This window comes from Coregonus lavaretus (genome assembly GCF_964263955.1).
Source record: "Coregonus lavaretus genome assembly, chromosome: 24".
Lineage (NCBI taxonomy): Eukaryota > Metazoa > Chordata > Actinopteri > Salmoniformes > Salmonidae > Coregonus > Coregonus lavaretus.
The window spans coordinates 45,638,738-45,710,826 of record NC_140011.1 but is presented as its reverse complement, the minus strand read 5'-3'; positions in this window follow the sequence as shown (position 1 = coordinate 45,710,826).

The window sequence follows — 72,089 nt, the reverse complement described above, 5'->3', positions numbered from 1 at the left end:
GATGCTTTAACCGACTGTTAAACACCGCTGAGTCCTCTTGAGCCTGCAGCACAAAACTACCTCCATACTTCCATACATTATTTTTAACCGGCACCAGTTACCTTCAGACGGAAAGGCAACATATGCAGCCCGTGCACCAGATATCTCTAGCTTAACGTGACGGATTTCGATGGGGATTTTTATAATATGTTACTTAGATATACAGTGGGGAGAACAAGTATTTGATACACTGCCGATTTTGCAGGTTTTCCTACTTACAAAGCATGTAGAGGTCTGTAATTTTTATCATAGGTACACTTCAACTGTGAGAGACGGAATCTAAAACAAAAATCCAGAAAATCACATTGTATGATTTTTAAGTAATTATTTTGCATTTTATTGCATGACATAAGTATTTGATACATCAGAAAAGCAGAACTTAATATTTGGTACAGAAAACTTTGTTTGCAATTACAGAGATCATACGTTTCCTGTAGGTCTTGACCAGGTTTGCACACACTGCAGCAGGGATTTTGGCCGACTCCTCCATACAGACCTTCTCCAGATCCTTCAGGTTTTGGGGCTATCGCTGGGCAATACAGACTTTCAGCTCCTTCCAAAGATTTTCTATTGGGTTTAGGTCTGGAGACTGGCTAGGCCACTCCAGGACCTTGAGATGCTTCTTACGGAGCCACTCCTTAGTTGCCCTGGCTGTCTGTTTCGGGTCGTTGTCATGCTGGAAGACCCAGCCATGACCCATCTTCAATGCTCTTACTGAGGGAAGGCGGTTGTTGGCCAAGATCTCGCGATACATGGCCCCATCCATCCTCCCCTCAATACGGTGCAGTCGTCCTGTCCCCTTTGCAGAAAAGCATCCCCAAAGAATGATGTTTCCACCTCCATGTTTCACGGTTGGGATGGTGTTCTTGGGGTTGTACTCATCCTTCTTCCTCCAAACACGGCGAGTGGAGTTTAGACCAAAAAGCTCTATTTTTGTCTCATCAGACCACATGACCTTCTCCCATTCCTCCTCTGGATGATCCAGATGGTCATTGGCAAACTTCAGAAGGGTCTGGACATGCGCTGTCTTGAGCAGGGGGACATTGCGTGTGCTGCAAGATTTTAACACACTACGGCGCAGTGTGTTACTAATGGTTTTCTTTGAGACTGTGGTCCCAGCTCTCTTCAGGTCATTGACCAGGTCCTGCCGTGTAGTTCTGGGCTGATCCCTCACCTTCCTCATGATCATTGATGCCCCACGAGGTGAGATCTTGCATGGAGCCCCAGACCGAGGGTGATTGACCGTCATCTTGAACTTCTTCCATTTTCTAATAATTGCGCCAACAGTTGTTGCCTTCTCACCAAGCTGCTTGCCTATTGTCCTGTAGCCCATACCAGCCTTGTGCAGGTCTTCAATTTTATCCCTGATGTCCTTACACAGCTCTCTGGTCTTGGCCATTGTGGAGAGGTTGGAGTCTGTCTGATTGAGTGTGTAGACAGGTGTCTTTTATACAGGTAACGAGTTCAAACAGGTGCAGTTAATACAGGTAATGAGTGGAGAACAGGAGGGCTTCTTAAAGAAAAACTAACAGGTCTGTGAGAGCCGGAATTCTTACTTGTTGGTAGGTGATCAAATACTTACAGTGGGGAAAAAAAGTATTTAGTCAGCCACCAATTGTGCAAGTTCTCCCACTTAAAAAGATGAGAGAGGCCTGTAATTTTCATCATAGGTACACGTCAACTATGACAGACAAAATGAGAAAAAAATTCCAGAAAATCACATTGTAGGATTTTTAATGAGTTTATTTGCAAATTATGGTGGAAAATAAGTATTTGGTCAATAACAAAAGTTTCTCAATACTTTGTTATATACCCTTTGTTGGCAATGACACAGGTCAAACGTTTTCTGTAAGTCTTCACAAGGTTTTCACACACTGTTGCTGGTATTTTGGCCCATTCCTCCATGCAGATCTCCTCTAGAGCAGTGATGTTTTGGGGCTGTCGCTGGGCAACACAGACTTTCAACTCCCTCCAAAGATTTTCTATGGGGTTGAGATCTGGAGACTGGCTAGGCCACTCCAGGACCTTGAAATGCTTCTTACGAAGCCACTCCTTCGTTGCCCGGGAGGTGTGTTTGGGATCATTGTCATGCTAAAAGACCCAGCCACGTTTCATCTTCAATGCCCTTGCTGATGGAAGGAGGTTTTCACTCAAAATCTCACGATAAATGGCCCCATTCATTCTTTCCTTTACACGGATCAGTCGTCCTGGTCCCTTTACAGAAAAACAGCCCCAAAGCATGAAGTTTCCACCCCCATGCTTCACAGTAGGTATGGTGTTCTTTGGATGCAACTCAGCATTCTTTGTCCTCCAAACACGACGAGTTGAGTTTTTACCAAAAAGTTATATTTTGGTTTCATCTGACCATATGACATTCTCCCAATCCTCTTCTGGATCATCCAAATGCACTCTAGCAAACTTCAGACGGGCCTGGACATGTACTGGCTTAAGCAGGGGGACACGTCTGTCACTGCAGGATTTGAGTCCCTGGCGGCGTAGTGTGTTACTGATGGTAGGCTTTGTTACTTTGGTCCCAGCTCTCTGCAGGTCATTCACTAGGTCCCCCCGTGTGGTTCTGGGATTTTTGCTCACCGTTCTTGTGATCATTTTGACCCCACGGGGTGAGATTTTGCGTGGAGCCCCAGATCGAGGGAGATTATCAGTGGTCTTGTATGTCTTCCATTTCCTAATAATTGCTCCCACAGTTGATTTCTTCCAACCAAGCTGCTTACCTATTGCAGATTCAGTCTTCCCAGCCTGGTGCAGGTCTACAATTTTGTTTCTGGTGTCCTTTGACAGCTCTTTGGTCTTGGCCATAGTGGAGTTTGGAGTGTGACTGTTTGAGGTTGTGGACAGGTGTCTTTTATACTGATAACAAGTTCAAACAGGTGCCATTAATACAGGTAACGAGTGGAGGACAGAGGAGCCTCTTAAAGAAGAAGTTACAGGTCTGTGAGAGCCTGAAATCTTGCTTGTTTGTAGGTGACCAAATACTTATTTTCCACCATAATTTGCAAATAAATTAGTTTAAAAAATCCTACAATGTGATTTTCTGGATTTTCTTTCTCAATTTGTCTGTCATAGTTGACGTGTACCTATGATGAAAATTACAGTTCTCTCTCATCTTTTTAAGTGGGAGAACTTGCACAATTGGTGGCTGACTAAATACTTTTTTTCCCCACTGTATGTCATGCAATAAAATGCAAATGAATTACTTAATAATCATACAATGTGATTTTCTGGCCTCTACATGCTTTGTAAGTAGGAAAACCTGCAAAATCGGCAGTGTATCAAATACTTGTTCCCCCCACTGTATATGTTACATAGACTCTTATAGAGTTAATAAAGCTATCAGGTCCATACCCAATATATAGGGTTAATAAAACTATCAGGTCCATACCCAATATATAGAGTTAATAAAGCTATCAGGTCCATCCCCAGTATATAGAGTTAATAAAGCTATCAGGTCCATACCCAATATATAGAGTTAATAAAGCTATCAGGTCCATACCCAGTATATAGAGTTAATAAAGCTATCAGGTCCATACCCAGTATATAGAGTTAATAAAGCTATCAGGTCCATACCCAGTATATAGAGTTAATAAAGCTATCAGGTCCATACCCAGTATATAGAGTTAATAAAGCTATCAGGTCCATCCCCAGTATATAGAGTTAATAAAGCTATCAGGTCCATACCCAGTATATAGAGTTAATAAAGCTATCAGGTCCATCCCCAGTATATAGAGTTAATAAAGCTATCAGGTCCATACCCAGTATATAGAGTTAATAAAGCTATCAGGTCCATTCCCAGTATATATAGTTAATAAAGCTATCAGGTCCATACCCAGTATATAGAGTAAATAAAGCTATCAGGTCCATACCCAGTATATAGAGTTAATAAAGCTATCAGGTCCATACCCAGTATATAGAGTTAATAAAGCTATCAGGTCCATACCCAGTATATAGAGTTAATAAAGCTATCAGGTCCATACCCAGTATATAGAGATAATAAAGCTATCAGGTCCATCCCCAGTATATAGAGTTAATAAAGCTATCAGGTCCATACCCAGTATATAGAGATAATAAATCTATCAGGTCCATCCCCAGTATATAGAGGTAATAAAGCTATCAGGTCCATACCCAGTATATAGAGTTAATAAAGCTATCAGGTCCATACCCAGTATATAGAGTTAATAAAGCTATCAGGTCCATCCCCAATATATAGAGTTAATAAAGCTATCAGGTCCATACCCAGTATATAGAGTTAATAAAGCTATCAAAAGCTAATAAAGCGACTCCTGAGTGGCGCAGTGGTCTAAGGCACTGCATCGCAGTGCTAACTGTGTCACTAGAGATCCTGGTTCGAATCCAGGCTCTGTCGCAGCCGGCCGCGACCGGGAGACTCATGGGCGGCGCACAATTGGCCCAGCGTCGTCCAGGGTAGGGGAGGGAATGGCCGGCCGGGATGTAGCTCAGTTGATAGAGCATGGCGTTTGCAACGCCAGGGTTGTGGGTTCGTTTCCCACGGGGGGCCAGTATAAAAAAAAAAAAAAAAAACTGTAAGTCGCTCTGGATAAGAGCGTCTGCTAAATGACTAAAATGTAAATGTAAATGTCTATCAGGTCCATCCCCAGTATATAGAGATAATAAAGCTATCAGGTCCATACCCAGTATATAGAGTTAATAAAGCTATCAGGTCCATCCCCAGTATATAGAGATAATAAAGCTATCAGGTCCATACCCAGTATATAGAGTTAATAAAGCTATCAGGTCCATACCCAGTATATAGAGATAATAAATCTATCAGGTCCATCCCCAGTATATAGAGGTAATAAAGCTATCAGGTCCATACACAGTATATAGAGTTAATAAAGCTATCAGGTCCATACCCAGTATATAGAGTTAATAAAGCTATCAGGTCCATACCCAATATATAGAGTTAATAAAGCTATCAGGTCCATACCCAGTATATAGAGTTAATAAAGCTATCAGGTCCATCCCCAGTATATAGAGTTAATAAAGCTATCAGGTCCATACCCAGTATATAGAGTTAATAAAGCTATCAGGTCCATACCCAGTATATAGAGATAATAAAGCTATCAGGTCCATCCCCAGTATATAGAGTTAATAAAGCTATCAGGTCCATACCCAATATATAGAGTTAATAAAGCTATCAGGTCCATCCCCAATATATAGAGTTAATAAAGCTATCAGGTCCATCCCAGTATATAGAGGTAATAAAGCTATCAGGTCCATACCCAGTATATAGAGTTAATAAAGCTATCAGGTCCATCCCCAGTATATAGAGTTAATAAAGCTATCAGGTCCATACCCAGTATATAGAGTTAATAAAGCTATCAGGTCCATACCCAGTATATAGAGTTAATAAAGCTATCAGGTCCATACCCAGTATATAGAGTTAATAAAGCTATCAGGTCCATACCCAGGATATAGAGTTAATAAAGCTATCAGGTCCATACCCAGGATATAGAGTTAATAAAACTATCAGGTCCATACCCAGTATATAGAGTTAATATAGCTATCAGGTCCATCCCCAATATATAGAGTTAATAAAGCTATCAGGTCCATCCCCAGTATATAGAGTTAATAAAGCTATCAGGTCCATACCCAGGATATAGAGTTAATAAAGCTATCAGGTCCATACCCAGTATATAGAGTTAATAAAGCTATCAGGTCCATACCCAGTATATAGAGTTAATAAAGCTATCAGGTCCATACCCAGTATATAGAGTTAATAAAGCTATCAGGTCCATACCCAGTATATAGAGTTAATAAAGCTATCAGGTCCATACCCAGTATATAGAGATAATAAAGCTATCAGGTCCATCCCCAGTATATAGAGTTAATAAAGCTATCAGGTCCATACCCATTATATAGAGTTAATAAAGCTATCAGGTCCATACCCAATATATAGAGTTAATAAAGCTATCAGGTCCATACCCAGTATATAGAGTTAATAAAGCTATCAGGTCCATCCCCAGTATATAGAGTTAATAAAGCTATCAGGTCCATACCCAGTATATAGAGTTAATAAAGCTATCAGGTCCATACCCAGTATATAGAGATAATAAAGCTATCAGGTCCATCCCCAATATATAGAGTTAATAAAGCTATCAGGTCCATACCCAGGATATAGAGTTAATAAAGCTATCAGGTCCATCCCCAATATATAGAGTTAATAAAGCTATCAGGTCCATCCCAGTATATAGAGGTAATAAAGCTATCAGGTCCATACCCAGCATATAGAGTTAATAAAGCTATAGGGTCCATCCCCAGTATATAGAGTTAATAAAGCTATCAGGTCCATACCCAGTATATAGAGTTAATAAAGCTATCAGGTCCATCCCCAATATATAGAGTTAATAAAGCTATCAGGTCCATACCCAGGATATAGAGTTAATAAAGCTATCAGGTCCATACCCAGGATATAGAGTTAATAAAGCTATCAGGTCCATACCCAGGATATAGAGTTAATAAAGCTATCAGGTCCATACCCAGTATATAGAGTTAATATAGCTATCAGGTCCATCCCCAATATATAGAGTTAATTTAGCTATCAGGTCCATCCCCAGTATATAGAGTTAATAAAGCTATCAGGTCCATACCCAATATATAGAGTTAATAAAGCTATCAGGTCCATACCCAGTATATAGAGTTAATAAAGCTATCAGGTCCATCCCCAGTATATAGAGTTAATAAAGCTATCAGGTCCATACCCAGTATATAGAGTTAATAAAGCTATCAGGTCCATACCCAGTATATAGAGATAATAAAGCTATCAGGTCCATCCCCAATATATAGAGTTAATAAAGCTATCAGGTCCATACCCAGTATATAGAGTTAATAAAGCTATCAGGTCCATACCCAGTATATAGAGTTAATAAAGCTATCAGGTCCATACCCAGTATATAGAGATAATAAAGCTATCAGGTCCATCCCCAGTATATAGAGGTAATAAAGCTATCAGGTCCATACCCAGTATATAGAGTTAATAAAGCTATCAGGTCCATACCCAGTATATAGAGTTAATAAAGCTATCAGGTCCATCCCCAATATATAGAGTTAATAAAGCTATCAGGTCCATACCCAGTATATAGAGTTAATAAAGCTATCAGGTCCATCCCCAGTATAAAGAGATAATAAAGCTATCAGGTCCATACCCAGTATGTAGAGTTAATAAAGCTATCAGGTCCATACCCAGTATATAGAGTTAATAAAGCTATCAGGTCCATCCCCAGTATATAGAGTTAATAAAGCTATCAGGTCCATACCCAATATATAGAGTTAATAAAGCTATCAGGTCCATCCCCAATATATAGAGTTAATAAAGCTATCAGGTCCATCCCAGTATATAGAGGTAATAAAGCTATCAGGTCCATACCCAGTATATAGAGTTAATAAAGCTATCAGGTCCATCCCCAGTATATAAAGTTAATAAAGCTATCAGGTCCATACCCAGTATATAGAGTTAATAAAGCTATCAGGTCCATCCCCAATATATAGAGTTAATAAAGCTATCAGGTCCATACCCAGGATTTAGAGTTAATAAAGCTATCAGGTCCATACCCAGGATATAGAGTTAATAAAGCTATCAGGTCCATACCCAGGATATAGAGTTAATAAAGCTATCAGGTCCATACCCAGTATATAGAGTTAATATAGCTATCAGGTCCATCCCCAATATATAGAGTTAATAAAGCTATCAGGTCCATCCCCAGTATATAGAGTTAATAAAGCTATCAGGTCCATACCCAGGATATAGAGTTAATAAAGCTATCAGGTCCATACCCAGTATATAGAGTTAATAAAGCTATCAGGTCCATACCCAGTATATAGAGATAATAAATCTATCAGGTCCATCCCCAGTATATAGAGTTAATAAAGCTATCAGGTCCATACCCAGTATATAGAGTTAATAAAGCTATCAGGTCCATACCCAGTATATAGAGTTAATGAAGCTATCAGGTCCATACCCAATATATAGAGTTAATAAAGCTATCAGGTCCATCCCAGTATATAGAGTTAATAAAGCTATCAGGTCCATACCCAGTATATAGAGTTAATAAAGCTATCAGGTCCATACCCAGTATATAGAGTTAATAAAGCTATCAGGTCCATATCCAGTATATAGAGTTAATAAAGCTATCAGGTCCATACCCAGTATATAGAGATAATAAAGCTATCAGGTCCATACCCAGTATATAGAGATAATAAAGCTATCAGGTCCATACCCAGTATATAGAGATAATAAAGCTATCAGGTCCATACCCAGTATATAGAGATAATAAAGCTATCAGGTCCATCCCCAGTATATAGAGTTAATAAAGCTATCAGGTCCATCCCCAGTATATAGAGTTAATAAAGCTATCAGGTCCATACCCAGTATATAGAGTTAATAAAGCTATCAGGTCCATACCCAGTATATAGAGTTAATAAAGCTATCAGGTCCATCCCCAATATATAGAGTTAATAAAGCTATCAGGTCCAGCCCCAGTATATAGAGTTAATAAAGCTATCAGGTCCATACCCAGTATATAGAGATAATAAATCTATCAGGTCCATCCCCAGTATATAGAGTTAATAAAGCTTTCAGGTCCATACCCAGTATATAGAGTTAATAAAGCTATCAGGTCCATACCCAATATATAGAGTTAATAAAGCTATCAGGTCCATACCCAATATATAGAGTTAATAAAGCTATCAGGTCCATCCCAGTATATAGAGTTAATAAAGCTATCAGGTCCATACCCAGTATATAGAGTTAATAAAGCTATCAGGTCCATACCCAGTATATAGAGTTAATAAAGCTATCAGGTCCATACCCAGTATATAGTGTTAATAAAGCTATCAGGTCCATACCCAGTATATAGAGATAATAAAGCTATCAGGTCCATACCCAGTATATAGAGATAATAAAGCTATCAGGTCCATACCCAGTATATAGAGATAATAAAGCTATCAGGTCCATACCCAGTATATAGAGATAATAAAGCTATCAGGTCCATCCCCAGTATATAGAGTTAATAAAGCTATCAGGTCCATCCCCAGTATATAGAGTTAATAAAGCTATCAGGTCCATACCCAGTATATAGAGTTAATAAAGCTATCAGGTCCATACCCAGTATATAGAGTTAATAAAGCTATCAGGTCCATCCCCAATATATAGAGTTAATAAAGCTATCAGGTTCAACCCCAGTATATAGAGTTAATAAAGCTATCAGGTCCATCCCCAGTATATAGAGTTAATAAAGCTATCAGGTCCAGCCCAGTATATAGAGTTAATAAAGCTATCAGGTCCATCTCCAGTATATAGAGATAATAAAGCTATCAGGTCCATACCCAGTATATAGAGTTAATAAAGCTATCAGGTCCAGCCCCAGTATATAGAGTTAATAAAGCTATCAGGTCCATCTCCAGTATATAGAGATAATAAAGCTATCAGGTCCATACCCAGTATATAGAGTTAATAAAGCTATCAGGTCCATACCCAGTATATAGAGATAATAAAGCTATCAGGTCCATCCCCAGTATATAGAGTTAATAAAGCTATCAGGTCCATACCCAGTATATAGAGATAATAAAGCTATCAGGTCCATCCCCAGTATATAGAGATAATAAAGCTATCAGGTCCATACCCAGTATATAGAGTTAATAAAGCTATCAGGTCCATACCCAGTATATAGAGTTAATAAAGCTATCAGGTCCATACCCAGTATATAGAGATAATAAAGCTATCAGGTCCATACCCAGTATATAGAGTTAATAAAGCTATCAGGTCCATCCCCAGTATATAGAGTTAATAAAGCTATCAGGTCCATCCCAGTATATAGAGTTAATAAAGCTATCAGGTCCATCCCCAGTATATAGAGTTAATAAAGCTATCAGGTTCATCCCCAGTATATAGAGTTAATAAAGTTATCAGGTCCATCCCCAGTATATAGAGTTAATAAAGCTATCAGGTCCATACCCAGTATATAGAGTTAATAAAGCTATCAGGTCCATACCCAGTATATAGAGTTAATAAAGCTATCAGGTCCATCCCCAGTATATAGAGTTAATAAAGCTATCAGGTCCATACCCAGTATATAGAGTTAATAAAGCTATCAGGTCCATCCCCAGTATATAGAGTTAATAAAGCTATCAGGTCCATCCCCAGTATATAGAGTTAATAAAGCTATCAGGTCCATACCCAGTATATAGAGTTAATAAAGCTATCAGGTCCATACCCAGTATATAGAGTTAATAAAGCTATCAGGTCCATCCCCAATATATAGAGTTAATAAAGCTATCAGGTCCATCCCCAGTATATAGAGTTAATAAAGCTATCAGGTCCATCCCAGTATATAGAGTTAATAAAGCTATCAGGTCCATCCCCAGTATATAGAGTTAATAAAGCTATCAGGTCCATCCCCAGTATATAGAGTTAATAAAGCTATCAGGTCCATCCCCAATATATAGAGTTAATAAAGCTATCAGGTCCATACCCAGTATATAGAGTTAATAAAGCTATCAGGTCCATACCCAGTATATAGAGTTAATAAAGCTATCAGGTCCATCCCCAGTATATAGAGTTAATAAAGCTATCAGGTCCATACCCAGTATATAGAGTTAATAAAGCTATCAGGTCCATCCCCAATATATAGAGTTAATAAAGCTATCAGGTCCATCCCCAATATATAGAGTTAATAAAGCTATCAGGTCCATACCCAGTATATAGAGTTAATAAAGCTATCAGGTCCATACCCAGTATATAGAGTTATTAAAGCTATCAGGTCCATACCCAATATATAGAGTTAATAAAGCTATCAGGTCCATCCCCAGTATATAGAGTTAATAAAGCTATCAGGTCCATACCCAGTATATAGAGTTAATAAAGCTATCAGGTCCATCCCCAATATATAGAGTTAATAAAGCTATCAGGTCCATCCCCAGTATATAGAGTTAATAAAGCTATCAGGTCCATACCCAGTATATAGAGTTAATAAAGCTATCAGGTCCATCCCCAATATATAGAGTTAATAAAGCTATCAGGTCCATACCCAGTATATAGAGATAATAAAGCTATCAGGTCCATACCCAGTATATAGAGTTAATAAAGCTATCAGGTCCATCCCCAATATATAGAGTTAATAAAGCTATCAGGTCCATACCCAGTATATAGAGTTAATAAAGCTATCAGGTCCATACCCAGTATATAGAGGTAATAAAGCTATCAGGTCCATCCCCAGTATATAGAGTTAATAAAGCTATCAGGTCCATCCCCAGTATATAGAGTTAATAAAGCTATCAGGTCCATACCCAGTATATAGAGATAATAAAGCTATCATGTCCATACCCAGTATATAGAGTTAATAAAGCTATCAGGTCCATACCCAGTATATAGAGTTAATAAAGCTATCAGGTCCATCCCCAGTATATAGAGTTAATAAAGCTATCAGGTCCATCCCAGTATATAGAGTTAATAAAGCTATCAGGTCCATACCCAGTATATAGAGTTAATAAAGCTATCAGGTCCATCCCAGTATATAGAGTTAATAAAGCTATCAGGTCCATCCCCAGTATATAGAGTTAATAAAGCTATCAGGTCCATACCCAATATATAGAGTTAATAAAGCTATCAGGTCCATACCCAATATATAGAGTTAATAAAGCTATCAGGTCCATACCCATTATATAGAGTTAATAAAGCTATCAGGTCCATACCCAGTATATAGAGTTAATAAAGCTATCAGGTCCATCCCCAGTATATAGAGTTAATAAAGCTATCAGGTCCATCCCCAATATATAGAGGTAATAAAGCTATCAGGTCCATCCCCAATATATAGAGTTAATAAAGCTATCAGGTCCATACCCAGGATATAGAGTTAATAAAGCTATCAGGTCCATACCCAGTATATAGAGTTAATAAAGCTATCAGGTCCATCCCCAGTATATAGAGGTAATAAAGCTATCAGGTCCATACCCAGTATATAGAGTTAATAAAGCTATCAGGTCCATCCCCAGTATATAGAGTTAATAAAGCTATCAGGTCCATCCCCAATATATAGAGGTAATAAAGCTATCAGCTCCATCCCCAGTATATAGAGTTAATAAAGATATTAGGTCCATCCCCAGTATATAGAGTTAATAAAGCTATCAGGTCCATCCCCAATATATAGAGTTAATAAAGCTATCAGGTCCATACCCAGTATATAGAGTTAATAAAGCTATCAGGTCCATCCCCAGTATATAGAGTTAATAAAGCTATCAGGTCCATACCCAGTATATAGAGTTAATAAAGCTATCAGGTCCATACCCAGTATATAGAGTTAATAAAGCTATCAGGTCCATCCCCAGTATATAGAGGTAATAAAGCTATCAGGTCCATACCCAGTATATAGAGTTAATAAAGCTATCAGGTCCATCCCCAGTATATAGAGTTAATAAAGCTATCAGGTCCATCCCCAATATATAGAGGTAATAAAGCTATCAGGTCCATCCCCAGTATATAGAGTTAATAAAGATATTAGGTCCATCCCCAGTATATAGAGTTAATAAAGCTATCAGGTCCATCCCCAATATATAGAGTTAATAAAGCTATCAGGTCCATACCCAGTATATAGAGTTAATAAAGCTATCAGGTCCATCCCCAGTATATAGAGTTAATAAAGCTATCAGGTCCATACCCAGTATATAGAGTTAATAAAGCTATCAGGTCCATACCCAGTATATAGAGTTAATAAAGCTATCAGGTCCATCCCCAGTATATAGAGTTAATAAAGCTATCAGGTCCATACCCAGTATATAGAGATAATAAAGCTATCAGGTCCATCCCAGTATATAGAGTTAATAAAGCTATCAGGTCCATCCCCAGTATATAGAGTTAATAAAGCTATCAGGTCCATCCCCAGTATATAGAGTTAATAAAGCTATCAGGTCCATCCCCAATATATAGAGTTAATAAAGCTATCAGGTCCATACCCAATATATAGAGTTAATAAAGCTATCAGGTCCATACCCATTATATAGAGTTAATAAAGCTATCAGGTCCATCCCCAATATATAGAGTTAATAAAGCTATCAGGTCCATACCCATTATATAGAGTTAATAAAGCTATCAGGTCCATACCCAGTATATAGAGTTAATAAAGCTATCAGGTCCATACCCAGTATATAGAGTATATATGATCATCTCCTTTGTCTTGCTCACGTTGAGGGAGAGGTTGTTACACTACACTGCCAGGTCTCTGACCCCCTCCCTATAGGCTGTCTCATTGTTGTCGGTGATCAGGCCTACCACCGTTGTGTCGTCAGCAAACTTTATAATGGTGTTGGAATCGTGCTTGGCCACGCAGTCGTGGGTGAACAGGGAGTACAGGGGGGACTAAGCAAAAAAGGGCTTTATAAATACACTTGATTGATTGATTGATCATGAGGTACTCTACCTCAGGCGAGCAATACCTCGAGACTACCTTAATATTAGACATCGCGCACCAGCTGTTATTGACACACCCCTACCCCTCGTCTTACCGGACGTAGCTGTTCTGTTACTGCCATGGTAACTCAGTCGTCTACTGGCTAAACAGCTTAACAGTAATGATCAATTAGCGGATATTTCAACTATTGAATCTGAATCAAGGGAATTACTATCAGAACCCACATTAATCAATCAAGGATTTTCCCGTTTCTATAAAAATTGTATACCTCTGATTCTAAATCCACACCAAGCCAGATTGAGTCCTTTTTAAAAGAACTCCTCTTCTTTCAACTGAGGAAGCCGGCTTGCCGGGAGCCCAAATCCCTATCCATGAACTCAAAAAGGCATTGGATAACATGAATATAGGCAAAGAACCTATGAAGGTTTATTTAAAATTTTGGAACGAATTTGGTCCACTGTTACTGATTAACACACCTGTTCACAAAGGTTCATATGGAAGGGATGTTGACACAGCAATAACTTCGCTTTTATATATTTAAAAAATACAGGTAAGGATGCCACCCGTCTTTTACCTAATAGGGCTATCTTCTGTATACCTTGTCACAACACAGCTGATTGGCTCAAACGCATTAAGAAGGAATGAAATTTCACAAATTAACTTTTAAGAAGGCACACCTGTTAATTGAAATGCATTCCTCATAAAGTTGGTTGAGAGAATGTGTCACGACTTCCTCCGAAGCTGCCACCTCTCCTTGTTCGTGCAGGCTTCGGCGTTCGTCGTCACCGGCCTTCTAGCCACTGCCGCTCCTCATCTCATCATTCCATTTGTTTTGTCTTGTTTATTACACACACCTGGTTCATATCCCCCTCATCAGTACCTGTATAAGTGTTCCCTCTGCCCCCTTGTCTTTGTGTGTGATTGTTTATTGTGAGGAGAGTGAAGCTCGGTTGAGCGCCGTGTATTTTGTATCGCCGGGGTATTTTCCCTGTGTGCCGTGTTGGTTCCAGTGCGCCTGTTTTGACGCATTACTGCATGACTCTGTATTCCGGAATAAACTCTGTTATTCTGTGATTTACCCACCTGCGCCTGACTCCTTCTAAATCACCCATCACAGAATGCCAAGAGTGTGCAAAGCTGTCATCAAGGCAAAGGGTGGCTATTTGAAGAATCTCAAATATAAAATATATTTTGATTTGTTTAACACTTTTTTTGTTACTACATGATTCCATTTGTGATATTTCATAGTTTTGATGTCTTCACTATTATTCTACAATGTAGAAAATAGACAAAATAAAGAAAAACCCTTGAATGACTAGGTGTTCTAAAACTTTTGACCGGTAGTGTATATGGCAAGGTAAGCGAGCCCGGATAAATTAACAAAGTTGCAAAAAGGGAAAGACGCAGGTGGCTGAGCTACAGCGATGTTTGTCAGACCAGGAGACATCCAGAAAATCAGTCTTCTCACGAAAAGGTCTGAAGCGCCCAAATGGTTTGGCCTAAAAACTAATGGTGTTCTCCGTTTTGCTCTACAACCCCCACAATCATCACGGGACTCGTCTGAAGTCGATACCGCCGATCTGCCAACTTCTGTTTGTGCTACACACTAAAATGACCCCTCTGCAGAAAGGTGAGACTCTCACAAACAAGGTACATTTCAGACGCCCACAAGCCTCACAAGCCTTGTCTGAAAGTAACCCGGTACCAGTTGAAAACGTTTATGTAGCCCGGTACCAGTTGAAAACGTTTATGGAAGTACAAAAAAAGGAGTTAAATATGGGTAATAAAAAATATATATATTTCATGATCTTACTTTACTCAGATATAGAACAGACACTTGAAACCCGAGCTTCATTTAGATTGATATTTTTGACTATCTGTTCTTCCATGTGTTTCTATGGGCTAATAGTAGTAATGCCAAATTCAATGTTTCATCAAATACATTTGTTCAATTTTTTTTATACCTAAAGGGGTCCTAAAATTCAAAATCAAATAGCTAAATTATGCTTGGTATGACCATCTTAAAACAATTCCCATTCCACAATTCCATTGAGGTGCAGACATGAGTTACTGAGCCACTTTGAAACATGGACCATTGCTGCAGTGAGTTCATCTGAAGCTTGCTGTTTGCTCTTTGCAATGCATATAAATCACTGCATCATCAGGCCCAGTACAGACAGAAGTCTGTTCATTAATGTACAGGCTGAAGAGGAAAGGACTGACCCCTGGTGCATGACCACATCATAGCTGAGAGTGGGCGACATCTCACTGTTCACTGTAACACACTGGTTTCTGCCTTCAAGGTAAGATGTCATCCATCTTAAGGTTTCAGGGGAAAAGTTGAACTTGGACAGTTTTGTGATGAGGACCTCATGGTCCGAGGAGCTTTTTTGTAAACCGTGATGTTTTTTAAAACGTAACATGGCATCTTGTCCTGTTTCACGAGACACCAAAGTAAAGTATGGGCTGCATATTGTGGTTGGTGATAATAACAATATGATTGGTAATATAGTGGAATAAGACCTGTACATGGAATAAGACCTGTACATGAAATAAGACCTGCACATGTAATAAGACCTGTACATGTAATAAGACCTGCACACGTAATAAGACCTGCACATGTAATAAGACCTGCACATGTAATAAGACCTGTTCATGTAATAAGACCTGTACATGGAATAAGACCTGTACATGTAATAAGACCTGTCCATGTAATAAGACCTGTACATGTAATAAGACCTGCTCACATAATAAAACCTGTACATGTGATAAGACCTGTTCATGTAATAAGACCTGTTCATGTAATAAGACCTGTTCATGGAATAAGACCTGTACATGTAATAAGACCTGTTCATGGAATAAGACCTGTACATGTAATAAGATCTGTACACGTAATAAGACCTGCACATGTAATAAGACCTGCACATGTAATAAGACCTGTTCATGTAATAAGACCTGTACATGGAATAAGACCTGGACATGTAATAAGACCTGCACACGTAATAAGACCTGTACATGTAATAAGACCTGCACATGTAATAAGACCTGTTCATGTAATAAGACCTGTACATGGAATAAGACCTGTAAATGTAATAAGACATGTTCATGTAATAATACCTGTACATGTAATAAGACCTGCTCACATAATAAAACCTGTACATGTAATAAGACATGCTCATGTAATAAGACCTGTTCATGTAATAAGACCTGTACATGTAATAAGACCTGCACATGTAATAAGACCTGTTCATGTAATAAGACCTGTACATGGAATAAGACCTGTTCATGTAATAAGACCTGTTCATGTAATAAGACCTGCTCACATAATAAAACCTGTACATGTAATAAGACCTGTTCAGGTAATAAGACCTGTTCATGTAATAAGACCTGTACATGTAATAAGACCTGTACATATAATAAGACCTGCACATGTAATAAGACCTGCACATGTAATAAGACCTGCACATGTAATAAGACCTGTACATGTAATAAGACCTGTACATGTAATAAGATATGTACATATAATAAGACATGTTCATGTAATAAGAACTGTTCATGTAATAAGACCTGTACATGTAATAAGACCTGCACATGTAATAAGACATGTACATGTAATAAGACCTGTTCATGTAATAAGAACTGTTCATGTAATAAGACCTGTACATGTAATAAGACCTGTTCATGTAATAAGACCTGAACATGGAATAAGACCTGTACATGTAATATGACCTGTTCATGTAATAAGACCTTTACATGTTATAAGACCTGTACATGGAATAAGACCTGTTCATGGAATAAGACCTGTACATGTAATAAGACCTGCACATGTAATAAGACCTGATCACATAATAAAACCTGTACATGGAATAAGACCTGTACATATAATAAGACCTGCACATGTAATAAGACCTGCACATGTAATAAGACCTGCACATGTAATAAGACCTGTACATGTAATAAGACCTGTACATGTAATAAGACATGTACATGGAATAAGACCTGTACATGGAATAAGACCTGTTCATGGAATAAGACCTGTACGTGTAATAAGACCTGCACATGTAATAATACCTGCTCACATAATAAAACCTGTACATGTAATAAGACCTGTTCATGTAATAAGACCTGTACATGTAATAAGACCTGTTCATGTAATAAGACCTGAACATGGAATAAGACCTGTACATGTAATATGACCTGTTCATGTAATAAGACCTGCACATGTAATAAGACCTGTACATGTAATAAGACCTGTACATGGAATAAGACATGTACATGGAATAAGACCTGTTCATGGAATAAGACCTGTACATGTAATAAGACCTGTACATGTAATAAGACCTGTACATGGAATAATACCTGTTCATGGAATAAGACCTGTTCATGGAATAAGACCTGTACATGTAATAAGACCTGTACATGTAATAAGACCTGTACATGGAATAAGACCTGTACATGGAATAAGACCTGTTCATGGAATAAGACCTGTTCATGGAATAAGACCTGTACATGGAATAAGACCTGTTAATGGAATAAGACCTGTACATGGAATAAGACTGTGCATGGAATAAGACCTGTACATGGAATAAGACCTGTACATGTGTTTGATTTCTGGGTGTGTTTGATTTCTGTGTATGTATGATTTATATGTGTGTATGTGTGTTGTATACAGATCAGCCTCTCTGATCTCTGAGAGGGCCAGTAACCTGGGAAATCACTCCCCCAGCAAGTCCTCTCTCTCCCCCTCCCCACCCCCTCTCTGTCTTTGACATTTCCTGCGATGCACACCGTTGTTTGGGAAAATGACCCTCTCCTGGCTGCCGGGTGGCGGAAGAAAGGGATTGGAGGAGCAAGAGAGAGAGGGGGAGGCCTGTGATTGCTGCTATTGTCTAGAGATGGAGGCTCTAAGACACTGAGAGGATAATTGGCACACAAGGAGGGCTGTGAGAGAGAGAGAGAGAGAGAGAGAGAGAGAGAGAGAGAGAGAGAGAGAGAGAGAGAGAGAGAGAGAGAGACAGAGAGAGAGAGAGAGAGAGAGAGAGAGAGAGAGAGAGAGAGAGAGAGAGAGAGAGAGAGAGAGACAGAGAGAGAGAGAGAGAGAGAGAGAGAGAGAGAGAGAGAGAGACAGAGAGAGAGAGTGAGACAGAGAGAGAGAGAGAGAGACAGAGAGAGAGAGAGAGAGAGAGATAGACTATAAAGCTTTTTGTGAATGGGTTAAATTTAGAGCTCAGAGAAGAGAAATACACGCACTCACACACTGGTGGTGTGACGGATGTGAATGCAGTATGCTAGTGGTGTGATTGCTGTGAATGTAGTAGGTTGGTGGTGTGACGGCTGTGAATGCAGTATGCTAGTGGTGTGATGGCTGTGAATGTAGTACATTGGTGGTGTGATGGCTTTGAATGTAGTATGCTAGTGGTGTGATGGCTGTGAATGTAGTATGCTAGTGGTGTGATGGCTGTGAATGTAGTATGCTAGTGGTGTGATGGCTGTGAATGTAGTAGGTTGGTGGTGTGATGGCTGTGAATGTAGTATGCTAGTGGTGTGATGGCTGTGAATGTAGTAGGTTGGTGGTGTGATGGCTGTGAATGTAGTATGCTAGTGGTGTGATGGCTGTGAATGTAGTATGCTAGTGGTGTGATGGCTGTGAATGTAGTAGGTTGGTGGTGTGATGGCTGTGAATGTAGTATGCTAGTGGTGTGATGGCTGTGAATGTAGTATGCTAGTGGTGTGATGGCTGTGAATGTAGTAGGTTGGTGGTTTGATGGCTGTGAATGTAGTATGCTAGTGGTGTGATGGCTGTGAATGTAGTAGGTTGTTGGTGTGATGGCTGTGAATGTAGTAGGTTGGTGGTGTGATGGCTGTGAATGTAGTAGGTTAGTGGTGTGATGGCTGTGAATGTAGTACGTTCGTGGTGTGATGGCTGTGAATGTAGTATGCTAGTGGTGTGATGGCTGTGAATGTATTAGGTTGGTGGTGTGATGGCTGTGAATGTAGTAGGTTGGTGGTGTGACGGCTGTGAATGTAGCAGGTTGGTGGTGTGATGGCTGTGAATGTAGTACGTTGGTGGTGTGATGGCTGTGAATGTAGTATGCTAGTGGTGTGATGGCTGTGAATGTAGTAGGTTGGTGGTGTGACGGCTGTGAATGCAGTATGCTAGTGGTGTGATGGCTGTGAATGTAGTAGGTTGGTGGTGTGATGGCTGTGAATGTAGTATGCTAGTGGTGTGACAGCTGTGAATGTAGTAGGTTGGTGGTGTGATGGCTGTGAATGTAGTATGCTAGTGGTGTGATGGCTGTGAATGTAGTAGGTTGGTGGTGTGATGGCTGTGAATGTAGTATGCTAGTGGTGTGATGGCTGTGAATGTAGTAGGTTGGTGGTGTGACGGCTGTGAATGCAGTATGCTAGTGGTGTGATGGCTGTGAATGTAGTACATTGGTGGTGTGATGGCTTTGAATGTAGTATGCTAGTGGTGTGATGGCTGTGAATGTAGTATGCTAGTGGTGTGATGGCTGTGAATGTAGTATGCTAGTGGTGTGATGGCTGTGAATGTAGTAGGTTGGTGGTGTGATGGCTGTGAATGTAGTATGCTAGTGGTGTGATGGCTGTGAATGTAGTACATTGGTGGTGTGATGGCTTTGAATGTAGTATGCTAGTGGTGTGATGGCTGTGAATGTAGTATGCTAGTGGTGTGATGGCTGTGAATGTAGTATGCTAGTGGTGTGATGGCTGTGAATGTAGTAGGTTGGTGGTGTGATGGCTGTGAATGTAGTATGCTAGTGGTGTGATGGCTGTGAATGTAGTAGGTTGGTGGTGTGATGGCTGTGAATGTAGTATGCTAGTGGTGTGACAGCTTTGAATGTAGTAGGTTGGTGGTGTGATGACTGTGAATGTAGTATGCTAGTGGTGTGATGGCTGTGAATGTAGTAGGTTGGTGGTGTGATGGCTGTGAATGTAGTATGCTAGTGGTGTGATGGCTGTGAATGTAGTAGGTTGGTGGTGTGATGGCTGTGAATGTAGTATGCTAGTGGTGTGATGGCTGTGAATGTAGTATGCTAGTGGTGTGATGGCTGTGAATGTAGTAGGTTGGTGGTTTGATGGCTGTGAATGTAGTATGCTAGTGGTGTAAAGGCTGTGAATGTAGTAGGTTGTTGGTGTGATGGCTGTGAATGTAGTAGGTTGGTGGTGTGATGGCTGTGAATGTAGTAGGTTGGTGGTGTGATGGCTGTGAATGTAGTACGTTGGTGGTGTGATGGCTATGAATGTAGTATGCTAGTGGTGTGATGGCTGTGAATGTATTAGGTTGTTGGTGTGATGGCTGTGAATGTAGTAGGTTGGTGGTGTGATGGCTGTGAATGTAGTATGCTAGTGGTGTGATGGCTGTGAATGTAGTAGGTTAGTGGTGTGATGGCTGTGAATGTAGTATGCTAGTGGTGTGATGGCTGTGATTGTAGTATGCTAGTGGTGTGATGGCTGTGAATGTAGTAGGTTGGTGGTATGATGGCTGTGAATGTATTAGGTTGGTGGTGTGATGGCTGTGAATGTAGTAGGTTCGTGGTGTGATGGCTGTGAATTTAGTAGGTTGGTGGTGTGATGGCTGTGAATGTAGTAGGTTGGTGGTGTGATGGCTGTGAATGTGGTATGTTGGTGGTGTGATGGCTGTGAATGTAGTATGCTAGTGGTGTGATGGCTGTGAATGTAGTAGGTTGGTGGTGTGATGGCTGTGAATGTAGTACATTGGTGGTGTGATGGCTATGAATGTAGTATGCTAGTAATGTGATGGCTGTGAATGTTGTAGGTTGGTGGTGTGATGGCTGTGAATGTAGTAGGTTGGTTGTCTGATGGCTGTGAAAATAGTATGCTAGTGGTGTGATGGCTGTAAATGTAGTATGCTAGTGGTGTAAAGGCTGTGAATGTAGTAGGTTGTTGGTGTGATGGCTGTGAATGTAGTAGGTTGGTGGTGTGATGGCTGTGAATGTAGTAGGTTGGTGGTGTGATGGCTGTGAATGTAGTATGCTAGTGGTGTGATGGCTGTGAATTTATTAGGTTGGTGGTGTGATGGCTGTGAATGTAGTAGGTTGGTGGTGTGATGGCTGTGAATGTAGCAGGTTGGTGGTGTGATGGCTGTGAAAATAGTATGCTAGTGGTGTGATGGCTATGAATGTAGTATGCTAGTGGTGTAAAGGCTGTGAATGTAGTAGGTTGGTGGTGTGATGGCTGTGCATGTAGTAGGTTGGTGGTGTGATGGCTGTGAATGTAGTAGGTTGGTGGTGTGATGGCTGTGAATGTAGTACGTTGGTGGTGTGATGGCTGTGAATGTAGTATGCTAGTGGTGTGATGGCTATGAATGTAGTATGCTAGTAATGTGATGGCTGTGAATGTTGTAGGTTGGTGGTGTGATGGCTGTGAATGTAGTAGGTTGGTTGTCTGATGGCTGTGAAAATAGTATGCTAGTGGTGTGATGGCTGTGAATGTAGTATACTAGTGGTGTAAAGGCTGTGAATGTAGTAGGTTGTTGGTGTGATGGCTGTGAATGTAGTAGGTTGGTGGTGTGATGGCTGTGAATGTAGTAGGTTGGTGGTGTGATGGCTGTGAATGTAGTATGCTAGTGGTGTGATGGCTGTGAATTTATTAGGTTGGTGGTGTGATGGCTGTGAATGTAGTAGGTTGGTGGTGTGATGGCTGTGAATGTAGCAGGTTGGTGGTGTGATGGCTGTGAAAATAATATGCTAGTGGTGTGATGGCTATGAATGTAGTATGCTAGTGGTGTAAAGGCTGTGAATGTAGTAGGTTGGTGGTGTGATGGCTGTGCATGTAGTAGGTTGGTGGTGTGATGGCTGTGAATGTAGTAGGTTGGTGGTGTGATGGCTGTGAATGTAGTACGTTGGTGGTGTGATGGCTGTGAATGTAGTATGCTAGTGGTGTGATGGCTGTGAATGTATTAGGTTGGTGGTGTGATGGCTGTGAATGTAGTAGGTTGGTGGTGTGATGGCTGTGAAAATAGTATGCTAGTGGTGTGATGGCTGTTTATGTAGTAGGTTGGTGGTGTGATGGCTTTGAAAGTGGTATGTTGTTAGTGTGATGGCTGTGAATGTAGTATGCTAGTGGTGTGATGGCTGTGAATGTATTAGGTTGGTGCTGTGATGGCTGTGAATGTAGTAGGTTGGTGGTGTGATGGCTGTGAATGTAGTACGTTGGTGGTGTGATGGCTGTGAATGTAGTATGCTAGTGGTGTGATGGCTGTGAATGTAGTAGGTTGGTGGTGTTATGGCTGTGAATGTAGTAGGTTGGTGATGTGATGGCTGTGAAAATAGTATGCTAGTGGTGTAAAGGCTGTGAATGTAGTATGCTAGTGGTGTGATTGCTGTGAATGTAGTAGGTTGGTGGTGTGACGGCTGTGAATGCAGTATGCTAGTGGTGTGATGGCTGTGAATGTAGTACATTGGTGGTGTGATGGCTTTGAATGTAGTATGCTAGTGGTGTGATGGCTGTGAATGTAGTATGCTAGTGGTGTGATGGCTGTGAATGTAGTATGCTAGTGGTGTGATGGCTGTGAATGTAGTAGGTTGGTGGTGTGATGGCTGTGAATGTAGTATGCTAGTGGTGTGATGGCTGTGAATGTAGTAGGTTGGTGGTGTGATGGCTGTGAATGTAGTATGCTAGTGGTGTGATGGCTGTGAATGTAGTATGCTAGTGGTGTGATGGCTGTGAATGTAGTAGGTTGGTGGTGTGATGGCTGTGAATGTAGTATGCTAGTGGTGTGATGGCTGTGAATGTAGTATGCTAGTGGTGTGATGGCTGTGAATGTAGTAGGTTGGTGGTTTGATGGCTGTGAATGTAGTATGCTAGTGGTGTGATGGCTGTGAATGTAGTAGGTTGTTGGTGTGATGGCTGTGAATGTAGTAGGTTGGTGGTGTGATGGCTGTGAATGTAGTAGGTTAGTGGTGTGATGGCTGTGAATGTAGTACGTTCGTGGTGTGATGGCTGTGAATGTAGTATGCTAGTGGTGTGATGGCTGTGAATGTATTAGGTTGGTGGTGTGATGGCTGTGAATGTAGTAGGTTGGTGGTGTGACGGCTGTGAATGTAGCAGGTTGGTGGTGTGATGGCTGTGAATGTAGTACGTTGGTGGTGTGATGGCTGTGAATGTAGTATGCTAGTGGTGTGATGGCTGTGAATGTAGTAGGTTGGTGGTGTGACGGCTGTGAATGCAGTATGCTAGTGGTGTGATGGCTGTGAATGTAGTAGGTTGGTGGTGTGATGGCTGTGAATGTAGTATGCTAGTGGTGTGACAGCTGTGAATGTAGTAGGTTGGTGGTGTGATGGCTGTGAATGTAGTATGCTAGTGGTGTGATGGCTGTGAATGTAGTAGGTTGGTGGTGTGATGGCTGTGAATGTAGTATGCTAGTGGTGTGATGGCTGTGAATGTAGTAGGTTGGTGGTGTGACGGCTGTGAATGCAGTATGCTAGTGGTGTGATGGCTGTGAATGTAGTACATTGGTGGTGTGATGGCTTTGAATGTAGTATGCTAGTGGTGTGATGGCTGTGAATGTAGTATGCTAGTGGTGTGATGGCTGTGAATGTAGTATGCTAGTGGTGTGATGGCTGTGAATGTAGTAGGTTGGTGGTGTGATAGCTGTGAATGTAGTATGCTAGTGGTGTGATGGCTGTGAATGTAGTACATTGGTGGTGTGATGGCTTTGAATGTAGTATGCTAGTGGTGTGATGGCTGTGAATGTAGTATGCTAGTGGTGTGATGGCTGTGAATGTAGTATGCTAGTGGTGTGATGGCTGTGAATGTAGTAGGTTGGTGGTGTGATGGCTGTGAATGTAGTATGCTAGTGGTGTGATGGCTGTGAATGTAGTAGGTTGGTGGTGTGATGGCTGTGAATGTAGTATGCTAGTGGTGTGACAGCTTTGAATGTAGTAGGTTGGTGGTGTGATGACTGTGAATGTAGTATGCTAGTGGTGTGATGGCTGTGAATGTAGTAGGTTGGTGGTGTGATGGCTGTGAATGTAGTATGCTAGTGGTGTGATGGCTGTGAATGTAGTAGGTTGGTGGTGTGATGGCTGTGAATGTAGTATGCTAGTGGTGTGATGGCTGTGAATGTAGTATGCTAGTGGTGTGATGGCTGTGAATGTAGTAGGTTGGTGGTTTGATGGCTGTGAATGTAGTATGCTAGTGGTGTAAAGGCTGTGAATGTAGTAGGTTGTTGGTGTGATGGCTGTGAATGTAGTAGGTTGGTGGTGTGATGGCTGTGAATGTAGTAGGTTGGTGGTGTGATGGCTGTGAATGTAGTACGTTGGTGGTGTGATGGCTATGAATGTAGTATGCTAGTGGTGTGATGGCTGTGAATGTATTAGGTTGTTGGTGTGATGGCTGTGAATGTAGTAGGTTGGTGGTGTGATGGCTGTGAATGTAGTATGCTAGTGGTGTGATGGCTGTGAATGTAGTAGGTTAGTGGTGTGATGGCTGTGAATGTAGTATGCTAGTGGTGTGATGGCTGTGATTGTAGTATGCTAGTGGTGTGATGGCTGTGAATGTAGTAGGTTGGTGGTATGATGGCTGTGAATGTATTAGGTTGGTGGTGTGATGGCTGTGAATGTAGTAGGTTCGTGGTGTGATGGCTGTGAATTTAGTAGGTTGGTGGTGTGATGGCTGTGAATGTAGTAGGTTGGTGGTGTGATGGCTGTGAATGTGGTATGTTGGTGGTGTGATGGCTGTGAATGTAGTATGCTAGTGGTGTGATGGCTGTGAATGTAGTAGGTTGGTGGTGTGATGGCTGTGAATGTAGTACATTGGTGGTGTGATGGCTATGAATGTAGTATGCTAGTAATGTGATGGCTGTGAATGTTGTAGGTTGGTGGTGTGATGGCTGTGAATGTAGTAGGTTGGTTGTCTGATGGCTGTGAAAATAGTATGCTAGTGGTGTGATGGCTGTAAATGTAGTATGCTAGTGGTGTAAAGGCTGTGAATGTAGTAGGTTGTTGGTGTGATGGCTGTGAATGTAGTAGGTTGGTGGTGTGATGGCTGTGAATGTAGTAGGTTGGTGGTGTGATGGCTGTGAATGTAGTATGCTAGTGGTGTGATGGCTGTGAATTTATTAGGTTGGTGGTGTGATGGCTGTGAATGTAGTAGGTTGGTGGTGTGATGGCTGTGAATGTAGCAGGTTGGTGGTGTGATGGCTGTGAAAATAGTATGCTAGTGGTGTGATGGCTATGAATGTAGTATGCTAGTGGTGTAAAGGCTGTGAATGTAGTAGGTTGGTGGTGTGATGGCTGTGCATGTAGTAGGTTGGTGGTGTGATGGCTGTGAATGTAGTAGGTTGGTGGTGTGATGGCTGTGAATGTAGTACGTTGGTGGTGTGATGGCTGTGAATGTAGTATGCTAGTGGTGTGATGGCTATGAATGTAGTATGCTAGTAATGTGATGGCTGTGAATGTTGTAGGTTGGTGGTGTGATGGCTGTGAATGTAGTAGGTTGGTTGTCTGATGGCTGTGAAAATAGTATGCTAGTGGTGTGATGGCTGTGAATGTAGTATACTAGTGGTGTAAAGGCTGTGAATGTAGTAGGTTGTTGGTGTGATGGCTGTGAATGTAGTAGGTTGGTGGTGTGATGGCTGTGAATGTAGTAGGTTGGTGGTGTGATGGCTGTGAATGTAGTATGCTAGTGGTGTGATGGCTGTGAATTTATTAGGTTGGTGGTGTGATGGCTGTGAATGTAGTAGGTTGGTGGTGTGATGGCTGTGAATGTAGCAGGTTGGTGGTGTGATGGCTGTGAAAATAATATGCTAGTGGTGTGATGGCTATGAATGTAGTATGCTAGTGGTGTAAAGGCTGTGAATGTAGTAGGTTGGTGGTGTGATGGCTGTGCATGTAGTAGGTTGGTGGTGTGATGGCTGTGAATGTAGTAGGTTGGTGGTGTGATGGCTGTGAATGTAGTACGTTGGTGGTGTGATGGCTGTGAATGTAGTATGCTAGTGGTGTGATGGCTGTGAATGTATTAGGTTGGTGGTGTGATGGCTGTGAATGTAGTAGGTTGGTGGTGTGATGGCTGTGAAAATAGTATGCTAGTGGTGTGATGGCTGTTTATGTAGTAGGTTGGTGGTGTGATGGCTTTGAAAGTGGTATGTTGTTAGTGTGATGGCTGTGAATGTAGTATGCTAGTGGTGTGATGGCTGTGAATGTATTAGGTTGGTGCTGTGATGGCTGTGAATGTAGTAGGTTGGTGGTGTGATGGCTGTGAATGTAGTACGTTGGTGGTGTGATGGCTGTGAATGTAGTATGCTAGTGGTGTGATGGCTGTGAATGTAGTAGGTTGGTGGTGTTATGGCTGTGAATGTAGTAGGTTGGTGATGTGATGGCTGTGAAAATAGTATGCTAGTGGTGTAAAGGCTGTGAATGTAGTATGCTAGTGGTGTAAAGGCTGTGAATGTAGTAGGTTGGTGGTGTGATGACTGTGAATGTAGTAGGTTGGTGGTGTGATGACTGTGAATGTAGTAGGTTGGTGGTGTGATGGCTGTGAATGTAGTAGGTTGGTGGTGTGATGGCTGTGAATGTAGTATGTTGGTGGTGTGATGAATGTGAATGTAGTATGCTAGTGGTGTGATGGCTGTGAATGTATTAGGTTGGTGGTGTGATGGCTGTGAATGTAGTAGGTTGGTGGTGTGATGGCTGTGAATGTAGTAGGTTGGTGGTGTGATGGCTGTGAAAATAGTATGCTAGTGGTGTGATGGCTGTGAATGTAGTATGCTAGTGGTGTAAAGGCTGTGAATGTAGTAGGTTGGTGGTGTGATGACTGTGAATGTAGTAGGTTGGTGGTGTGATGACTGTGAATGTAGTAGGTTGGTGGTGTGATGGCTGTGAATGTAGTAGGTTGGTGGTGTGATGGCTTTCAATGTATTAGGTTGGTGGTGTGATTTCTGTGAATGTAGTACGTTGGTGGTGTGATGGCTGTGAAAATAGTATGCTAGTGGTGTGATGGCTGTGAATGTAGTATGCTAGTGGTGTGATGGCCTTGAATGTAGTAGGTTGGTGGATGGATGGCTGTGAATGTAGTAGGTTGGTGGTGTGATGGCTATGAATGTAGTAGGTTGGTTGTGTGATGGCTGTGAATGTAGTAGGTTGGTGGTGTGATGCTGTGAATGTATTAGGTTGGTGGTGTGATGGCTGTGAATGTAGTAGGTTGGTGGTGTGATGGCTGTGAATGTAGTAGGTTGGTGGTGTGATGGCTGTGAATGTAGTATGTTGGTGGTGTGAAGGCTGTGAATGTAGTATGCTAGTGGTGTGATGGCTGTGAATGTAGTATGCTAGTGGTGTGATGGCTGTGAATGTAGTATGCTAGTGGTGTAAAGGCTGTGAATGTAGTAGGTTGTTGGTGTGATGGCTGTGAATGTAGTAGGTTGGTGGTGTGATGGCTGTGAATGTAGTAGGTTGGTGGTGTGATGGCTGTGAATGTAGTATGCTAGTGGTGTGATGGCTGTGAATTTATTAGGTTGGTGGTGTGATGGCTGTGAATTTAGTAGGTTGGTGGTGTGATGGCTGTGAATGTAGCAGGTTGGTGGTGTGATGGCTGTGAAAATAGTATGCTAGTGGTGTGATGGCTATGAATGTAGTATGCTAGTGGTGTAAAGGCTGTGAATGTAGTAGGTTGGTATTGTGATGGCTGTGCATGTAGTAGGTTGTTGGTGTGATGGCTGTGAATGTAGTAGGTTGGTGGTGTGATGGCTGTGAATGTAGTACGTTGGTGGTGTGATGGCTGTGAATGTAGTATGCTAGTGGTGTGATGGCTATGAATGTAGTATGCTAGTAATGTGATGGCTGTGAATGTTGTAGGTTGGTGGTGTGATGGCTGTGAATGTAGTAGGTTGGTTGTCTGATGGCTGTGAAAATAGTATGCTAGTGGTGTGATGGCTGTGAATGTAGTATACTAGTGGTGTAAAGGCTGTGAATGTAGTAGGTTGTTGGTGTGATGGCTGTGAATGTAGTAGGTTGGTGGTGTGATGGCTATGAATGTAGTAGGTTGGTGGTGTGATGGCTGTGAATGTAGTATGCTAGTGGTGTGATGGCTGTGAATTTATTAGGTTGGTGGTGTGATGGCTGTGAATGTAGTAGGTTGGTGGTGTGATGGCTGTGAATGTAGCAGGTTGGTGGTGTGATGGCTGTGAAAATAGTATGCTAGTGGTGTGATGGCTATGAATGTAGTATGCTAGTGGTGTAAAGGCTGTGAATGTAGTAGGTTGGTGGTGTGATGGCTGTGCATGTAGTAGGTTGGTGGTGTGATGGCTGTGAATGTAGTAGGTTGGTGGTGTGATGGCTGTGAATGTAGTACGTTGGTGGTGTGATGGCTGTGAATGTAGTATGCTAGTGGTGTGACGGCTGTGAATGTATTAGGTTGGTGGTGTGATGGCTGTGAATGTAGTAGGTTGGTGGTGTGATGGCTGTGAAAATAGTATGCTAGTGGTGTGATGGCTGTTTATGTAGTAGGTTGGTGGTGTGATGGTTGTGAATGTGGTATGTTGTTAGTGTGATGGCTGTGAATGTAGTATGCTAGTGGTGTGATGGCTGTGAATGTATTAGGTTGGTGCTGTGATGGCTGTGAATGTAGTAGGTTGGTGGTGTGATGGCTGTGAATGTAGTACGTTGGTGGTGTGATGGCTGTGAATGTAGTATGCTAGTGGTGTGATGGCTGTGAATGTAGTAGGTTGGTGGTGTTATGGCTGTGAATGTAGTATGCTAGTGGTGTGATGGCTGTGAATGTAGTATGCTAGTGGTGTGATGGCTGTGAATGTAGTATGCTAGTGGTGTAAAGGCTGTGAATGTAGTAGGTTGTTGGTGTGATGGCTGTGAATGTAGTAGGTTGGTGGTGTGATGGCTGTGAATGTAGTAGGTTGGTGGTGTGATGGCTGTGAATGTAGTATGCTAGTGGTGTGATGGCTGTGAATTTATTAGGTTGGTGGTGTGATGGCTGTGAATTTAGTAGGTTGGTGGTGTGATGGCTGTGAATGTAGCAGGTTGGTGGTGTGATGGCTGTGAAAATAGTATGCTAGTGGTGTGATGGCTATGAATGTAGTATGCTAGTGGTGTAAAGGCTGTGAATGTAGTAGGTTGGTATTGTGATGGCTGTGCATGTAGTAGGTTGTTGGTGTGATGGCTGTGAATGTAGTAGGTTGGTGGTGTGATGGCTGTGAATGTAGTACGTTGGTGGTGTGATGGCTGTGAATGTAGAATGCTAGTGGTGTGATGGCTATGAATGTAGTATGCTAGTAATGTGATGGCTGTGAATGTTGTAGGTTGGTGGTGTGATGGCTGTGAATGTAGTAGGTTGGTTGTCTGATGGCTGTGAAAATAGTATGCTAGTGGTGTGATGGCTGTGAATGTAGTATACTAGTGGTGTAAAGGCTGTGAATGTAGTAGGTTGTTGGTGTGATGGCTGTGAATGTAGTAGGTTGGTGGTGTGATGGCTATGAATGTAGTAGGTTGGTGGTGTGATGGCTGTGAATGTAGTATGCTAGTGGTGTGATGGCTGTGAATTTATTAGGTTGGTGGTGTGATGGCTGTGAATGTAGTAGGTTGGTGGTGTGATGGCTGTGAATGTAGCAGGTTGGTGGTGTGATGGCTGTGAAAATAGTATGCTAGTGGTGTGATGGCTATGAATGTAGTATGCTAGTGGTGTAAAGGCTGTGAATGTAGTAGGTTGGTGGTGTGATGGCTGTGCATGTAGTAGGTTGGTGGTGTGATGGCTGTGAATGTAGTAGGTTGGTGGTGTGATGGCTGTGAATGTAGTACGTTGGTGGTGTGATGGCTGTGAATGTAGTATGCTAGTGGTGTGACGGCTGTGAATGTATTAGGTTGGTGGTGTGATGGCTGTGAATGTAGTAGGTTGGTGGTGTGATGGCTGTGAAAATAGTATGCTAGTGGTGTGATGGCTGTTTATGTAGTAGGTTGGTGGTGTGATGGTTGTGAATGTGGTATGTTGTTAGTGTGATGGCTGTGAATGTAGTATGCTAGTGGTGTGATGGCTGTGAATGTATTAGGTTGGTGCTGTGATGGCTGTGAATGTAGTAGGTTGGTGGTGTGATGGCTGTGAATGTAGTACGTTGGTGGTGTGATGGCTGTGAATGTAGTATGCTAGTGGTGTGATGGCTGTGAATGTAGTAGGTTGGTGGTGTTATGGCTGTGAATGTAGTAGGTTGGTGATGTGATGGCTGTGAAAATAGTATGCTAGTGGTGTAAAGGCTGTGAATGTAGTAGGTTGGTGGTGTGATGGCTCTGAATGTAGTAGGTTGGTGGTGTGATGGCTGTGAATGTAGTATGTTGGTGGTGTGATGGCTGTGAATGTAGTAGGTTGGTGGTGTGATGGCTGTGAATGTAGTACGTTGGTGGTGTGATGGCTGTGAATGTAGTATGCTAGTGGTGTGATGGCTATGAATGTAGTATGCTAGTAATGTGATGGCTGTGAATGTAGTAGGTTGGTGGTGTGATGGCTGTGAAAATAGTATGCTAGTGGTGTGATGGCTGTTTATGTAGTAGGTTGGTGGTGTGATGGCTGTGAATGTGGTATGTTGTTAGTGTGATGGCTGTGAATGTAGTATGCTAGTGGTGTGATGGCTGTGAATGTATTAGGTTGGTGCTGTGATGGCTGTGAATGTAGTAGGTTGGTGGTGTGATGGCTGTGAATGTAGTACGTTGGTGGTGTGATGGCTGTGAATGTAGTATGCTAGTGGTGTGATGGCTGTGAATGTAGTAGGTTGGTGGTGTTATGGCTGTGAATGTAGTAGGTTGGTGATGTGATGGCTGTGAAAATAGTATGCTAGTGGTGTAAAGGCTGTGAATGTAGTAGGTTGGTGGTGTGATGGCTGTGAATGTAGTAGGTTGGTGGTGTGATGGCTGTGAATGTAGTATGTTGGTGGTGTGATGGCTGTGAATGTAGTATGCTAGTGGTGTGATGGCTGTGAATGTAGTAGGTTGGTGGTGTGATGGCTGTGAATGTAGTAGGTTGGTGGTGTGATGGCTGTGAAAATAGTATGCTAGTGGTGTGATGGCTGTGAATGTAGTATGCTAGTGGTGTAAAGGCTGTGAATGTAGTATGTTGGTGGTGTGATGACTGTGAATGTAGTAGGTTGGTGGTGTGATGACTGTGAATGTAGTAGGTTGGTGGTGTGATGGCTGTGAATGTAGTAGGTTGGTGGTGTGATGGCTTTGAATGTATTAGGTTGGTGGTGTGATTTCTGTGAATGTAGTACGTTGGTGGTGTGATGGCTGTGAAAATAGTATGCTAGTGGTGTGATGGCTGTGAATGTAGTATGCTAGTGGTGTGATGGCCTTGAATGTAGTAGGTTGGTGGATGGATGGCTGTGAATGTAGTAGGTTGGTGGTGTGATGGCTATGAATGTAGTAGGTTGGTTGTGTGATGGCTGTGAATGTAGTAGGTTGGTGGTGTGATGCTGTGAATGTATTAGGTTGGTGGTGTGATGGCTGTGAATGTAGTAGGTTGGTGGTGTGATGGCTGTGAATGTAGTAGGTTGGTGGTGTGATGGCTGTGAATGTAGTACGTTGGTGGTGTGAAGGCTGTGAATGTAGTATGCTAGTGGTGTGATGGCTGTGAATGTAGTATGCTAGTGGTGTGATGGCTGTGAATGTAGTATGCTAGTGGTGTAAATGCTGTGAATGTAGTAGGTTGTTGGTGTGATGGCTGTGAATGTAGTAGGTTGGTGGTGTGATGGCTGTGAATGTAGTAGGTTGGTGGTGTGATGGCTGTGAATGTAGTATGCTAGTGGTGTGATGGCTGTGAATTTATTAGGTTGGTGGTGTGATGGCTGTGAATGTAGTAGGTTGGTGGTGTGATGGCTGTGAATGTAGCAGGTTGGTGGTGTGATGGCTGTGAAAAAAGTATGCTATTGGTGTGATGGCTATGAATGTAGTATGCTAGTGGTGTAAAGGCTGTGAATGTAGTAGGTTGGTATTGTGATGGCTGTGCATGTAGTATGTTGTTGGTGTGATGGCTGTGAATGTAGTAGGTTGGTGGTGTGATGGCTGTGAATGTAGTACGTTGGTGGTGTGATGGCTGTGAATGTAGTATGCTAGTGGTGTGATGGCTATGAATGTAGTATGCTAGTAATGTGATGGCTGTGAATGTTGTAGGTTGGTGGTGTGATGGCTGTGAATGTAGTATGCTAGTGGTGTGATGGCTGTGAATGTAGTATGCTAGTGGTGTGATGGCTGTGAATGTAGTAGGTTGGTGGTTTGATGGCTGTGAATGTAGTATGCTAGTGGTGTAAAGGCTGTGAATGTAGTAGGTTGTTGGTGTGATGGCTGTGAATGTAGTAGGTTGGTGGTGTGATGGCTGTGAATGTAGTAGGTTGGTGGTGTGATGGCTGTGAATGTAGTACGTTGGTGGTGTGATGGCTATGAATGTAGTATGCTAGTGGTGTGATGGCTGTGAATGTATTAGGTTGTTGGTGTGATGGCTGTGAATGTAGTAGGTTGGTGGTGTGATGGCTGTGAATGTAGTATGCTAGTGGTGTGATGGCTGTGAATGTAGTAGGTTAGTGGTGTGATGGCTGTGAATGTAGTATGCTAGTGGTGTGATGGCTGTGATTGTAGTATGCTAGTGGTGTGATGGCTGTGAATGTAGTAGGTTGGTGGTATGATGGCTGTGAATGTATTAGGTTGGTGGTGTGATGGCTGTGAATGTAGTAGGTTCGTGGTGTGATGGCTGTGAATTTAGTAGGTTGGTGGTGTGATGGCTGTGAATGTAGTAGGTTGGTGGTGTGATGGCTGTGAATGTGGTATGTTGGTGGTGTGATGGCTGTGAATGTAGTATGCTAGTGGTGTGATGGCTGTGAATGTAGTAGGTTGGTGGTGTGATGGCTGTGAATGTAGTACATTGGTGGTGTGATGGCTATGAATGTAGTATGCTAGTAATGTGATGGCTGTGAATGTTGTAGGTTGGTGGTGTGATGGCTGTGAATGTAGTAGGTTGGTTGTCTGATGGCTGTGAAAATAGTATGCTAGTGGTGTGATGGCTGTAAATGTAGTATGCTAGTGGTGTAAAGGCTGTGAATGTAGTAGGTTGTTGGTGTGATGGCTGTGAATGTAGTAGGTTGGTGGTGTGATGGCTGTGAATGTAGTAGGTTGGTGGTGTGATGGCTGTGAATGTAGTATGCTAGTGGTGTGATGGCTGTGAATTTATTAGGTTGGTGGTGTGATGGCTGTGAATGTAGTAGGTTGGTGGTGTGATGGCTGTGAATGTAGCAGGTTGGTGGTGTGATGGCTGTGAAAATAGTATGCTAGTGGTGTGATGGCTATGAATGTAGTATGCTAGTGGTGTAAAGGCTGTGAATGTAGTAGGTTGGTGGTGTGATGGCTGTGCATGTAGTAGGTTGGTGGTGTGATGGCTGTGAATGTAGTAGGTTGGTGGTGTGATGGCTGTGAATGTAGTACGTTGGTGGTGTGATGGCTGTGAATGTAGTATGCTAGTGGTGTGATGGCTATGAATGTAGTATGCTAGTAATGTGATGGCTGTGAATGTTGTAGGTTGGTGGTGTGATGGCTGTGAATGTAGTAGGTTGGTTGTCTGATGGCTGTGAAAATAGTATGCTAGTGGTGTGATGGCTGTGAATGTAGTATACTAGTGGTGTAAAGGCTGTGAATGTAGTAGGTTGTTGGTGTGATGGCTGTGAATGTAGTAGGTTGGTGGTGTGATGGCTGTGAATGTAGTAGGTTGGTGGTGTGATGGCTGTGAATGTAGTATGCTAGTGGTGTGATGGCTGTGAATTTATTAGGTTGGTGGTGTGATGGCTGTGAATGTAGTAGGTTGGTGGTGTGATGGCTGTGAATGTAGCAGGTTGGTGGTGTGATGGCTGTGAAAATAATATGCTAGTGGTGTGATGGCTATGAATGTAGTATGCTAGTGGTGTAAAGGCTGTGAATGTAGTAGGTTGGTGGTGTGATGGCTGTGCATGTAGTAGGTTGGTGGTGTGATGGCTGTGAATGTAGTAGGTTGGTGGTGTGATGGCTGTGAATGTAGTACGTTGGTGGTGTGATGGCTGTGAATGTAGTATGCTAGTGGTGTGATGGCTGTGAATGTATTAGGTTGGTGGTGTGATGGCTGTGAATGTAGTAGGTTGGTGGTGTGATGGCTGTGAAAATAGTATGCTAGTGGTGTGATGGCTGTTTATGTAGTAGGTTGGTGGTGTGATGGCTTTGAAAGTGGTATGTTGTTAGTGTGATGGCTGTGAATGTAGTATGCTAGTGGTGTGATGGCTGTGAATGTATTAGGTTGGTGCTGTGATGGCTGTGAATGTAGTAGGTTGGTGGTGTGATGGCTGTGAATGTAGTACGTTGGTGGTGTGATGGCTGTGAATGTAGTATGCTAGTGGTGTGATGGCTGTGAATGTAGTAGGTTGGTGGTGTTATGGCTGTGAATGTAGTAGGTTGGTGATGTGATGGCTGTGAAAATAGTATGCTAGTGGTGTAAAGGCTGTGAATGTAGTATGCTAGTGGTGTAAAGGCTGTGAATGTAGTAGGTTGGTGGTGTGATGACTGTGAATGTAGTAGGTTGGTGGTGTGATGACTGTGAATGTAGTAGGTTGGTGGTGTGATGGCTGTGAATGTAGTAGGTTGGTGGTGTGATGGCTGTGAATGTAGTATGTTGGTGGTGTGATGAATGTGAATGTAGTATGCTAGTGGTGTGATGGCTGTGAATGTATTAGGTTGGTGGTGTGATGGCTGTGAATGTAGTAGGTTGGTGGTGTGATGGCTGTGAATGTAGTAGGTTGGTGGTGTGATGGCTGTGAAAATAGTATGCTAGTGGTGTGATGGCTGTGAATGTAGTATGCTAGTGGTGTAAAGGCTGTGAATGTAGTAGGTTGGTGGTGTGATGACTGTGAATGTAGTAGGTTGGTGGTGTGATGACTGTGAATGTAGTAGGTTGGTGGTGTGATGGCTGTGAATGTAGTAGGTTGGTGGTGTGATGGCTTTGAATGTATTAGGTTGGTGGTGTGATTTCTGTGAATGTAGTACGTTGGTGGTGTGATGGCTGTGAAAATAGTATGCTAGTGGTGTGATGGCTGTGAATGTAGTATGCTAGTGGTGTGATGGCCTTGAATGTAGTAGGTTGGTGGATGGATGGCTGTGAATGTAGTAGGTTGGTGGTGTGATGGCTATGAATGTAGTAGGTTGGTTGTGTGATGGCTGTGAATGTAGTAGGTTGGTGGTGTGATGCTGTGAATGTATTAGGTTGGTGGTGTGATGGCTGTGAATGTAGTAGGTTGGTGGTGTGATGGCTGTGAATGTAGTAGGTTGGTGGTGTGATGGCTGTGAATGTAGTACGTTGGTGGTGTGAAGGCTGTGAATGTAGTATGCTAGTGGTGTGATGGCTGTGAATGTAGTATGCTAGTGGTGTGATGGCTGTGAATGTAGTATGCTAGTGGTGTAAAGGCTGTGAATGTAGTAGGTTGTTGGTGTGATGGCTGTGAATGTAGTAGGTTGGTGGTGTGATGGCTGTGAATGTAGTAGGTTGGTGGTGTGATGGCTGTGAATGTAGTATGCTAGTGGTGTGATGGCTGTGAATTTATTAGGTTGGTGGTGTGATGGCTGTGAATTTAGTAGGTTGGTGGTGTGATGGCTGTGAATGTAGCAGGTTGGTGGTGTGATGGCTGTGAAAATAGTATGCTAGTGGTGTGATGGCTATGAATGTAGTATGCTAGTGGTGTAAAGGCTGTGAATGTAGTAGGTTGGTATTGTGATGGCTGTGCATGTAGTAGGTTGTTGGTGTGATGGCTGTGAATGTAGTAGGTTGGTGGTGTGATGGCTGTGAATGTAGTACGTTGGTGGTGTGATGGCTGTGAATGTAGTATGCTAGTGGTGTGATGGCTATGAATGTAGTATGCTAGTAATGTGATGGCTGTGAATGTTGTAGGTTGGTGGTGTGATGGCTGTGAATGTAGTAGGTTGGTTGTCTGATGGCTGTGAAAATAGTATGCTAGTGGTGTGATGGCTGTGAATGTAGTATACTAGTGGTGTAAAGGCTGTGAATGTAGTAGGTTGTTGGTGTGATGGCTGTGAATGTAGTAGGTTGGTGGTGTGATGGCTATGAATGTAGTAGGTTGGTGGTGTGATGGCTGTGAATGTAGTATGCTAGTGGTGTGATGGCTGTGAATTTATTAGGTTGGTGGTGTGATGGCTGTGAATGTAGTAGGTTGGTGGTGTGATGGCTGTGAATGTAGCAGGTTGGTGGTGTGATGGCTGTGAAAATAGTATGCTAGTGGTGTGATGGCTATGAATGTAGTATACTAGTGGTGTAAAGGCTGTGAATGTAGTAGGTTGGTGGTGTGATGGCTGTGCATGTAGTAGGTTGGTGGTGTGATGGCTGTGAATGTAGTAGGTTGGTGGTGTGATGGCTGTGAATGTAGTACGTTGGTGGTGTGATGGCTGTGAATGTAGTATGCTAGTGGTGTGACGGCTGTGAATGTATTAGGTTGGTGGTGTGATGGCTGTGAATGTAGTAGGTTGGTGGTGTGATGGCTGTGAAAATAGTATGCTAGTGGTGTGATGGCTGTTTATGTAGTAGGTTGGTGGTGTGATGGTTGTGAATGTGGTATGTTGTTAGTGTGATGGCTGTGAATGTAGTATGCTAGTGGTGTGATGGCTGTGAATGTATTAGGTTGGTGCTGTGATGGCTGTGAATGTAGTAGGTTGGTGGTGTGATGGCTGTGAATGTAGTACGTTGGTGGTGTGATGGCTGTGAATGTAGTATGCTAGTGGTGTGATGGCTGTGAATGTAGTAGGTTGGTGGTGTTATGGCTGTGAATGTAGTATGCTAGTGGTGTGATGGCTGTGAATGTAGTATGCTAGTGGTGTGATGGCTGTGAATGTAGTATGCTAGTGGTGTAAAGGCTGTGAATGTAGTAGGTTGTTGGTGTGATGGCTGTGAATGTAGTAGGTTGGTGGTGTGATGGCTGTGAATGTAGTAGGTTGGTGGTGTGATGGCTGTGAATGTAGTATGCTAGTGGTGTGATGGCTGTGAATTTATTAGGTTGGTGGTGTGATGGCTGTGAATTTAGTAGGTTGGTGGTGTGATGGCTGTGAATGTAGCAGGTTGGTGGTGTGATGGCTGTGAAAATAGTATGCTAGTGGTGTGATGGCTATGAATGTAGTATGCTAGTGGTGTAAAGGCTGTGAATGTAGTAGGTTGGTATTGTGATGGCTGTGCATGTAGTAGGTTGTTGGTGTGATGGCTGTGAATGTAGTAGGTTGGTGGTGTGATGGCTGTGAATGTAGTACGTTGGTGGTGTGATGGCTGTGAATGTAGTATGCTAGTGGTGTGATGGCTATGAATGTAGTATGCTAGTAATGTGATGGCTGTGAATGTTGTAGGTTGGTGGTGTGATGGCTGTGAATGTAGTAGGTTGGTTGTCTGATGGCTGTGAAAATAGTATGCTAGTGGTGTGATGGCTGTGAATGTAGTATACTAGTGGTGTAAAGGCTGTGAATGTAGTAGGTTGTTGGTGTGATGGCTGTGAATGTAGTAGGTTGGTGGTGTGATGGCTATGAATGTAGTAGGTTGGTGGTGTGATGGCTGTGAATGTAGTATGCTAGTGGTGTGATGGCTGTGAATTTATTAGGTTGGTGGTGTGATGGCTGTGAATGTAGTAGGTTGGTGGTGTGATGGCTGTGAATGTAGCAGGTTGGTGGTGTGATGGCTGTGAAAATAGTATGCTAGTGGTGTGATGGCTATGAATGTAGTATGCTAGTGGTGTAAAGGCTGTGAATGTAGTAGGTTGGTGGTGTGATGGCTGTGCATGTAGTAGGTTGGTGGTGTGATGGCTGTGAATGTAGTAGGTTGGTGGTGTGATGGCTGTGAATGTAGTACGTTGGTGGTGTGATGGCTGTGAATGTAGTATGCTAGTGGTGTGACGGCTGTGAATGTATTAGGTTGGTGGTGTGATGGCTGTGAATGTAGTAGGTTGGTGGTGTGATGGCTGTGAAAATAGTATGCTAGTGGTGTGATGGCTGTTTATGTAGTAGGTTGGTGGTGTGATGGTTGTGAATGTGGTATGTTGTTAGTGTGATGGCTGTGAATGTAGTATGCTAGTGGTGTGATGGCTGTGAATGTATTAGGTTGGTGCTGTGATGGCTGTGAATGTAGTAGGTTGGTGGTGTGATGGCTGTGAATGTAGTACGTTGGTGGTGTGATGGCTGTGAATGTAGTATGCTAGTGGTGTGATGGCTGTGAATGTAGTAGGTTGGTGGTGTTATGGCTGTGAATGTAGTAGGTTGGTGATGTGATGGCTGTGAAAATAGTATGCTAGTGGTGTAAAGGCTGTGAATGTAGTAGGTTGGTGGTGTGATGGCTCTGAATGTAGTAGGTTGGTGGTGTGATGGCTGTGAATGTAGTATGTTGGTGGTGTGATGGCTGTGAATGTAGTAGGTTGGTGGTGTGATGGCTGTGAATGTAGTACGTTGGTGGTGTGATGGCTGTGAATGTAGTATGCTAGTGGTGTGATGGCTATGAATGTAGTATGCTAGTAATGTGATGGCTGTGAATGTAGTAGGTTGGTGGTGTGATGGCTGTGAAAATAGTATGCTAGTGGTGTGATGGCTGTTTATGTAGTAGGTTGGTGGTGTGATGGCTGTGAATGTGGTATGTTGTTAGTGTGATGGCTGTGAATGTAGTATGCTAGTGGTGTGATGGCTGTGAATGTATTAGGTTGGTGCTGTGATGGCTGTGAATGTAGTAGGTTGGTGGTGTGATGGCTGTGAATGTAGTACGTTGGTGGTGTGATGGCTGTGAATGTAGTATGCTAGTGGTGTGATGGCTGTGAATGTAGTAGGTTGGTGGTGTTATGGCTGTGAATGTAGTAGGTTGGTGATGTGATGGCTGTGAAAATAGTATGCTAGTGGTGTAAAGGCTGTGAATGTAGTAGGTTGGTGGTGTGATGGCTGTGAATGTAGTAGGTTGGTGGTGTGATGGCTGTGAATGTAGTATGTTGGTGGTGTGATGGCTGTGAATGTAGTATGCTAGTGGTGTGATGGCTGTGAATGTAGTAGGTTGGTGGTGTGATGGCTGTGAATGTAGTAGGTTGGTGGTGTGATGGCTGTGAAAATAGTATGCTAGTGGTGTGATGGCTGTGAATGTAGTATGCTAGTGGTGTAAAGGCTGTGAATGTAGTATGTTGGTGGTGTGATGACTGTGAATGTAGTAGGTTGGTGGTGTGATGACTGTGAATGTAGTAGGTTGGTGGTGTGATGGCTGTGAATGTAGTAGGTTGGTGGTGTGATGGCTTTGAATGTATTAGGTTGGTGGTGTGATTTCTGTGAATGTAGTACGTTGGTGGTGTGATGGCTGTGAAAATAGTATGCTAGTGGTGTGATGGCTGTGAATGTAGTATGCTAGTGGTGTGATGGCCTTGAATGTAGTAGGTTGGTGGATGGATGGCTGTGAATGTAGTAGGTTGGTGGTGTGATGGCTATGAATGTAGTAGGTTGGTTGTGTGATGGCTGTGAATGTAGTAGGTTGGTGGTGTGATGCTGTGAATGTATTAGGTTGGTGGTGTGATGGCTGTGAATGTAGTAGGTTGGTGGTGTGATGGCTGTGAATGTAGTAGGTTGGTGGTGTGATGGCTGTGAATGTAGTACGTTGGTGGTGTGAAGGCTGTGAATGTAGTATGCTAGTGGTGTGATGGCTGTGAATGTAGTATGCTAGTGGTGTGATGGCTGTGAATGTAGTATGCTAGTGGTGTAAATGCTGTGAATGTAGTAGGTTGTTGGTGTGATGGCTGTGAATGTAGTAGGTTGGTGGTGTGATGGCTGTGAATGTAGTAGGTTGGTGGTGTGATGGCTGTGAATGTAGTATGCTAGTGGTGTGATGGCTGTGAATTTATTAGGTTGGTGGTGTGATGGCTGTGAATGTAGTAGGTTGGTGGTGTGATGGCTGTGAATGTAGCAGGTTGGTGGTGTGATGGCTGTGAAAAAAGTATGCTATTGGTGTGATGGCTATGAATGTAGTATGCTAGTGGTGTAAAGGCTGTGAATGTAGTAGGTTGGTATTGTGATGGCTGTGCATGTAGTATGTTGTTGGTGTGATGGCTGTGAATGTAGTAGGTTGGTGGTGTGATGGCTGTGAATGTAGTACGTTGGTGGTGTGATGGCTGTGAATGTAGTATGCTAGTGGTGTGATGGCTATGAATGTAGTATGCTAGTAATGTGATGGCTGTGAATGTTGTAGGTTGGTGGTGTGATGGCTGTGAATGTAGTAGGTTGGTTGTCTGATGGCTGTGAAAATAGTATGCTAGTGGTGTGATGGCTGTGAATGTAGTATACTAGTGGTGTAAAGGCTGTGAATGTAGTAGGTTGTTGGTGTGATGGCTGTGAATGTAGTAGGTTGGTGGTGTGATGGCTGTGAATGTAGTATGCTAGTGGTGTGATGGCTGTGAATTTATTAGGTTGGTGGTGTGATGGCTGTGAATGTAGTAGGTTGGTGGTGTGATGGCTGTGAATGTAGCAGGTTGGTGGTGTGATGGCTGTGAAAATAGTATGCTAGTGGTGTGATGGCTATGAATGTAGTATGCTAGTGGTGTAAAGGCTGTGAATGTAGTAGGTTGGTGGTGTGATGGCTGTGCATGTAGTAGGTTGGTGGTGTGATGGCTGTGAATGTAGTAGGTTGGTGGTGTGATGGCTGTGAATGTAGTACGTTGGTGGTGTGATGGCTGTGAATGTAGTATGCTAGTGGTGTGACGGCTGTGAATGTATTAGGTTGGTGGTGTAATGGCTGTGAATGTAGTAGGTTGGTGGTGTGATGGCTGTGAAAATAGTATGCTAGTGGTGTGATGGCTGTTTATGTAGTAGGTTGGTGGTGTGATGGCTGTGAATGTGGTATGTTGTTAGTGTGATGGCTGTGAATGTAGTATGCTAGTGGTGTGATGGCTGTGAATGTATTAGGTTGGTGCTGTGATGGCTGTGAATGTAGTAGGTTGGTGGTGTGATGGCTGTGAATGTAGTACGTTGGTGGTGTGATGGCTGTGAATGTAGTATGCTAGTGGTGTGATGGCTGTGAATGTAGTAGGTTGGTGGTGTTATGGCTGTGAATGTAGTAGGTTGGTGATGTGATGGCTGTGAAAATAGTATGCTAGTGGTGTAAAGGCTGTGAATGTAGTAGGTTGGTGGTGTGATGGCTCTGAATGTAGTAGGTTGGTGGTGTGATGGCTGTGAATGTAGTATGTTGGTGGTGTGATGGCTGTGAATGTAGTATGCTAGTGGTGTGATGGCTGTGAATGTATTAGGTTGGTGGTGTGATGGCTGTGAATGTAGTAGGTTGGTGGTGTGATGGCTGTGAATGTAGTAGGTTGGTGGTGTGATGGCTGTGAAAATAGTATGCTAGTGGTGTGATGGCTGTGAATGTAGTATGCTAGTGGTGTAAAGGCTGTGAATGTAGTAGGTTGGTGGTGTGATGACTGTGAATGTAGTAGGTTGGTGGTGTGATGACTGTGAATGTAGTAGGTTGGTGGTGTGATGGCTGTGAATGTAGTAGGTTGGTGGTGTGATGGCTTTGAATGTATTAGGTTGGTGGTGTGATTTCTGTGAATGTAGTACGTTGGTGGTGTGATGGCTGTGAAAATAGTATGCTAGTGGTGTGATGGCTGTGAATGTAGTATGCTAGTGGTGTGATGGCCTTGAATGTAGTAGGTTGGTGGATGGATGGCTGTGAATGTAGTAGGTTGGTGGTGTGATGGCTATGAATGTAGTAGGTTGGTTGTGTGATGGCTGTGAATGTAGTAGGTTGGTGGTGTGATGCTGTGAATGTATTAGGTTGGTGGTGTGATGGCTGTGAATGTAGTAGGTTGGTGGTGTGATGGCTGTGAATGTAGTAGGTTGGTGGTGTGATGGCTGTGAATGTAGTACGTTGGTGGTGTGAAGGCTGTGAATGTAGTATGCTAGTGGTGTGATGGCTGTGAATGTAGTATGCTAGTGGTGTGATGGCTGTGAATGTAGTATGCTAGTGGTGTAAAGGCTGTGAATGTAGTAGGTTGTTGGTGTAATGGCTGTGAATGTAGTAGGTTGGTGGTGTGATGGCTGTGAATGTAGTAGGTTGGTGGTGTGATGGCTGTGAATGTAGTATGCTAGTGGTGTGATGGCTGTGAATTTATTAGGTTGGTGGTGTGATGGCTGTGAATTTAGTAGGTTGGTGGTGTGATGGCTGTGAATGTAGCAGGTTGGTGGTGTGATGGCTGTGAAAATAGTATGCTAGTGGTGTGATGGCTATGAATGTAGTATGCTAGTGGTGTAAAGGCTGTGAATGTAGTAGGTTGGTATTGTGATGGCTGTGCATGTAGTAGGTTGTTGGTGTGATGGCTGTGAATGTAGTAGGTTGGTGGTGTGATGGCTGTGAATGTAGTACGTTGGTGGTGTGATGGCTGTGAATGTAGTATGCTAGTGGTGTGATGGCTATGAATGTAGTATGCTAGTAATGTGATGGCTGTGAATGTTGTAGGTTGGTGGTGTGATGGCTGTGAATGTAGTAGGTTGGTTGTCTGATGGCTGTGAAAATAGTATGCTAGTGGTGTGATGGCTGTGAATGTAGTATACTAGTGGTGTAAAGGCTGTGAATGTAGTAGGTTGTTGGTGTGATGGCTGTGAATGTAGTAGGTTGGTGGTGTGATGGCTATGAATGTAGTAGGTTGGTGGTGTGATGGCTGTGAATGTAGTATGCTAGTGGTGTGATGGCTGTGAATTTATTAGGTTGGTGGTGTGATGGCTGTGAATGTAGTAGGTTGGTGGTGTGATGGCTGTGAATGTAGCAGGTTGGTGGTGTGATGGCTGTGAAAATAGTATGCTAGTGGTGTGATGGCTATGAATGTAGTATGCTAGTGGTGTAAAGGCTGTGAATGTAGTAGGTTGGTGGTGTGATGGCTGTGCATGTAGTAGGTTGGTGGTGTGATGGCTGTGAATGTAGTAGGTTGGTGGTGTGATGGCTGTGAATGTAGTACGTTGGTGGTGTGATGGCTGTGAATGTAGTATGCTAGTGGTGTGACGGCTGTGAATGTATTAGGTTGGTGGTGTGATGGCTGTGAATGTAGTAGGTTGGTGGTGTGATGGCTGTGAAAATAGTATGCTAGTGGTGTGATGGCTGTTTATGTAGTAGGTTGGTGGTGTGATGGTTGTGAATGTGGTATGTTGTTAGTGTGATGGCTGTGAATGTAGTATGCTAGTGGTGTGATGGCTGTGAATGTATTAGGTTGGTGCTGTGATGGCTGTGAATGTAGTAGGTTGGTGGTGTGATGGCTGTGAATGTAGTACGTTGGTGGTGTGATGGCTGTGAATGTAGTATGCTAGTGGTGTGATGGCTGTGAATGTAGTAGGTTGGTGGTGTTATGGCTGTGAATGTAGTAGGTTGGTGATGTGATGGCTGTGAAAATAGTATGCTAGTGGTGTAAAGGCTGTGAATGTAGTAGGTTGGTGGTGTGATGGCTCTGAATGTAGTAGGTTGGTGGTGTGATGGCTGTGAATGTAGTATGTTGGTGGTGTGATGGCTGTGAATGTAGTAGGTTGGTGGTGTGATGGCTGTGAATGTAGTACGTTGGTGGTGTGATGGCTGTGAATGTAGTATGCTAGTGGTGTGATGGCTATGAATGTAGTATGCTAGTAATGTGATGGCTGTGAATGTAGTAGGTTGGTGGTGTGATGGCTGTGAAAATAGTATGCTAGTGGTGTGATGGCTGTTTATGTAGTAGGTTGGTGGTGTGATGGCTGTGAATGTGGTATGTTGTTAGTGTGATGGCTGTGAATGTAGTATGCTAGTGGTGTGATGTCTGTGAATGTATTAGGTTGGTGCTGTGATGGCTGTGAATGTAGTAGGTTGGTGGTGTGATGGCTGTGAATGTAGTACGTTGGTGGTGTGATGGCTGTGAATGTAGTATGCTAGTGGTGTGATGGCTGTGAATGTAGTAGGTTGGTGGTGTTATGGCTGTGAATGTAGTAGGTTGGTGATGTGATGGCTGTGAAAATAGTATGCTAGTGGTGTAAAGGCTGTGAATGTAGTAGGTTGGTGGTGTGATGGCTGTGAATGTAGTAGGTTGGTGGTGTGATGGCTGTGAATGTAGTATGTTGGTGGTGTGATGGCTGTGAATGTAGTATGCTAGTGGTGTGATGGCTGTGAATGTATTAGGTTGGTGGTGTGATGGCTGTGAATGTAGTAGGTTGGTGGTGTGATGGCTGTGAATGTAGTAGGTTGGTGGTGTGATGGCTGTGAAAATAGTATGCTAGTGGTGTGATGGCTGTGAATGTAGTATGCTAGTGGTGTAAAGGCTGTGAATGTAGTATGTTGGTGGTGTGATGACTGTGAATGTAGTAGGTTGGTGGTGTGATGACTGTGAATGTAGTAGGTTGGTGGTGTGATGGCTGTGAATGTAGTAGGTTGGTGGTGTGATGGCTTTGAATGTATTAGGTTGGTGGTGTGATTTCTGTGAATGTAGTACGTTGGTGGTGTGATGGCTGTGAAAATAGTATGCTAGTGGTGTGATGGCTGTGAATGTAGTATGCTAGTGGTGTGATGGCCTTGAATGTAGTAGGTTGGTGGATGGATGGCTGTGAATGTAGTAGGTTGGTGGTGTGATGGCTATGAATGTAGTAGGTTGGTTGTGTGATGGCTGTGAATGTAGTAGGTTGGTGGTGTGATGCTGTGAATGTATTAGGTTGGTGGTGTGATGGCTGTGAATGTAGTAGGTTGGTGGTGTGATGGCTGTGAATGTAGTAGGTTGGTGGTGTGATGGCTGTGAATGTAGTACGTTGGTGGTGTGAAGGCTGTGAATGTAGTATGCTAGTGGTGTGATGGCTGTGAATGTAGTATGCTAGTGGTGTGATGGCTGTGAATGTAGTATGCTAGTGGTGTAAAGGCTGTGAATGTAGTAGGTTGTTGGTGTGATGGCTGTGAATGTAGTAGGTTGGTGGTGTGATGGCTGTGAATGTAGTAGGTTGGTGGTGTGATGGCTGTGAATGTAGTATGCTAGTGGTGTGATGGCTGTGAATTTATTAGGTTGGTGGTGTGATGGCTGTGAATGTAGTAGGTTGGTGGTGTGATGGCTGTGAATGTAGCAGGTTGGTGGTGTGATGGCTGTGAAAATAGTATGCTAGTGGTGTGATGGCTATGAATGTAGTATGCTAGTGGTGTAAAGGCTGTGAATGTAGTAGGTTGGTATTGTGATGGCTGTGCATGTAGTATGTTGTTGGTGTGATGGCTGTGAATGTAGTAGGTTGGTGGTGTGATGGCTGTGAATGTAGTACGTTGGTGGTGTGATGGCTGTGAATGTAGTATGCTAGTGGTGTGATGGCTATGAATGTAGTATGCTAGTAATGTGATGGCTGTGAATGTTGTAGGTTGGTGGTGTGATGGCTGTGAATGTAGTAGGTTGGTTGTCTGATGGCTGTGAAAATAGTATGCTAGTGGTGTGATGGCTGTGAATGTAGTATACTAGTGGTGTAAAGGCTGTGAATGTAGTAGGTTGTTGGTGTGATGGCTGTGAATGTAGTAGGTTGGTGGTGTGATGGCTGTGAATGTAGTATGCTAGTGGTGTGATGGCTGTGAATTTATTAGGTTGGTGGTGTGATGGCTGTGAATGTAGTAGGTTGGTGGTGTGATGGCTGTGAATGTAGCAGGTTGGTGGTGTGATGGCTGTGAAAATAGTATGCTAGTGGTGTGATGGCTATGAATGTAGTATGCTAGTGGTGTAAAGGCTGTGAATGTAGTAGGTTGGTGGTGTGATGGCTGTGCATGTAGTAGGTTGGTGGTGTGATGGCTGTGAATGTAGTAGGTTGGTGGTGTGATGGCTGTGAATGTAGTACGTTGGTGGTGTGATGGCTGTGAATGTAGTATGCTAGTGGTGTGACGGCTGTGAATGTATTAGGTTGGTGGTGTGATGGCTGTGAATGTAGTAGGTTGGTGGTGTGATGGCTGTGAAAATAGTATGCTAGTGGTGTGATGGCTGTTTATGTAGTAGGTTGGTGGTGTGATGGCTGTGAATGTGGTATGTTGTTAGTGTGATGGCTGTGAATGTAGTATGCTAGTGGTGTGATGGCTGTGAATGTATTAGGTTGGTGCTGTGATGGCTGTGAATGTAGTAGGTTGGTGGTGTGATGGCTGTGAATGTAGTACGTTGGTGGTGTGATGGCTGTGAATGTAGTATGCTAGTGGTGTGATGGCTGTGAATGTAGTAGGTTGGTGGTGTTATGGCTGTGAATGTAGTAGGTTGGTGATGTGATGGCTGTGAAAATAGTATGCTAGTGGTGTAAAGGCTGTGAATGTAGTAGGTTGGTGGTGTGATGGCTCTGAATGTAGTAGGTTGGTGGTGTGATGGCTGTGAATGTAGTATGTTGGTGGTGTGATGGCTGTGAATGTAGTATGCTAGTGGTGTGATGGCTGTGAATGTATTAGGTTGGTGGTGTGATGGCTGTGAATGTAGTAGGTTGGTGGTGTGATGGCTGTGAATGTAGTAGGTTGGTGGTGTGATGGCTGTGAAAATAGTATGCTAGTGGTGTGATGGCTGTGAATGTAGTATGCTAGTGGTGTAAAGGCTGTGAATGTAGTAGGTTGGTGGTGTGATGACTGTGAATGTAGTAGGTTGGTGGTGTGATGACTGTGAATGTAGTAGGTTGGTGGTGTGATGGCTGTGAATGTAGTAGGTTGGTGGTGTGATGGCTTTGAATGTATTAGGTTGGTGGTGTGATTTCTGTGAATGTAGTACGTTGGTGGTGTGATGGCTGTGAAAATAGTATGCTAGTGGTGTGATGGCTGTGAATGTAGTATGCTAGTGGTGTGATGGCCTTGAATGTAGTAGGTTGGTGGATGGATGGCTGTGAATGTAGTAGGTTGGTGGTGTGATGGCTATGAATGTAGTAGGTTGGTTGTGTGATGGCTGTGAATGTAGTAGGTTGGTGGTGTGATGCTGTGAATGTATTAGGTTGGTGGTGTGATGGCTGTGAATGTAGTAGGTTGGTGGTGTGATGGCTGTGAATGTAGTATGCTAGTGGTGTGATGGCTGTGAATGTAGTATGCTAGTGGTGTGATGGCTGTGAATGTAGTATGCTAGTGGTGTGATGGCTGTGAATGTATTAGGTTGGTGGTGTGATTGCTGTGAATGTAGTAGGTTGGTGGTGTGATGGCTGTGAATGTGTTAGGTTGGTGGTGTGATGGCTGTGAATGTAGTACGTTGGTGGTGTGATGGCTGTGAATGTAGTATGCTAGTGGTGTGATGGCTGTGAATGTATTAGGTTGGTGGTGTGATGGCTGTGAATGTAGTAGTTTGGTGGTGTGATGGCTGTGAAAATAGTATGCTAGTGGTGTGATGGCTGTGAATGTAGTAGGTTGGTGGTGTGATGGCTGTGAATGTAGTACGTTGGTGGTGTGATGGCTGTGAATGTAGTATGCTAGTGGTGTGATGGCTGTGAATGTAGTAGGTTGGTGGTGTGATGGCTGTGAATATATTAGGTTGGTGGTGTGATGGCTGTGAATGTAGTAGGTTGGTGGTGTGATGGCTGTGAATGTATTAGGTTGGTGGTGTGATGGCTGTGAATGTAGTAGGTTGGTGGTGTGATGGCTGTGAATGTAGTAGGTTGGTGGTGTGATGGCTGTGAATGCGGTTCCTGCAGGTTCAACGCTCTACAAGTCCAGTGCAGTTCCATGTGATGTCTGTCATTTGTGTTGGTTTGAATGCCTGCTTTTATGCACATGTCAAGTTAGGATTTGGCCTGTATCAGGTTGGAGGTGCTCTATGCAACAATATATCCATGTTTGGATTTTCCTCCTGGCTTTTCAAGAATATGGCTTGGAAACACCTGTAGAAATAGCCTAGTACTTTTAGTGTAGAAATAGCCTAGTACTTTTAGTGTAGAAATAGCCTAGTACTTCTAGTGTAGAAATAGCCTAGTACTTCTAGTGTAGAAATAGCCTAGTACTTCTAGTGTAGAAATAGCCTAGTACTTCTAGTGTAGAAATAGCCTAGTACTTCTAGTGTAGAAATAGCCTAGTACTTCTAGTGTAGAAATAGCCTAGTACTTCTAGTGTAGAAATAGCCTAGTACTTCTAGTGTAGAAATAGCCTAGTACGACTTTCTTACCTTATCTTATTCCAATCCACTGCAGGGACGTTAAGTATTGTATTATTGTTTATATTTCAAACTCTAGGAATGACAACCAATTTAAGAAACAGGAAATCATTTATGGAGCTATATTAGTACCACTAGAACCTGCATTTTGATTCATTATTTGTATAAAGATTTATTCATGAAAAAAAAAGAGTTTATTTGTATTGCACAAATAGAAGTGTTAAATGCATACATTGAAAGAATATTGCATTCAGCTATAAAAATATGTTGTGATGTATTTAAATATGCAAATTATATATTTATATTCTCAATTTCAATAAGGTTGATATTAAATGAATTCCCTGTGTATAAACTTTACAAACTAATATAAAGTTTAAGTTTATCACTCAGTAATATCACTCCAGATCACCATACTATGAATATCACTCAGTAATCACTCCAGATCACCATACTATAAATATCACTCAGTAATCACTCCAGATCACCATACTATGAATATCACTCAGTAATATCACTCCAGATCACCATACTATAAATATCACTCAGTAATCACTCCAGATCACCATACTATGAATATCACTCAGTAATATCACTCCAGATCACCATACTATGAATATCACTCAGTAATATCACTCCAGATCACCATACTATGAATATCACTCAGTAATATCACTCCAGATCACCATACTATGAATATCACTCAGTAATATCACTCCAGATCACCATACTATGAATATCACTCAGTAATATCACTCCAGATCACCATACTATGAATATCACTCCAGATCACCATACTATGAATATCACTCAGCAATATCACTCCAGATCACCATACTATGAATATCACTCAGTAAAATCACTCCAGATCACCATACTATGAATATCACTCCAGATCACCATACCATGAATATCACTCAGTAATATCACTCCAGATCACCATACTATGAATATCACTCAGTAATATCACTCCAGATCACCATACTATGAATATCACTCAGTAATATCACTCCAGATCACCATACTATGAATATCACTCAGTAATATCACTCCAGATCACCATACTATGAATATCACTCAGTAATATCACTCCAGATCACCATACTATGAATATCACTCAGTAATATCACTCCAGATCACCATACTATGAATATCACTCAGTAATATCACTCCAGATCACCATACTATGAATATCACTCCAGATCACCATACTATGAATATCACTCCAGATCACCATACTATGAATATCACTCCAGATCACCATACTATGAATATCACTCAGTAATATCACTCCAGATCACCATACTATGAATATCACTCAGTAATATCACTCCAGATCACCATACTATGAATATCACTCCAGATCACCATACTATGAATATCACTCCAGATCACCATACTATGAATATCACTCAGTAATATCACTCCAGATCACCATACTATGAATATCACTCAGTAATATCACTCCAGATCACCATACTATAAATATCACTCAGTAATCACTCCAGATCACCATACTATGAATATCACTCCAGATCACCATACTATGAATATCACTCCAGATCACCATACTATGAATATCACTCAGCAATATCACTCCAGATCAACATACTATGAATATCACTCCAGATCACCATACTATGAATATCACTCAGTAATATCACTCCAGATCACCATACTATTAATATCACTCAGTAATATCACTCCAGATCACCATACTATGAATATCACTCAGTAATATCACTCCAGATCACCATACTATGAATATCACTCCAGATCACCATACTATGAATATCACTCAGTAAAATCACTCCAGATCACCATACTATGAATATCACTCCAGATCACCATACTATGAATATCACTCAGTAATATCACTCCAGATCACCATACTATGAATATCACTCAGTAATATCACTCCAGATCACCATACTATGAATATCACTCAGTAAAATCACTCCAGATCACCATACTATGAATATCACTCCAGATCACCATACTATGAATATCACTCAGTAAAATCACTCCAGATCACCATACTATGAATATCACTCCAGATCACCATACTATGAATATCACTCAGTAAAATCACTCCAGATCACCATACTATGAATATCACTCCAGATCACCATACTATGAATATCACTCAGTAATATCACTCCAGATCACCATACTATGAATATCACTCAGTAATATCACTCCAGATCACTATACTATGAATATCACTCAGTAATATCACTCCAGATCACCATACTATGAATATCACTCAGTAATATCTAAGTATCTATTTTGCTGCACCTTTGGAGGTGAAATCATTCTGGCCAGGGGCTGCCATTTGGTATTTTGTGGCTAGAGAGTTAACTTGTATTTGCAATGCTAGTGTGTATATGTCTGTGCGTGTGTGTGTGTGTGTGTGTGTGAACTGCTAGGTAGTAATTAAATGCGTAGACCTCTCCACTATCTCCTCCTCCAGCAGAAGCAGTCACACACACACACACACACACACACACACACACACACACACACACACACCGATGAGTCACCCAACCCCCAGGATCACCCCTCCTTCACTCCCTCCCTCTCTCCATCTCTCTCTCACTCACTCGCTCCAACCCCCTCTTGCCAGCTCTATCCAACCCCCTCTCTCCGCCACTCTGTCCCCTCTCTCTCCTTTTAACTCCTCTATAGGATACCTGCACAATGTCATAAAACGATTTCCCGGTTAAAAAAAAGGTTCATGGCATTCTGCTTCCGGCAAACTACTTCCTGTTTTTAGCAGTTGGTCATTAGCATTTGCTAGAAGTATTGTGTGTATATATATATACACTGAGTATAGCAAACATTAGGAACACCTTCCTAATATTGTATTCAGACCTAGGGCTGTTGCGGTGACCGTATTACCGCCACGCCGGCGGTCACGAGCCATGAAGGCAGTCAAATTCCACGTGACCGTTTAGTCACGGTAACTAGAGGAGGACCCCATCAGCTTTCTATAGTCTAGGCCTACTTCCTAATATTAAGCACATTGCTTCTCTTTACAACAGGAGTACAGCCTACCTGGCTGGCATGAAAATGAACCATGGGAAAAGCGTCCTCCATTCGCTATTTAAGTGCATAGATGACATGTATTTCTTTACCGTCCATTCTAAATCAAAACAAATTTCACACATATATTATATAGTATATGCATAGACAAGATTAAGTCAAGAATGGTGTGATGGGTGACAATATTAGCCTATCCGTTGTGAATTATATATTATCACTTGTGAATGATGCCCAGTGTAAGGCAAGAAACAATGCCTTTTTTGTGTGACTTTTTCAACTCATAGTCCCACACCTCATGTAGCCTAGCCCATAGTCCTATATGTTTTGATAAGGTTTGTATCACAAATAAAGTGGCCAAATAACTTCTTAAAATGAAGCACATTAATCTGCTTTCCAACGGGTGTAGAGCCTAACTGGCATACATAAGCAGCACGTGAGTTTCAAGTTTGGGGAAGATAATCTTCACCATAAAAACGCACCTTTATAATAAAAGCATTTGTGGTCACTTTTGAGAATGGTGTTTCCTGCTAATGGAACATTCACACTTCTAGCCCACTGCCGTGTGCTCATTGCTGCGCTTATAATGTGAAGAAATAGCCTAATAGTTTATCAACATTTTAAACTGAACGTTCTGATCTGTTGCGTCAGCCTCTGTGCGTAAAACACTTTTTTTTTATGCTAGTGGTTGTATTAATTTGGGATTTGTCACATCTCACAACTGTCCCAGACTATGTTTGGAATATTTATTTCTCGCACAGAATAGAATAGGTCGACTTTTGTACTATGGGGGATAGTAGATTGACGTAGGCTAGTGCTTTTGCTGTTCGTTAGGCCGACTCATCTTGTTGGCTGACGAAAAGTACATGTGGACAGTTCTTCCAATATCTTCAATATGCACCTCGGAATTGGATAAGAACGTGAGCAGTTGCGTCCCTGAAGTGTCTGTCTTCACTTGTAGCCTGTGAGGAAAGACCTGTGATGGAGAGCCATGTGAGTGAGAGGTGCTTCGAAGAGCGCACCACTCAGGGAGAAGGGCACAACGGGTACTGGCTGCAAAAGGCATGGATTTTTTTAGGGTGCATTACGGCCACACGAAGGGGATGCCGCCGGGAAATTCGAGGCATTATCAAGTGCTTGTCAAATTGTGAATGAGACACTGATGAAGTGTGTACAGCCTTCGCAAAAAAACTAAGCAGAGCTCATGCCTTTCAAGCGACTTTTTTCAAATCATCATTAGAGTCGCATCATGCAGCCTTACAATGTAGAACAACTAAAGTTATATTAATAAGTCTAAATTAAGCATATAGGAGTACCTATTTCTTTGTTAACCGCTCAACACAGAATAGCTGCATGTGCCCACTCCCTCAAATCGTTTGGAGAAAATATCCTTTCTATTTTATTCAGCTTTGTTCAATTGTTTTCTTCATACTATAAAATAATATCAAATAATGCCATGGAATTCTAAGCTAATCTTGTCTGCTAAATGAACTAGTGTAGCCCACAGCCACATGGCATAGCCAGATCAGGACCTAACATAAGGACAACTCACAGTATGCTATTCTGTTCTTCTGAAACAGACTACATTTACTTACATATTACATGGATTTATTAGACTTTTTAAAATGTAGATGTTCCAAAGGTCTGCATCAGCGGCTTGTAGGCTATGCGTGGAAGCCAGGAGATGCTAAATGTGTTTATGTTAATCTTTTTATTTTGGGGGGGGGGGGGGGCTTGCCTGTTTTGCATGTTATTTTGGCATTAATACGTGTCACATATCAGTTTGCAAACAATGTAAAATAAATAAATAATAATAATTGAGTTGCTGATAAAGCCGCATACATGGTCTCAGAGCTTTCTGTGGTGGTGGGGCAGCCAGCTCAGTGCTTTCTGTGGTGGTGGGGCAGCCAGCTCAGTGCTTTCTGTGGTGGTGGGGCAGCCAGCTCAGTGCTTTCTGTGGTGGTGGGGCAGCCAGCTCAGTGCTTTCTGTGGTGGTGGGGCAGCCAGCTCAGTGCTTTCAGTGGTGGAGGGGCAGCCAGCTCAGTGCTTTCAGTGGTGGTGGGGCAGCCAGCTCAGTGCTTTCTGTGGTGGTGGGGCAGCCAGCTCAGTGCTTTCAGTGGTGGAGGGGCAGCCAGCTCAGTGCTTTCAGTGGTGGTGGGGCAGCCAGCTCAGTGCTTTCTGTGGTGGTGGGGCAGCCAGCTCAGTGCTTTCAGTGGTGGTGGGGCAGCCAGCTCAGTGCTTTCTGTGGTGGTGGGGCAGCCAGCTCAGTGCTTTCTGTGGTGGTGGGGCAGCCAGCTCAGTACTTTCAGTGGTGGTGGGGCAGCCAGCTCAGTGCTTTCTGTGGTGGTGGGGCAGCCAGCTCAGTGCTTTCTGTGGTGGTGGGGCAGCCAGCTCAGTGCTTTCTGTGGTGGTGGGGCAGCCAGCTCAGTGCTTTCTGTGGTGGTGGGGCAGCCAGCTCAGTGCTTTCAGTGGTGGAGGGGCAGCCAGCTCAGTGCTTTCAGTGGTGGTGGGGCAGCCAGCTCAGTGCTTTCAGTGGTGGTGGGGCAGCCAGCTCAGTGCTTTCTGTGGTGGTGGGGGAGCCAGCTCAGTGCTTTCTGTGGTGGTGGGGCAGCCAGCTCAGTGCTTTCTGTGGTGGTGGGGCAGCCAGCTCAGTGCTTTCTGTGGTGGTGGGGCAGCCGGCTCAGTGCTTTCTGTGGTGGTGGGGCAGCCAGCTCAGTGCTTTCTGTGGTGGTGGGGCAGCCGGCTCAGTGCTTTCTGTGGAGGTGGGGCAGCCAGCTCAGTGCTTTCTGTGGTGGTGGGGCAGCCGGCTCAGTGCTTTCTGTGGTGGTGGGGCAGCCAGCTCAGTGCTTTCTGTGGTGGTGGGGCAGCCGGCTCAGTGCTTTCTGTGGTGGTGGGGCAGCCAGCTCAGTGCTTTCTGTGGAGGTGGGGCAGCCAGCTCAGTGCTTTCTGTGGTGGTGGGGCAGCCAGCTCAGTGCTTTCTGTGGTGGTGGGGCAGCCAGCTCAGTGCTTTCAGTGGTGGTGGGGCAGCCAGCTCAGTGCTTTCTGTGGTGGTGGGGCAGCCAGCTCAGTGCTTTCAGTGGTGGTGGGGCAGCCAGCTCAGTGCTTTCTGTGGGGTGGGGCAGCCAGCTCAGTGCTTTCTGTGGTGGTGGGGCAGCCAGCTCAGTGCTTTCTGTGGTGGTGGGGCAGCCAGCTCAGTGCTTTCTGTGGTGGTGGGGCAGCCAGCTCAGTGCTTTCAGTGGTGGTGGGGCAGCCAGCTCAGTGCTTTCAGTGGTGGTGGGGCAGCCAGCTCAGTGCTTTCAGTGGTGGTGGGGCAGCCAGCTCAGTGCTTTCAGTGGTGGTGGGGCAGCCAGCTCAGTGCTTTCAGTGGTGGTGGGGCAGCCAGCTCAGTGCTTTCTGTGGTGGTGGGGCAGCCAGCTCAGTGCTTTCTGTGGTGGTGGGGCAGCCAGCTCAGTGCTTTCAGTGGTGGTGGGGCAGCCAGCTCAGTGCTTTCTGTGGTGGTGGGGCAGCCAGCTCAGTGCTTTCTGTGGTGGTGGGGCAGCCAGCTCAGTGCTTTCTGTGGTGGTGGGGCAGCCAGCTCAGTGCTTTCTGTGGTGGTGGGGCAGCCAGCTCAGTGCTTTCAGTGGTGGTGGGGCAGCCAGCACAGTGCTTTCAGTGGTGGTGGGGCAGCCAGCTCAGTGCTTTCTGTGGTGGTGGGGCAGCCAGCTCAGTGCTTTCTGTGGTGGTGGGGCAGCCAGCTCAGTGCTTTCAGTGGTGGTGGGGCAGCCAGCTCAGTGCTTTCTGTGGTGGAGGGGCAGCCAGCTCAGTGCTTTCTGTGGTGGTGGGATAGCCAGCTCAGTGCTTTATGTGGTGGTGGGGCAGCCAGCTCAGTGCTTTCTGTGGAGGTGGGGCAGCCAGCTCAGTGCTTTCTGTGGTGGTGGGGCAGCCAGCTCAGTGCTTTCTGTGGTGGTGGGGCAGCCAGCTCAGTGCTTTCTGTGGTGGTGGGGCAGCCAGCTCAGTGCTTTCTGTGGTGGTGGGGCAGCCAGCTCAGTGCTTTCAGTGGTGGTGGGGCAGCCAGCTCAGTGCTTTCTGTGGTGGTGGGGCAGCCAGCTCAGTGCTCTCTCTTTCTCTCTCTGTCTCTCTCACTCTCTCTCTCTGATCATTCTCTCTCTCTCTCAATTCAATTCAATTTCAATTTAAGGGCTTTATTGGCATGGAAAACATATGTTAACATTGCCAAAGTAAGTGAAGTATATAATAAACAAAAGTGAAATAAACAATACAAATTAACAGTAAACATTACACTCACAAAAGTTCCAAAATATTAAAATGTCATATTATGTGCAAATAGTTAAAGTACAAAAGGGAAAAGAAATCAACATAAATATGGGTTGTATTTACAATGGTATTTATTCTTCACTGGTTGCCCTTTTCTTGTGGCAACAGGTCACAAATATTGCTGCTGTGATGACACATTGTGGTATTTCACTCAATAGATATGGGAGTTTATCAAAATTGGGTTTGTTTTCGAATTAATTCTTTGTGGATCTGTGTAATCTGAGGAAAATATGTGTCTCTAATATGGTCATACATTTGGCAGGAGGTTAGGAAGTGCAGCTCAGTTTCCACCTCATTTTGTGGGCAGTTTGCACATAGCCTGTCTTCTCTTGAGAGTCAGGTCTGCCTACGGCGACCTTTCTCAATAGCAAGGCTATGCTCACTGAGTCTGTACATAGTCAAAGCTTTCTTTAAGTTTGGGTCAGTCACAGTGGTCAGGTATTCTGCCACTGTGTACTCTCTGTTTAGGGCCAAATAGCATTCTAGTTCGCGCAGTTTTTTTGTTAATTCTTTCCAATGTGTCAAGTAATTATCTTTTTGTTTTCTCTTGATTTGGTTGGGTCTAATTGTGTTGCTGTCCTGGGGCTCTGTGGGGTCTGTTTGTGTTTGTGAACAGAGTCCCAGGACCAGCTTGCTTAGGGGACTCTTCTCCATGTTAATCTCTCTGTAGGTGATGGCTTTGTTATGGAAGGTTTGGGAATCGCTTCCTTTTAGGTGGTTGTAGAATTTAACGGCTCTTTTCTGGATCATGATAATTAGCGGGTATCGGCCTAATTTTGCTCTGCATGCATTATTTGGTGTTTTACGTTGTACACAGAGGATATTTTTGCAGAATTCTGCATGCAGAGTCTCATTTGGGTGTTTGTCCTATTTTGTGAATTCTTGGTTGGTGAGCGGACCCCAGACCTCACAACCATAAAGGGCAATGGGTTCTATAACTGATTCAAGTATTTTTTGCCAGATCCTAATTGGTATGTCGAATTTTCTGTTCCTTTTGATGGCATAGAAGGCCCTTCTTGCCTTGTCTCTCAGATCGTTCACAGCTTTGTGGAAGTTACCTGTGGCGCTGATGTTTAGGCTTTTGTGTGCTCTAGGGCAACGGTGTCTAGATGGAATTTGTATTTGTGGTCGTGGCAACTGGATCTTTTTTGGAACACCATTATTTTTGTCTTACTGAGATTTACTGTCAGGGCCCAGGTCTGACAGAATCTGTGCAGAAGATCTAGGTGCTGATGTAGGCCCTCCTTGGTTGGGGACAGAAGCACCAGATCATCAGCAAACAGTAGACATTTGACTTCAGATTCTCGTAGGGTGAGGCCGGGTGCTGCAGACTGTTCTAGTGCCCTCGCCAATTCGTTGATATATATGTTGACGAGGGTGGGGCTTAAACTGCATCCCTGTCTCACCCCACTGCCCTGTGGAAATAAATGTGTGTGTTTTTTGCTAATTTTAACCGCACACTTGTTGTTTGTGTACATGGATTTTATAATGTCGTATGTTTTTCCCCCAACACCACTTTCCATCAATTTGTATAGCAGACCCTCATGCCAAATTGAGTCAAAAGCTTTTTTGAAATCAACAAAGCATGAGAAGACTTTGCCTTTGCCTTTGTTTTGGTTGGTTTGTTTGTCAATTAGGGTGTGCAGGGTGAATACGTGGTCTGTCGTACGGTAATTTGGTAAAAAGCCAATTTTACATTTGCTCAGTACATTCATTTCACTGAGGAAATGTGCAAGTCTGCTGTTAATGATAATACAGAGGATTTTCCCAAGGTTACTGTTGACACATATCCCACGGTAGTTATTGGGGTCAAATTTAACTCCACCTTTGTGGATTGGGGTGATCAGTCCTTGGTTCCAAATATTGGGGAAGATGCCAGAGCGAAGGATGATGTAAAAGAGTTTAAGTATAGCCAATTGGAATTTGTGGTCTGTATATTTTATCATTTCATTCAGGATACCATCAACACCACAGGCCTTTTTGGGTTGGAGGGTTTGTATCTTGTCCTGTAGTTTATTCAATGTAATTGGAGAATCCAGCGGGTTCTGGTAGTCTTTAATAGTCTCTCTCTCACCCTCTATCTCTCTCTGTCTCCCTCTCTCTCCCTCTCTGTGTACCTCTCTGTCTCTCGATCGCTCTCTCAATCTCTCAATCTCTCTCGATCTCTCTCGATCTCTCTCGATCTCTCTCTCTCTCTCGATCTCTCTCTCTCTCTCTCTCTCTCTCTCTCTCTCTCTCTCTCTCTCTTTCTCAATTCAATTCAATTCGATTAAATTCAAAGGGCTTTATTGGCATGGGAAACATATGATAGAGAAAGAAGAAGAGATGGACCGATAGAGAGAGAAGAAGAGATGGACCGATAGAGAGAGAAGAAGAGATGGACAGTTAAGCAGGAGTAGAGAGTAGAGACTGTGATGAGTGAGATATCGAGAGGAACGGGGAATATTTCATGTTCATTGCTCTTTTCGTTTATGATACGAGTGGGAAGAGAGAGAGCATCACATTTATGACTCATATAATGATGTACCCCCCACACCACCAGCACCCTTTATACACACACACACACACACACACACACACACACACACACACACACACACACACACACACACACACACACACACACACACACACACACACACACACACAACACACACACACACACACACAGCATTTGCTGCAGGAAAACAAAAGTCAATTTCAGGAGTTGCTTGGTGTGGTTATCCCATTAGTTACACAAATAATCTGCAGCAGAGAGGAGGAGGGACAATGTGCCGTGTGTGTCATCCCCTGGGAGAGAGAAGTCATAAACACACAGAATATTAATGTTGGATTGGAGTTGTATTTCTGTTCAACAAATGTTCAACATAGAGCATACCTATTATATTATTATTATTATTATTATTATATTTACAGAGTTCGGACAATTTTCAATATTGTTCTAATTCTAGACATGTTCAGACCCCGCCCCCCATAGTGTCTCTGTGTGGCGTGACCAACCACTGGCAACGTATCTACTGCTAATTAGCTGCAACAGTAACATAGCATTGTTCAAAGGAAAAAAACTCTAGACCACCTTCACTCCACACACAGAGACGCATACAAAGCTCTCCCTCGCCCTCCATTTGGAAAATCTGACCATAATTCTATCCTCCTGATTCCTGCTTACAAGCAAAAACTAAATCAGGAAGTACCAGTGACTCGCTCAATACGGAAGTGGTCAGATGACGCAGATGCTACGCAACAGGACTGTTTTGCTAGCACAGACTAGAATATGTTCCGGGATTCATCCAATGGCATTGAGGAGTATACAACCTCAGCCGGTGTAGTACGATTCAATCTTAGTCCTTGATTGACTCTTTGCCTGTTTGATGGTTCGTCGGAGGGCATAGCGGGATTTCTTATAAGCTTCCGGGTTAGAGTCCCGCTCCTTGAACGCGGCAGCTCTACCCTTTAGCTCAGTGCGGATGTTTCCTGTAATCCATGGCTTCTGGTTGGGGTATGTGCATACGGTCACTGTGGGGACGACATCATCGATGCACTTATTGATGAAGCCAGTGACTGATGTGGTGTACTCCTCAATGCTATCTGAAGAATCCCGGAACATGTTCCAGTCTGTGCTAGCAAAACAGTCCTGTAGCTTAGCATCTGCATCATCTGACCACTTTTTTATTAACCGAGTCACTGGTGCTTCCTGCTTTAGTTTTTGCTTATAAGCAGGAATCAGGAGGATAGAGTTATCTTCAGATTTGCCAAATGGAGGGCGAGGGAGAGCTTTGTATGCATCTCTGTGTGTGGAGTAAAGGTGGTCTAGAGTTTTTTTCCCTCTGGTTGCACATTTAACATGCTGGTAGAAATTAGGTAGAACGGATTTAAGTTTCCCTGCATTAAAGTCCCCGGCCACTAGGAGCGCTGCCTCTCGATGAGCGTTTTCCTGTTGACTTATGGCCTTATACAGCTCATTGAGTGCAATCTTAATGCCAGCATTGGTTTGTGGTGGTAAATAGACAGCTATGAAAAATATAGATGAAAACTCTCTTGGTAAATAGTGTGGTCTACAGCTTATCATAAGATACTCTACCTCAGGCGAGCAAAACCTTGAGACTTCCTTAGTATTAGATTTTGTGCACCAGCTGTTGTTTACAAATATACACAGACCGCCTCCCCTTGTCTTACTGGAGTCAGCCGTTCTATCCTGCCGATGTAGCGTATAGCCCGCTAGCTCTATGTTGTCCATGTCGTCGTTCAGCCACGACTCGGTGAAACATAAGATATTACAGTTTTTAATGTCCCGTTGGTAGGATAACCGTAATCTTAGGTCATCCAATTTATTCTCCAATGAATGAAGATTGGCTAATAGGATTGATGGGAGCGGCAGTTTACTTGCTCGCCGTCGGATCCTTACAAGGCACCCCGACCTACGTCCACGATATCTCCGTCTCTTCCTCATGCGAATGACGGGGATTTGGGCCTTGTTGGGTGTCTGTAGGATATCCTTTGTGGCCGGCTCGTTGAAGAAAAAATCTTTGTCCAATACGAGGTGAGTAATCGCTGTCCTGATATCCAGAAGCTCTTTTTGGTTAAAAGAGACGATGGCAGAAACATTATGTACAAAATAAATTACAAATAACTCAGAAAAACACACATAATAGTACAATTGGTTAGAGGGCTGTAAAACGGCAGCCATCTTCTCCGGCGCCATCATCACATGTGAGCTTATTACTTACAGTATTATAGACACTATGTCCTGGGATTTCCCATGATCTATGTAGAAGGAGGATTTCCCATGATCTATGTAGAAGGACTCCTTACCTTCTAACGACTCTTGTGTGGAATGAGGCATAGAGCAAAACAGACTTTGTGAGAGTCTCAAATTTTCATAGATGGGTCATAATAGATTGTACCTCAAAACCTGCCCCCGGACCCCTTTACGATTCACCCTTGTCTCTGTCTGTAGGTCTCTGTCTGTAGGTCTCAGTCTGTAGGACTCTGTCTGTAGGTGTCTGTCTGCAGGTCTCTCTGTCTGTAGGTCTCTGTTTGTCTGTAGGTCTCAATCTGTAGGTCTCTCTGTCTGTAGGTCTCTCTGTCTGTAGGTCTCTCTCTGTAGGTCTCTCGCTGTTGTTCTCTCTGTAGGTCTCCCTCTGTAGGTCTCTTGCTGTAGGTCTCTTGCTGTAGGTCTCTCTGTCTGTAGGTCTCTCTCTGTAGGTCTCTCTCTGTGGGTCTCTGTGTGTGGGTCTCTCTGTCTGTAGGTGTCTCTCTTTAGGTCTCTGTCTGTAGGTCTCTCTCTGTAGGTTTCTGTTTGTAGGTCTCTGACTGTAGGTCTCTCTGTCTGTAGGTCTCTTTCTGTAGGTCTCTCAGTCTGTAGGTCTCTCTGTCTGTAGGTTTTTGTCTGTAGGTCTCTATGTCTGTTTGTCTCTGTCTGTAGGTCTCTCTCTGTAGGTCTCTGTGTGTAGGTATCTCTGTCTGTAGGTGTCTCTCTTTAGGTCTCTGTCTGTATGTCTCTGTCTGTAGGTCTCTCTCTGTAGGTCTCTGTGTGTAGGTATCTCTGTCTGTAGGTGTCTCTCTTTAGGTCTCTGTCTGTAGGTCTCTGTAGGTCTCTGTCTGTAGATCTTTCTGTCTGTAGGTCTCTGTCTGTAGGTCTCTGTATGTTGTTGTTTTTATCGCACTGCTTTGCTTTATCTTGGCCAGTTGTAAATGAGAACTAGTTCTCAACTGGCTTTCCTGGTTAAATAAAGGTGAAATAAAAAAATAAAATAAAAGGTCAATGACTGTAGGTCTCTGTTTGTAGGTATCTCTATCTGTAGGTCCCTCTCTGTAGGTCTCTGTTTGTATGTCTCTCTGTCTGTAGGTATCTATCTTTAGGTCTCTCTGTCTGTAGGTCTCTCTGTCGTAGGTATCTTGCTGTAGGTCTCTCTGTCTGTAGGTCTCTCTCTGTAGGTCTCTGTTTGTATGTCTCTCTGTCTGTAGGTATCTGTCTTTAGGTCTCTGTCTGTAGGTCTCTCTGTCTGTAGGTCTCTCTGTCGGTAGGTATCTTGCTGTAGGTCTCTCTGTCTGTAGGTCTCTGTCTGTATGTCTCTCTGTCTGTAGGTCTCTCTCTCTGTTGTTCTCTATCTGTAGGTCTCCCTCTGTAGGTCTCTCTGTTTGTAGGTCTCTCTCTCTGTAGGTCTCTGTCTGTAGGTCTCTCTCTGTAGGTCTCTGTCTGTAGGTCTTTCTTTGTAGGTTTCTCAGTCTGTAGGTCTCTTTGTCTGTATGTCTCTGTCTGTAGGTCTCTGTCTGTAGGTATCTCTCTCTGTTGTGCTCTATCTGTAGGTCTCCCTCTGTAAGTCTCTTGCTGTAGGTCTCTTGCTGTTGGTCTCTCTGTCTGTAGGTCTCTCTGTCTGTAGGTCTCTGTCTGTAGGTCTTTCTTTGTAAGTCTCTCTGTCTGTAGGTCTCTCTGTCTGTAGGTCTCTGTCTGTAGGTCTTTCTTTGTAAGTCTCTCTGTCTGTAGGTCTCTATGTCTGTATGTCTTTGTCTGTAGGTCTCTGTCTGTAGGTCTCTCTGTCTGTAGGTCTCTCTCTGTTGTTCTCTCTGTAGGTCTCCCTCTGTAGGTCTCTTGCTGTAGGTCTCTTGCTGTAGGCCACTCTGTCTGTAGGTCTCTCTCTGTAGGTCTCTCTCTTTAGGTCTCTCTGTCTGTAGGTCTCTCTCTGTAGGTGTCTCTCTTTAGGTCTCTCTGTCTGTAGGTCTCTCTCTGTAGGTTTCTGTTTGTAGGTCTCTGACTGTAGGTCTCTGTTTGTAGGTCTCTCTGTCTGTAGGTCTCTTTCTATAGGTCTCTCAGTCTGTAGGTCTCTCTGTCTGTAGGTTTTTGTCTGTAGGTCTCTATGTCTGTTTGTCTCTGTCTTTAGGTCTATGTCTGTATGTCTCTCTGTCTGTAGGTCTCTCTGTCTGTAGGTCTCTCTGTCTGTAGGTCTCTCTCTGTAGGTCTCTCTGTGTAGGTCTCTCAGTCTGTAGGTCTCTCTGTCTGTAGGTCTCTGTCTGTAGGTCTCTGTCTGTAGGTCTCTCTGTCTGTAGGTCTCTGTCTGTAGGTCTCTGTCTGTAGGTCTCTCTGTCTGTAGGTCTCTGTCTGTAGGTCTCTGTCTGTAGGTCTCTCTGTCTGTATGTCTCTGTTTGTAGGTATCTCTATAGGTAGGTCCCTCTCTGTAGGTCTCTGTTTGTATGTCTCTCTGTCTGTAGGTATCTGTCTTTAGGTCTCTGTCTGTAGGTCTCTCTGTCTGTAGGTCTCTCTGTCTGTAGGTCTCTGTCTGTATGTGTCTGTTTGTCTGTAGGTCTCAGTCTGTAGGTCTCTGTGTCTCTAGGTCTCTGTCTGTAGGTCTCTGTCTGTAGGTATCTTTAGGTCTCTGTATGTAGGTCTCTGTATGTAGGTCAATGACTGTAGGTCTCTGTCTGTAGGTCTCAGTCTGTAGATCCCTCTCTGTAGGTCTCTGTTTGTCTGTAGGTCTCTGTCTGTAGGTCTCTGTAGGTCTCTGTCTGTAGGTCTCTGTCTGTAGTTATCTGTAGGTCTCTGTCTGTAGGTCTCTGTCTGTAGGTCTCTGTAGGTCTCTGTCTGTAGGTCTCTGTTTGTCTGTAGGTCTCTGTTTGTCTGTAGGTCTCTGTCTGTAGGTCTCTTTAGGTCTCTGTCTGTAGGTCTCTGTCTGTAGGTCTCTGTCTGTAGGTCTCTGTCTGTAGGTCTCTGTCTATAGGTCTCTGTAGGTCTCTGTCTGTAGGTCTCTGTTTGTCTCTAGGTCTCAGTCTGTAGGTCTCTTTGATAGGCTGCCATCTAAATGACTAAAATGTAAATGAAGTTCTGTGAGTGACAGTGGATTGCAGCCAGTAAGAAACTCTCCATTAACTCCGTAATTAGCTAAAATGACTCACTCCCCTGACGCTCACACACACAAACACACACACACACACACACACACACACACACACACACACACACACACACACCACACACACACACACCACACACACTCACACAGACATTTTTGTTGTACTGTCCTTGTGGGGAACAAACAACTGATTCCCATTAAAAATCCTATTTTTCCTAACCCCTAACCCTAAACTTAACCCTAACCCTTAACCTTGTCCCAGAATCCCACTTAACAGAAAGGTTGAAGCTTGCTTGACAGAGCCGCTAAGCTGCTAGCCATCAAGCTAATGAAGTTATTCCCAGATGGGTTTTCCAATGGAGCCCTCTTTGTCTGGAGAAGTAAATGAACGGTTCCAGCGCTGTAGGAGCTGTATCTACTACGCTTTGTTTCGGGACAAACCGGATCACTCAGAGTTCCAATGCGGCAATTGTTTGCTTGCCGAGGATTATAGGCTTGAGGTGGCTTCCTTGATCACGCAGGTCGCCAGCCTATGTAAGAAGCTGGGGAAAACGCAGAGTGGAATGCTTACCTTTTCTACGTCGGTGGCTGGATAGCGTTGGCGCTGTAGGAGATGGCGCCGACAGAGAGGGCTGCCTCGCTTCTAGTCCTTTAGGAAACTTTGCAGTATTTTGTTTTTTTTATGTATTATTTATTACGTTGTTAGCCCAGAAAATCTTAAGTTTTTATTACACACAGCCGGGAAGAACTACTGGATATCAGAGCGGCGTCAACTTACCAGCACTACGACCAGGAATATGACTTTCCCGAAGCGCATCCTTTGTCCGCACCACCCAGAGCATTTGAACTGATTCCAGAGGCCGACTCAAAACAACGCCCCCGGAGGAGAGGGAGCCGGAGCGGTCTCCTAGTCAGACTCAGGAGGAGAGGGAGCCGGAGCGGTCTCCTAGTCAGACTCAGGAGGAGAGGGAGCCGGAGCGGTCTCCTAGTCAGACTCAGGAGGAGAGGGAGCCGGAGCGGTCTCCTAGTCAGACTCAGGAGGAGAGGGAGCCGGAGCGGTCTCCTAGTCAGACTCAGGAGGAGAGGGAGGCGGAGCGGTCTCCTAGTCAGACTCAGGAGGAGAGGGAGCCGGAGCGGTCTCCTAGTCAGACTCAGGAGGAGAGGGAGCCGGAGCGGTCTCCTAGTCAGACTCAGGAGGAGAGGGAGCCGGAGCGGTCTCCTAGTCAGACTCAGGAGGAGAGGGAGCCGGAGCGGTCTCCTAGTCAGACTCAGGAGGAGAGGGAGCCGGAGCGGTCTCCTAGTCAGACTCAGGAGGAGAGGGAGGCGGAGCGGTCTCCTAGTCAGACTCAGGAGGAGAGGGAGCCGGAGCGGTCTCCTAGTCAGACTCAGGAGGAGAGGGAGCCGGAGCGGTCTCCTAGTCAGACTCAGGAGGAGAGGGAGCCGGAGCGGTCTCCTAGTCAGACTCAGGAGGAGAGGGAGCCGGAGAGGTCTCCTAGTCAGACTCAGGAGGAGAGGGAGCCGGAGCGGTCTCCTAGTCAGACTCAGGAGGAGAGGGAGGCGGAGCGGTCTCCTAGTCAGACTCAGGAGGAGAGGGAGGCGGAGCGGTCTCCTAGTCAGACTCAGGAGGAGAGGGAGCCGGAGCGGTCTCCTAGTCAGACTCAGGAGGCGCGCACACCACCCATCGCTTCCGAGTATATTACTCACTAATGTCCAGTCCCTAGACAACCAAGTGGACGAGATCAGGGCAAGGGTTGCTTTCCAGAGAGATATCAGGGATTGTAACATACTCTGTTTCACGGAAACATGGCTCTATCGGGATATACTGTCCCCATTCATACAGCCATCTGGGTTCTCAGTACATCGCGCCGACAGGAATATACATCTCTCCGGGAAGAAGAAGGGTGGGGGGGGTATGTTTCATGACTAACGACTCATGGTGTGATTGTAACAACATACAGGAACTCAAGTCATTTTGTTCACCTGATTACCAACAACGATGAGACAGCCTACACCTAAATAGTGTAGTCTACAGCTTATCATGAGATACTCTACCTCAGGCGAGCAAAACTTAGAGACTTCCTTAGTATTTGATTTTGTGCACCAGCTGTTGTTTACAAATATACACAGACCGCCTACCTTTGTCTTACCGGAGTCAGCCGTTCTATCCTGCCGATGTAGCGTATAGCCCGCTAGCTGTATGTTATCCATGTCGTCGTTCAGCCACGACTCGGTGAAACGTAAGATATTACAGTTTTTAATGTCCCGTTGGTAGGATAACCGTAATCTTAGGTCATCTAATTTATTTTCAAATGATTGAAGATTGGCTAATAGGATTGATGGAAGAGGCAGTTTACTCGCTCGCCATCGGATCCTTACAAGGCACCCCGACCTACGTCTACGATATCTCCATCTCTTTCTTATGTGAATGACAGGGATTTGGGCCTTGTCGGATGTCTGTAGGATATCCTTTGCGTTCGACTCGTTGAAGAAAAAATCTTCGTCCAATACGAGGTGAGTAATCGCTGTCCTGATATCCAGAAGCTCTTTTTAGTCATATAAGACAGTGGCAGAAACATTATGTACAGAATAAATTACAATAACGCAAAAAAAACACACATAATAGTACAATTGGTTAAAGGGCTGTAAAGTGGCTGCCATCTTCTTTGGCGCCATTGAGTTTGAGTTTGAGTTTATTTTTACAGGGACAGTGCACATTAATCAACGTTTCAGTAAAAGTGCCGGTTTTAGCCAGCCGGCTAATTTTCAACCGCAGTCCCTGGGCAGGTTATTAAAAACAATTACAATATAGACAATAACAACATAGAACAAGACATAGCATACAGACATAGCAACATAGGACAAGCAAGACGTAGCATACAGACCGAGCAACATAGAACAAAAAGCAGCAAGACAAAATTCATAAAAGCAACAAAGTGTCTCCACACCTCACAAGTTACAGACAACAGACATGGAAAGCGGCAACACACAGCTAGGGACCATGTTCACAAATCTGATTGACCTTTAGCCATGTCTTCAAGCATTTTGTGAAAGTGTGATATGTGGTGCAGTTATGTGTGTCTGATGGCAGTGTATTCCAGACATGGGAAGCTCTCACAGAAAAAGCGGATTTACTAAAGGTGCTACTAAAGGTGCTTTACACAGTCACCTCTCATGGCAGACCTTGTGGATCTGCTGCCATATGTTTGGGTTTTCTGTTTAACAAAAATACTGAGTGGAGGGGGAGCCAAGCCATTTAGGATCTTGAATACAAGACATGCATCGGTGTATTGCACAAGATTTTCCCAACTCAGGAGCTCATGCTTTCTAAGGATGTGACAGTGATGATGGCTATTGGGCTTCCTATCAAGCACTTTGAGAGCATGTTTGTAGACAGACTGAATAGGTCTTACTGTTGTACAGCAAGCTTGGGCCCAACTAGTCAAGCAGTATGTTAAGTGGGGGAGTATCATAGATTTGAAGTACAGTTTTGCTACCTCTGTAGTCAAACAATTTTGTATAAATCGGAAATTAGCTAGGTTGAATTTGGTTATTTGAATTACCTTTTTCACATGCTTTTTAAAAGAGAGGTTGGAATCAAGTATGATGCCAAGGTACTTAAAATCAGATACCCCCTGGAGCTTCTCCCCTGACACATAGACTTCTGGCTCAGTAGCATCTGTTGCCCCCTTTGTGAAGAACATGCAAACAGTTTTTTTCACATTGAGATGCAAACACGAGTCACTGAGCCACTTTGTAACCTGGACCATTACAGTAGTGAGTTCTTGTGCAGCTTGTTGTTTGCTCTTTGCATGCACATATATCACTGTATCATCTGCATACATTTGAACTTCAGACCCAGTACAGACAGAAGGCAGATCATTAATGTACAGGCTGAACAGGAGGGGCCCCAGTATTGACCCTTGGGGCACACCCACATCATAGCTAAGAGTGGGCGACAGCTCATTGCTCACTCTGACACACTGAGTTCTGCCTTCAAGGTATGATTTCATCCATCTCAAGGCATCGGGGGAAAAGTTGAACTTGGACAATTTTGTGATGAGAATCTCATGGTTAACAGTATCAAAAGCCTTCCTTAGGTCCAGAAACACAGCCCCAACAACGCCCCCTTTGTCCATCTTGGACTTCACATTTTCCAGAAAAAAGCAGTTGGCCATTTCTGTGGAGTGTTTCGCTCTGAAGCCAAACTGCATGGAATGTAATGTGAAGGGGCTGTTGTTGAGGTGGGCAATCAGTTGTTCTGCTACACACTTTTCAACAATCTTTGACACCACAGGTAGTATACTAATGGGCCTGTAGTTACTCACATCAGCAGGGTCGCCTGATTTAAAGATGGCCGTTATTATGGCCGACTTCCATACCCTTGGAAACACCCCGAGACCAATAGATGTGTTGGTGACCTTAGTAATTGGGCCAATGAGTGACTCTTTGTAGTTTTTAAGAAAGGTAGAGTCCATCCCAAACACATCTTTGGCTTTAGAGTTCTTTAGTGAGCTAATCACCTTGTCTACCTTTGACTCAGAAACCTCCCTTATGATGAAGACAGGTTGAGCATCATTTACTAGCACTGAGCCCAAGAAACCAGTGGAGGGGTTCTGTGTCAGTACCCTGACAGAGTCAATAAAGTAGGAATTGAAGGCTATTGCTATTTCGACTGCATCCTGTGTTAGATTGTTATTCACCATGATTTCTAGTCTTTTTGCAGTGTTACTATGGTCTTTCCCTGTTAACTTTTTTAGATTCTCCCAGATCAGTTTAGAATTTCCCTTTGCTTCACCAATTATGTTAATAAAAAAGTTTGCCTTGGCCTGTCTGATTTCTTTCATCACCTTATTTCTCAACATGGTAAACCTACGTCTGTCATGCTCTAATTTGGATCTTAGGGCTATTTTTAGATAATAATCTCGTTCTTTCATCAATTTCCAGATTTCTCCATTTAGCCAAGGAAGAGTGCTCTTTTGGCCAGGTTTGGATTTGATTTTCTTTAGGAAACCATTTAATGTAGTCTGGATTGCATTCAACAAGCACAGCACTTATACAAATGCCTGATGATTGGCTGAGAGAAATTGATGATGAAAAGATTGTGGGGGCTGTTTTGTTAGACTTCAGTGCGGCTTTTGACATTATCGATCATAGTCTGCTGCTGGAAAAACGTATGTGTTATGGCTTTACACCCCCTGCTATATTGTGGATAATGAGCTACAGCCTTTTTTTTTTTCATTTGCGGATTAGGGTCTCAGATTTTCACTTTATCATTTATAGTCGGGACGGTTTGTATTTGTATTTGCATTCATAATGGATCCCCATTAGTTCCTGCCGAGGCAGCGGCTACTCTTCCTGGGGTCAAGCAACATTAAGGCAGTTATACAATTTTTAAAACATTACAATACATTCACAGATTTCACAACACACTGTGTGCCCTCAGGCCCCTACTCCACCACTACCACATATCGACAGTTTACACAGCATTCTATTTCCTTACAACCGATGTCAAACTGATGTCATTTGGAAATTTTGTACAGAACATCTTTCCCGTTGTTTTTGTTGAGTTATTGCATTTTCTCCCCGGCCCCTAAACCTCTTATTCAAGCATTCATTCTATCGATTTATTACATTATTCTGGTGAGCCAGACAAACCTATTTAGTCTTTCTAGGGCTGCATATAATGACAGAAGAGAAGCTGCATGTATCTCATCATAGACAAGTTGACTAACAAATAGCCTACTAAAATGTCGGACATTTTAAGCAGAAACAAAATCAGGCAAGAAAAATCCTGCGTCCAAAAGCTTTGTGCCGAGGAGTAGGTTTGATCCGAGCGTTCTGACCTCACAACGGCAGTCAAGCACCCAAGCTAATTGGCTAAATTTGGCTAGCTTGCTAGCTAGATACTTCCAGACACAAATGAGAGAACACCTCACTCTGACCATTGTACTCACGCTAGCAGAGTTGGTTAGGCTGTTTTCATGTTATCCAGAGCGTTGGTGACTGTAACTGTGCTGCTGCAAACAATTGAATTACGCTTGTTTTTGCAGACGTTTACTGACACCGGCCACATATTCAACGGGTGTTGAGCGTTAGTAAATCCATCAGTTATACTGCGCTCTGGAACACTCAGAAGTCAGAGTAGATAGACAGAATGAACAATGCCCATTGAGAACTCACAACGATTATACCACTTAGCTAAGAATGACGTGAATAATCAAATCAATAAACGTTGGGTAGTTAGATAGATAGCATATAGTTAATATACTAGGCAAATTCCATGTATTAGTAGCCAACTAACGTTAGGTAGCTAGCTAACATACCGGTACATACCGCTGTAGTGATATACTATACGGTTCATTAGGATAGCGTAACTATCTAAAAATTTAAATCTGAAAACGTTGTGAAGCCACACCCATTTTCTGAAGAATTGCATTATGGGCCCTAAAAGCACGGAAATAGTGTCCACTGCTCGTATACTTCGTATTTTGGCGAATGTAGTACGACATCCAGGAACTTTTGGCATACTAACTATATCCATACTATGACATAATATCACAAATAGTATGGTTAGTGAGGTTAGTATGAGTATTCGAACACAGTTTAGGAGTTTTATATCACTTGCACGTCCAGATTCTTAAACAAAAGCTTCTAGACTGGCCGTGATTACAGGGCAAAACAGATCAAATGGACATGGCTAAATATTCAACCATTAAAGGTTTAAGATCCGCCGCCACTCTGATCTGTCCTATACTGGCAAGTTCCATGTATTAGGAGCCAACTAACGTCAGGTAGCTAGCTAACATACCGCTACATATTGCTGTAATGATATACTATGAACAAAGTGACAGTTATGAGTTACAGTTCATATAAGGAAATCAGTCAATTGAAATAAATTCATTAGGCCCTAATTTATGGATTTCACATGACTGGGAATACAGATATGTATCTGTTGGTCACAGATACCTTAAAAAAAATGGGCCTCACAATGGGCATCAGGATCTTGTCTCGGTATCTCTGTGAATTCAATCTGCCATCAATAAAATGCAATTGCGTTTGTTGTCCGTAGCTTATGCCTGCCCATACCATAACACCACCGCCACCATGGGGCACTCTGTTCACAACGTTGACATCAGCACACGACGCTATACACGTGGTCTGCAGTTGTGAGGCCAGTTGGATGTACTGCCAAATTCTCTAAAACGACGTTGGAGGCGGCTTATGGTAGAGAAATGAACAATAAATTCTCTGGCAACTGCTCTGGTGGACATTCCTGCAGTCAGCATGCCAATTGCACACTCCCTCAAAACTCTAGACATCTGTGGCATTGTGTTGTGTGGCAAAACTGCACATTTTAAAGTGGCCTTTTATTGTCCCCAGCACAAGGTGCACCTAATGATCATGCTGTTTAATCAGCTTCTTGATATGCCACACCTGTCAGGTGGATGGATTATCTTGGCAAAGGAGAAATGCTCACTAACAGGGATATAAACACATTTGTGCACAACATTTGAAAGAAATAAGCTTTTTGTGTGTATGGAGAATTATTGGGATCTTTTATCTTTTATTTCAGCTCATGAAACATGAGACCAACACTTTACATGTTGCGTTTATATTTTTGTTCAGTGTACATTTAAATGTTTAGGAACTGCTACCACATATCACTTAAATTGGTACAGGACTCCTGCTAGCGGGTTCAAGAAATATACCCTCTTACAAGACATGCCATAAAATATGTTATTGAGCCAGCGATTCTTTCCCCTCCCAAAATATTTTTCCACAATGCATCATCATTTACAGTATGCTGCAGTAAATATACAGCAAAACAACAATACAGTACTTTATTGTTGAATTGTATTGAAAAACGATTCAACAATTGCTAATAGTAAATATGTACATTATATATTAAAACTGATATTTGGTGTTTTATATCACAAAGGCTTCAAACTGACAGAACAGATCATAAGGACATGGCTAGCCACCCAACCATTAAAGGTTTGAGACCCACTAGCACTTTGATCTGTCCCCTATATAAATTAAATTGTTAGGGAAACACTACCGCATATCAGTTAAATTGGTACAGCTAAAAGGTGCAACAAACATAGCCTCTTAAAAGACACACCTCAAAATATGTTAATCGGTCAGCAACCACAATACCATGCACCAACTAAGTCTAACTAACTCCAAAGTTTTTTTGGCGCTCCAAAAATGCAGTATGGTACTGAATTACAGTAATTGGCCAGTAAGTTACTGTTCATTTACAGGAAAAGGTTTGTAGAATTCCTAAATACAGTATATTACTGTAGAGGTACAGCA